At 37.5% G+C, this 72,089-nt stretch overlaps 4 protein-coding genes and 1 pseudogene across 4 annotated transcripts in view; 4 read left to right on the top strand and 1 right to left on the bottom strand.

Annotated features, from left to right (window-relative positions):
• Positions 1-5,177: 5,177 nt before the first annotated feature.
• On the top strand, positions 5,178-12,512 carry LOC131770347 (uncharacterized). The gene is made up of 14 exons (XM_059086060.2): positions 5,178-5,389; positions 5,561-5,755; positions 6,666-6,955; positions 7,342-7,438; positions 7,790-8,080; positions 8,575-8,648; positions 9,113-9,295; positions 9,873-10,046; positions 10,231-10,377; positions 10,670-10,750; positions 10,929-11,103; positions 11,487-11,547; positions 11,779-11,845; positions 11,968-12,512. The coding sequence occupies exons 1-14, from the start codon at positions 5,276-5,278 to the stop codon at positions 12,014-12,016; spliced, it is 1,998 nt and encodes a 665-aa protein (XP_058942043.2). The 5' UTR covers positions 5,178-5,275; the 3' UTR covers positions 12,017-12,512.
• A 1,388-nt stretch (positions 12,513-13,900) lies between these two features.
• On the top strand, positions 13,901-15,751 carry LOC136277198 (uncharacterized; annotated as a pseudogene).
• A 1,460-nt stretch (positions 15,752-17,211) lies between these two features.
• On the bottom strand, positions 17,212-18,144 carry LOC131775517 (adenosine receptor A2a-like). The gene has a single exon (XM_059091631.2). The coding sequence runs from the start codon at positions 18,142-18,144 to the stop codon at positions 17,212-17,214; it is 933 nt and encodes a 310-aa protein (XP_058947614.2).
• Positions 18,145-34,256: 16,112 nt separating this feature from the next.
• Positions 34,257-48,515, top strand: LOC136277471 (transient receptor potential cation channel subfamily V member 6-like). The gene is made up of 14 exons (XM_066159644.1): positions 34,257-34,394; positions 34,823-35,017; positions 35,222-35,508; positions 36,037-36,133; positions 42,648-42,938; positions 43,374-43,447; positions 43,797-43,979; positions 45,536-45,709; positions 46,335-46,484; positions 46,850-46,930; positions 47,114-47,288; positions 47,687-47,747; positions 47,989-48,055; positions 48,178-48,515. The coding sequence occupies exons 1-14, from the start codon at positions 34,257-34,259 to the stop codon at positions 48,224-48,226; spliced, it is 2,022 nt and encodes a 673-aa protein (XP_066015741.1). The 3' UTR covers positions 48,227-48,515.
• A 21,427-nt stretch (positions 48,516-69,942) lies between these two features.
• LOC131770339 (uncharacterized) overlaps positions 69,943-72,089 on the top strand; it is a 7,792-nt gene continuing 5,645 nt past the window's right edge. Inside the window, exons 1-4 of the mRNA XM_059086070.2 lie at positions 69,943-70,065; positions 70,329-70,523; positions 71,141-71,436; positions 71,743-71,839. Of these exons, the coding sequence (XP_058942053.2) occupies positions 69,943-70,065; positions 70,329-70,523; positions 71,141-71,436; positions 71,743-71,839 (711 nt within the window). The remainder of the gene's footprint in view (positions 70,066-70,328; positions 70,524-71,140; positions 71,437-71,742; positions 71,840-72,089) is intronic.

The following is a 72,089-nucleotide window of genomic DNA, read 5'->3' as shown; positions in this document are numbered from 1 at the left end:
TTAAATTTGCCAAAGCTTAAATTGTGGTCGATAATGGAAGCTATTCATGTTGTAATCTACATTTTCATTTGAAAATAAGATCATCAATACACAAAAGATCGAGGAAATAAATAAAAGTATGAAATATAAAATGATTGTAGACAATTTCAATGATCGCAAATTTTAAGTGAATTTGGTGATTAGCATGCATGCACGCGGGACGCGCTAAGCACGTAAGGAATAAATTAGCCAAGTTATTTGAGTCTTAGCCATTTTTAGACGATAGTAATTATTTGGTAAGTTTGAAATAAAGGGGTCATGGTATCTTAGCTTCGCCTTCGCATCTTATATTCTTGTGTAGGTTTATAAAATGTCTCTAAAATTAATTCAACAACTAACGTATGACCGGTGTTTATATACTGTAATCTAAACACACCCGCGGCTATAGACTGATGAGAGAGCATATACTATCTTAAATATCTTATTATACAAAATGAGAGTCTTCGCGGTGGAAAAAAAAAAGGCGAGCGAAAAAAAAGTAAATGAATAAAAAAAAATTTGAAAATGATTTTCAATGCTTTTGTTTAAAATTAATTCAGATCACGTCAAAGGCAGCGGCTGTCTAGACATACACAAAAGTTATTTTATGTCGTGAAACACATGGCCGCCTTCATTTTAAATGGAAGTTCATGTCGGAGGGTAATGATCTGTTATAATTTTGCTCTAACATCTGTTGAAATTCTCAATTTATTACCCTTTACAGAGGAAGCCTGTTTGACTCATGCAGAGAACTTGCAAAGATGTCATACACTAAGAGAAAGACCGGAGCGCCCTTAAATGAGTAGCAGCTTCGTCAAGCTGTGGCCAATTCAACTGCATATGGTTCAACTTTGACGATTGCTGATTTCAATTCACTGTTTCATTTCATTAGTTTGGCTAACATGGTAGACGATTTCTCTAACACTCGGTTGAATTCTTTTATTTTCTGGCTTGAACTCCTGGTACAATTTTCTTCTTTCGGGGACTAGCCCAGTCTTGACCTTACTCAATACAGTTCACCTTATTCCTTTCAACACAACTCAACTCTGCTGTATTCTGCTCTATCCGATTGAAAAATGCTATGCAATAGCTTATAAAGGTGGCACTAAAGGTGACAATACTAAGCTGTCAATCTTCTTCTAACGTCATCATTCTATCTCAACCAGCGAATCACGCTAAGTTACGTAAGACAGACCCTGCATACTAAGTATGCGTCTTCGAGTTATTTACGCAGTTGCAAAATCATTTTCTACCTTAAATTTCCTACATTTACGATTGAGATCGGCCAGAACAGCAAGATTGATAATATGAAAATTACTATTAACCTATTGGCAGAATTAGAATTACACTGGAAAAGGTATAAAAAGAGAAAATAGCCTTGGAAGATTGTTACATAACAACAAAATAAACAGAAAATCTGGAGTAGAAGGGGCGTTCACGAATACCGCCTCCGAAAATACTACGTGGTATTATTTAATTTAGAATTCAGGGCCCAGTTGTTCAAAGGCCGATTAGTGCTAGCCCAGGGTTAAATTTTAATGCAGGTTTCGATATTTCTTTTTTCCAAAGCCTTTTAGAGAAAACTTTCCCTATTCTTTTTAGAACATCCAATGATCAAATTGCAAGTAAAAAGATTTGAACTGAATTTTCTTTTAAAGCTTTCAGACCTGAAATCAAATTCTATGCTAACCCTGGGTTATCTTAATCCAGATTTGAACAACCCATGTCAGAGCGAAAGATAGAAAGGCACAAGCTGTTTACACTCACAATCACCCTAAAGATGAGAATGACAAAACAAGGTAGACTTTGCTTCACTATTTTACAGAACCAGGATTTTTGCAAGTCGCCAAAACACTTGTGAAGAGATATCCTGGGCAGCTAACAGTGAAGACAATAGCACCGAGGAAAAAACGAGGGCTTTTACCGGTTGAAGTGGCACTTATAAATGAGAATAATAAGACACCAGCATATTTGACTAGAATGATAATAAGACATGAAAGGTATGAGTTATTAATAGAATTTGAGAGGAAATAAGATTCTAAAATCTGGGTGAAATTGCAGTAGCCATTCTATGTACAGGGGCAGTGCTCCAACTTTTGTCGATTCGCCACACTAGCTTCATCTGTAGTTAACTATTTGTTGTGCTCCGCATCTTTGTCGACGATGACGGCTGTAGTATCTGTCCCTTCGCACGCGGTACGAACTTACACGGTATCACGTGATATTTCATTTAACTAGTTCTATCTATGAGGGAGAAAAATCAGGATTCTATGAAAACTGTAGGATTCGGCATTTCTGAGTCCTTAGCAATAAAACCCGCGTGGGGTCAGTTTGCACCATCGACGCTCGATTCTCTCTCTCTTCAGTGCCCTCACCGCCCAAAATGTATTTTTCGCCTCTAAAATTATCGTTAAACAATCATTTTTGCTTTAATTCTTTATTCAAGTATCTCACTCTACGCAATACACTGCGTTTGAATAGCAAAAATTATCGATCTTTCCAACCATACATAATATATTTTTTAGAGATAATTTCGATTAATTATTTCCTCAATTGTATATTCATTGAATTAAAGACATCAATAACTCAAGTTTTTCCAAAAATGAAACATTACATCTTAAATTATTGATTCTATATGACACCCTTATTGCATTATCAAGAATTATTTCATTTGATGGTTGTTCTCACTGTAGTTCATTTCTGATTACACACTATTATAATAAGATATTTCGTTGATCTCTTGTAATCATTCTGTCTAATCAATTTTTCATCATAAACATCATCTGTATCCTTAATTCTTGGCTCATCCATAAAGTATTTCTGTCAGTAATATTTTTGAGTAAACAAATTTTTGGTACACAAAATCATTTTCAAGCAAACATAATGGCTGTCACGGCCCTTTTTATCAACAGCTGAAATTGTTCACTTCTACCAATCCATTGCCGTCTGCCCCAACACTCTTCTTATGGTGTACTCAAGATGGGTTACAGAGGGATTTCCTCTGAAAATTTTTCCGCCTTTAAGATTGAAGATCATTTTCTCGTCCAAACCAATTGGAATCCAATCACTCTTGGTTTTTTCCTCCAGGAAAACAATAATGAGTCTGTCCACGAGTTCTTTACTTTGTGCAAACTCATCGTAAATAACTTTTCCGTCAAAAGTGATGTAATCCTCTTCAATTTCTTGCTGTTTGTTTTGGATAAGGAAAGAAGCTTGGCGTGATCCGATCAGCACAACGCATTCGCTACGGCGAAGCATCTTTCCGAAATCTTGTCTGTTCGCTATAACGTCTGCAATAGTTCTTAGTTCAGCAAAGTTTCTTAGCTTACCTCGTAAAAGATCTTGCAGTTCTTGAGCTTCGTCGCTGTCGCTTTCAGTGCACAGAAAAAAAAACTTTTTCATTTTGGACTGCTGCGGTGTGACACTTCTTGGTATAGGTAAGAACAACTAATAGTGACTAAAACTGTAAAGGAGTTCGACGAAAAGCTACAATATACATACCACAGGTAAATATGAAAGTGCATGGATGTGAAAATACGCACTGGAAAATGTATTTTGTGAACTCATGGTTTGCCACATATCAACGAGATTCATTATCATATCAAAAGGATTGACGCTTGGAGAAACTGATAAAGGCACAAATTGGGCTTATCTCGAGGAATATGCACAACTTTTATAGCATGTGACTTCTAAAACCCGCAAAAAAATATATTATTGCGCAGTAATCAAAAGTTCTCTGTGGAATTAGTATCACTTTCTTTGATGAAAAATTAGGCCGCATGGGAGAGTTAATCATGGCGTCGTTTTGGTCGCATTCGCATGTTTGTGTCGTTCCATTCATTATTTTAACAACCGAAAAATTTACGAGCGAGTCTTTCTGAACATCCTTAAAACCTGTCACAGCCTCAGTTAAAAAGAAAATTGTGAGAAAACGGGTTTCGATATTTCTTTTTTCGATGTCTGTTTCTCTCCTTTATTTGATGAATCAGTGGTCGTTTTGGATTTCTCGGACTTAATTTTCACACCTTTTCTCGTGATATGTATGACTTCACGATCTTCTTTCTACCAAAATTGTAAGTTCTACTTTGTTGATATATTTTAATCAGTGATGAGTTGTTTTTCAAGCTAGAAGGGCCAAACAATTTTAAGATGCTGGTCGACATTTTTAAAGAGAAATTGTACTCAAGTTTATTTATTCTGATTAAGGAAAAGTAGGACTTGTTGAAATCTGAACACTTATAATAGTTCTATATTAATTTTACTTTGAGTTTTAGGTCCCATAGCGTCTTCCTATAGTGATGAAAGGGCATAGAAACTCCTGTCGTTCTCTGAATAGTTGACGATAAGTCCATGAGAGCGCGTTAATTGGATATGAGACGATAAATCCGCAACGAGGCGCGTAACGCCGAGCTGGCTCGAACTAATAGTCATTACTTTGATTGGTTCTCATTGAATCCTGCACGTTTGAACATTTGGAGCCTTTTTTTCAGCCCCCTTACCGTTGGTGCAATGCATTGCCACATGATTTGACTCAGAATATGAGCTGATAACTGGAGTTGAGTGACCCAATCAAAACACTAAAAATGCAATATTTGGAGTTGAAAATCTAATAATGATTACTATCATTATTTTTACTGTATCGTAACTATTATCAATACCATTATCTTTATTAGTCTCAATATTTTTATTCTCATCATTTTACCAATCACTAAAAATTGTTTGGTGCATGATTTAAAAATTTGAACCGTCTGATGGAAGGATATCAGTGTTGCCGAAACTGAAAAGAAACACAATGAAGATGTTTGTCCTCAAACTTTTTCATGCAGGCCCCTTTCTTTCTTTTTTCTTCGACCGAAATGCTCAGAGGCGAGGTCTTAAACCGATACGTATGTCACATTTATTTCAAAATTAACTCGCTGAATTACTAAATACGCTAACGAAGGCCGTAAACCTTTGGAATCTCTTCTATGATCGAGCCGGTGGGAATAACATATCCCCACACCGTGCGCCCGCAAATTAACCCGCTGGCCGAGGAAGAGGCATTGGAAACGATTGCGAACTAACAAGATGAATGTAGCGTCACCGACTGAGCGTATTTACCCATAATACGAGGTGTCTTGAACAAATTGTGTCATATCAGTGGAGAAACACGAAAAACCTTGCGTTTAAGCTTCGTCTTGAAAGGAGCTGGGTGTTCTGGGAAACAAAAGTCTGGTTTAGAGCTCATACATACCTACAACCTAGAGCTGGATGAAAAATGGCTTTAATTATGAAAAGAGTAGAACAAGAGCGTAATGGTGAACCTCAAATTGAAGTTTATCCGAGGAAAGATTCGTTTTCAGTCGAGTATGACAGAAATTTCTGGAAAAAGGTAATAAAGTTGAATTGTACGGTGATATTTTCCAGTGAAAAGCAAGTATGTAACACCGGTCCAAATTTGTCATGATGAATATGTTTTCCGCTAATCTGTCTTATCTCAGTGCCCTGGGTCTTTGTTAAATTAAAAAAAATGTAGATATTGAGTGCGACTGTTTCGTTATAGGTTCATCAAAAGCAGAATGAAGGTTTTTCATGGACAAGAGCAATGGATGATGTTTGTGTCGAATGTATGATCCAGAAATACAAGGAGAGCGGACAAGTGGTTAATGAAGATCCAGCACTGCTGATGTTAAAACAATGGCCGGCTTCTAGACAGTACAGAGATAATCCTGAAGATCTCCCAGGCCTTGAACAGATGGTATGTGTAGTGTAAATATTCAGAAAAATTGCTGATGGAAAGTAAAAATCAAATCATAAATTGATGAAAAATACGTGGAAATTACGACGCCACTGGGTGCACGTGAATAGGTTTGCTAGCTGTGAAAATCCATCGTAAAGTGCTCTTAATGTGACATAATACAGGTTTTTACGTTAAAAAAATGTAATATATTACAGGTTTTTAGGTTAGAAAAGTAACATACTATGTACTTATTGGAGTTGCTTCCACGTAAAAAACATGGACTTCAAGTTGTGATCAATCTTAGAAAGCAGTAAGGTTCACTTTGTTCATTTCTTATCGAACATGAAGTGAAGGTTCCTGCTTTTCCTTTTCAAACATAAATGAATAGCAGGTTGAATTTCAGCAGCTATACTGAGAAAGGTTAAAATCCTGCTCTGAAAACCAGAAGTGCATTTACATTGAACTAATTTAAGATAATTGTGCTGGCTGTTGCTATTATGCATTTAGAGTCAGGTACACTGTTATTATTACCCAGTAAGATTGAGTGTGGGGTCCTGTCATGGACACTGTTAGAGTCCCACCCATGATTGACAAAATCAATCTCTTGATTGTATTCATTTCATTTTGTTAATTATTCATATGACACAGACTGAAATTGATGACATGAAGTTCAATTAATAAAAAATATGACAAAATTTGAGAAACAAACTTTTTAAGCCATAGGCTATAGTTTTTCTGAAAAAAAAAATCAGTCGTTACTTCAGTGAAATTAACAACAACAGAGCACACAGGATATGTAGTGTTCAATCACACAGGAATAATGCATAGACTGTCTAAGCATGATGCTTACACTGTCCTATAAGTGCTCAAATTGGGTTGGTGATAATTAATCATGTTTGAGAATATTGGACATTGTATTCTCTTCCAGGTGAATCGTTATTTGGAGGTTCTTTTAGACAGTGAAGTGAATTCAGATAACAGATATGAGACTTTCAGAGATAAAACAGACAGGAGAAAGAAGACATTGCTGCACTATGCTGCAGAACTTGGATTTTTACATGTCACAAAAACACTTGTAAAAAGATATCCTTTGCTGCTAAGTATGAAGACAGTGGAACCTGTTAAGACAAAGAGGGGCCTGTTACCACTTGATTTGGCATTAGTGGCAGAGAATGACAATGTGGCAGCATATTTGGTTCAAATGATGCACCTTGAAAGGTACAAAGACTGCTAGGACCTGTTGCTTTGAGGGTTACACTAATGATTTAATAAAAGCAAGAAATGTACAGCCAAAGGCTGTTTTCCTCCAGTAGGTTAGAAAGTGACTTAACAGTTTGATTTAGTTTTGAACCTTGTGTGAACATGTATTTGTGTCATTTTTGTATGCTTGTTTTACTGATTATACCTGGGCGTAGATTAGACAGTGGATGTGTATGAAGTTCTAACTTAATTTAGATGTATATCTTTGTCATAAACTTAAAGCTAGGCAAAATACATAATGCTAGAATGAGGAGAGAATTAAAATGCATGCATATTTTTTTAAGGGTGGTGATCAGTTGACAAACATTTTGGACATTATTTTATTTCTTAATTCTGTTATTTAGTGTTCAAAGTTTATTTTCTTGGATACCAGAAGATGAAGCCAATCCTCAGCCATCTTTCTTTAGTTTCAAGTCCATAGTTGAGAACCCAAATATGAAGGTCAGAGTTTTGTATCTATCTTGGATTGTAATACTACAATATGTTGCAGCTCTTAATGAGTTGTTTGTGGTGTGAGAGTCCAGAAAACCTACTGCATGTGTTACATTTTTGTGTTACATGGGTACTCCTTTGCAGTTTAGCTCTAGTATCCTTCAGAAATGTAAAGTTGCCACACACTTCTAGACATTGATTTTATTCCCTTGAATTAACTGAGAGCCCCCAGTTGTCACTGCAGTGATAGATACAGCTTTGGTGAATCTTATGAATGAACATAGCTCACATCTGGAATGGCTTGTTACCTCCCATTTTACAAAATATATTATCTCATCATAGTTTTCACGGTATTCATAGAAAACAGTAGTGGCTGTGCTTGACCAGATGGTGAATCCTCACTGGCCTTACCTTCCTAAACTTAAAGAAACCTATCAAACTGATGAAGAGAGGGAAGGAATTGAAGGGGCTTGGCGTACAATTACAGATGATCCTCTAGAGTATCATTTTTGTTATCATATTTTGGATGGAGATGAAGGAGGACGACCCCCATTGCTTTTGCAGTCAAATGGAGAAGTCCAGACCATTAATGAACATTTTAACCCAAGAGACAAGTCTTGTCTACATGTTATTGCAAAGAGCAAAAATATGGTAATGATTCTAGATTGAAAACAAACTATTGTCATCTTTTCTAGTGCATGAATAAGGGTCTATTTTCATTTTGCTTAACTTGATTGTACTGATTGTTACTTACAGAATAAAGAGGGAAAATTACCCCATACTTGCTTGTTTACATGAATATTTTAAGCAATGCAGAATCATTCTATGAACTTAAATGAAAGGGGACTACAATTATCAAGGGGAATGCATGCTAGACAAATTTTGTGTGTTTCCAGCTTTTAATTGTTTTGAAAACAGATGAACAGAATATGTTATCCACTGCCTGATAGGAGAAGCACACATGTGCTTTAGCTGTATTGCACCCTTGTACATGGTAAACCAACTAGTCATTACAAATAAAAATGTTCTCCTTGCAAAGAAAATTTAGAAATAAACTGGGCTTGTTTTGTTTTGTTTGTTTTTGTTTTGTTTTGTTTTGTTTTTTTTATTAAACGGGACTGATAACAGATTACTTTCATTTTCAGGAGGCATTACAACATCCTGTGGTCAGAATGCTGGTTAAGACCAAATGGAAAAGCTATGGACGCTTTTTTCTGAGGTGATCTTGTTTTTGTTATTTTGGTAGGTAATGAGAAGCTAATCAACACTGAAGCACACCCAATGTGCCATTCATCGCAACAAGTATTGGCAAGAAGATTTCATGGATGATTTAAATGAATAATTTCACATAGTTTTATCTCATCAAAATGCCTGATCTAAACCTGTAATTATTTCCTGTGAAATCTGTTAGATTTGCATTAATTTTTTGTGGTTCAATCAACTGTACAGATTGGATTATTTTTGACATGTGTTCATGATCAGTTGGAGCTTTGGTGCTGTGTACATAGTAGCTTACAGGGTTGAGTTTTGTTGGATATTCAGTTCTGAAAAGCTGCAACTAGAACAAAAACCTGTAAACAAATCTAGCTTGTTAACTTCTTTGATTGTATATTCTGTAACTTACTTTACTGCAAAGTGTGGCATAATTATGTATTTTAATATTTTTCTCACATATACACACAGCCTTCAAGCAGCTTTGTATGTCATCTTCTTGCTGTTCCTGTCATATTCTTTGCTTCATGCCTCTACAAAACTGGACCCTACCCAGTACAGGGATGTAGGAGACTCATTCCGTGGATTTTGTGAGATCGTCTCCCTTGTTGTGGTTACCTTTTACTTCGGTGAAGAAATCAATCAAATGTGTATGTAAGTAATTGATGGTTAATTAACCCTTTAACTCCCAAGATCTCATTTCTGATTCTCCCTACTGTTTGCCATAAAATACTTATGATTTCAAATTGGGGAATTTGTTAGTGGATCAAAATTTGTATTCCCCTTATTGAGTTTTGTTCTTTATTCTCCTCACTTGTCTGCTTGATTCTGTGTTGATATTGTAAGGAGAAATTCTGTCTTGGTCACTCATGAGAGTTAAAGGGTTAAGGCAAGGATGAAATGATCACTGTTACACTGTGAACAGGAATATTGAAAATGGTCATTATTTTTTCCAATTATTGCATGCGACGTATGAGAACATATAATGTTATTTATGAATGTTTAATCATTTTCATGGAATTTTTGTTATTTTCTGTGCTACCTCCTTTCCGAGATAACCTGTTACAGGGAGGGGGGATGGGGGGTAGCACATGACAAGTGAACGTAATTGAGTGCTATGGATAAGTCTCAGTCTCAATATTTTTTGTTTAACTCTAAAAATAAAGTTATTTCAGACCTTAACTATGTTTTTGCTCATGATCAAAACTTGATTTTGCCTCTTATTCTCCAGAGAGAGGCAGTCATACTTCATGGAGTGGATGACCCTGTTTGATTGGTTAGGCCTATTGCTGGTCCTTTGTATCATACCCCTGCGGTACGCTGGTAGCAAAGCTCAGTGGACGATAGCATCTCTAGCTATATTGTTCAATTTCCTAAGGATATTTAAGTTTTCGTCAGTGACAAGGTAAACCACAACTGGCAAGCTACAATTTTAGTAATGTTAATGACTTAAATTGTAGGATGCGTTATTTCTTATGCGTTATTTACAGGATACGTTATTTGTGTTTGAGATAGACACAGTTTTGTGATTTTTGATTTGTGATCTGTGTAACCTAGCTCCCATATCTAACATATCTCATCCTATCCAGGACCACAGGCTTGTATACGAAAACTTTGGCTAAGATCATCCAGCAAGATCTGACACGATTTATGGCAGTTTTCGCCGTGGTCTTCCTTCCTTTCTGTGGAGCTTTGTTTTTATCTCTCCGTTGCTCTGGAAAAAATCATCAATTTAGGTACGCCTTGATTCTTTGGTTTGCTTCACAGTTTCATCAATAAAATCCCTGCCATTTTAAAATTCCTCAGTTCATGCCTGTCATCACTCTTTTTCGAGTAATTCTGTATATATTAATAGGTTTATTATATTATATATATTATTATATATTATTATATAGTAATATAATAATAATTAATTCTAAGGCAACCTATACTTGAAAGGTCACGATGACACAAATCGTTTCTTTTCTTGTTGCGTGAGCGTCCAAATCATTTAAATTCATTCTTTTGTTTACTTTTGCTTTAACTTAGTGGCATAGGAGACGTGTTCCTCAGCGGTCTTCGAGCGTTGTCTGATCAACGACCCATTGCGGAAGATTATTCAAACTTCAAGTAAGTTTATGATTACTATTTCTCCATTGTGATTATCACAACTTTAAATTATCAGCTCAGGAAAACAGCTAAGCGCCCACACTCGTTGTGGGTGTTGTCTCCTTTGTAGGAAATGCCTGTCGGCTTTTGTCAATATGCCCCGACTTTCACAAAGTTTGGTGTATATTTTGTGTTACAGCTGGCTCTCCATTCTGTTAATGCTGGCGTACATGGGAACTGTACTTGTGATTTTACTCAACATACTCATAGCGCAGATGAGCACGACCTACATTCAGGCCAAGAAAGTCGCCCGTGTGGAGTATGATGTGGATCGTATTTTACAGCTCACTCGCATGGAGAGATTTCCTTTTCTGGTATGTTTCTGTAAAGTTTGAAGATCAAGCGTTGACTAAATTACAAATAAATGGGCGTTATCAAGGGTTTGAGGTCATGTCAGCACGGTGTGTACGAACCTATGATATGTGTGATTAAGGCGGGCAGCATGTGGAGGGAAAGCACTTTAAGAGGATTAATGAAAAGATGCCTTACTTTTGAGAGTGACATTGTGTACAACTAGCATTGCCAATATAATTTGAATTAAATCTTACCCGATAAGTGCCTCACATTTTACTTCTGGCTTCGAAAAGTCATGGCATCTCAGTATAGTGGTAGGTCGTGGCTAGGTTCTTAATGTGTTTACTTCTATAGAGGTAAATTGTTTAATGACTTCAGTCGTGAATTTGATTGCATTTTATAGAATTTGCGCGTAAAGTACTACAAGGAAGGAGAATGGATCAGTGAAAAGAAACTTGCGGAAGGTTTGTTGTTAATCAAGATAGTCCAAAGTCTTTTTATTTCGATGTTGCCAGTGATTGACCCGGAGCCCTGAAAATTGGAAAAAATTGGCAAAAGGGAAGGTGAAGGAGAGGTTGGTCTTTTCCACTCAACTGTTTCCAAATAACATTCAATGATAAAAGAAAAAAGTTTTTAAATGGTTGCATCTTACAGTTTTCCGATGGATGCAATCTAAATGCTTTACTTTTTCCTAGAGCTTCTAGAATTTAGTGAAGATCGGAATCCTTGGGAATCAGTGGAAGAAAAGCTTAATGCGATAAGGTGAGAATCATTCGTTCATCACGTTTCACTCAGCCGCCCTCCGAGTATCAGTGCATCCAATCGACCCCCATTTTGCTGCCCATAACGTTCTGTTAAATATATGAATCAATTTATTTCCGTAGAGATATGATGCGAACGATGGTAAAACAGATGAGGCCTGGAAGAAAATGAACAGCTTCTTGTTACAGTGGTAACAATGAGACTCTGTCTGTTTTATTTCAACCTGTTTTTCCTTTGAACTTGCAAAAATCTCGAGCATTTTCTTCCCAATGGCTTGGATATGAGATTAAATGGTGCGTTAACAAGAGCAATCACAACAGTAGTAACGAAAACAACAGAGGAAACACCAAACAAACAGTGAGCAGTGGAGTGACGCAAACTAGAACTAATCGGAATTACTCCACAATCAAGTACAGAGCCTTTCTTTAGACACTGAACCAGTTCATCAACATTGGCTTATAAACTCATTTCTTTTCTCATTGATCTATTCTGTACTCAGTGTTTACAAAGTTGTAAAGAGAAATATTTAGTATAGCTCGATACATAAACAGACATGTCAGCTTTTCAAATTCATTTATTGGCCTGAGTTATGTGGCTGCTCCAGCCTCATGGAGCCAACGTAAAAAACGGGAAACACATTAGTTGTAGAAATATGTTTGTGTGTATTGCACCTCCTATTAAATGCTATATCGTGATTATTCTGCCTGTAATAAGCCCCGTTTTCATTCTTCTGCGGGTTTTCCGTGTTTGAATTGAGAAATAATTTGTCTCAACAACACCTGCCTAGTAAAGATTAGTTAAAATGTAAGAATTGATTTCTCTAACACTCGTTTGTGGTCTGGTTGATCCTTCTTTATTTGCTTCTCTTCTCAAGTTATTACAATGGGGACTAGCTTCAATATATCAGGCAAAACTAGAGCTTGTAAAGGTGTCACTGCGGATGACATTTCTAAGCCGTCAATCTTCTTGTGTCGTCATCGTACCATCTCAACTAGCGAATCACGCTTGACTACGTATTATAGTTCCCACATACTGAGTAAGCACCTTAGGGTTGTCTACGCAGTTACAAAATCAATTTCTTCCCTAATTTTCATATGTTTACGGTTGATCGACAATATAAAAATTACAAATAACCTTGGTGTAGAGTGTTATTTATACCTAAAAGTGTATCTTAAGAGAAAATCACCTTTAAAGATTGTTACATAGCAACATCTTGGTCACAAGAGTTAAAGAAGAAGGGCGCTCACAAGTACCGCCCCCAAATTGCTTCTTGTTGCGAAAACATGAGGGACATCACCTGTTTACCCTTAAATTACCTCTTGGAACACGAAGGTGTCGAACGCGACCTATTACCAGGGAGATTTACTCTTCCTGGACTAACAAATTAACTTATTTAAGAACACGGCCTATCACGAGTTCCATGTCAACTTCACGATCACAACGAAGAAAACGTGATTAAACTCACTAGGTGAACGTGGCCAAACTCACAAGAAGAACGTGATTAAACTCAACCTTTAAGATAAGACCACCAAGAAGGCGTACGAAGTAATCAACCTGCCCTTTTTATAATTTACATTAAATGACTTAGAATAATATAATATTTCCATTCCTTTTCTTTCTAACACCAATGCAGAAAACCCTTACGATATTGTAGATTAACTATAATTGTAATTTTATCATTTAACAAAAACTTTCTTAATCAAAATTGTTAGAATGAAGTTGACATTTTCAATAGCGCTTAATCTTTTGTGCGTGAATGTACTATCAGTTGAGTTAAAAAAGGTGTCAATGTTTCCCTTTTGTATACCTGAATTGAAATACTGGTTCACTCTCTACTAACAGTAATTTCAGTTCCTAGCTTCATATGGATCAAGTCTAACCGGAACAGTCTCATTGTCTGCTTTACTGCTTGTCTTACTTCGCTTATCTTCCAGCAGTAAAGGAACGGGTTCAAAGTTGAGTTAAAGGAGACTAAAATCAGCGTTAGTGTCCCACTGACGGCTAAATGTGTTTGAGATATTTTACTGAAAGCGGTAAAAATTACCACAATGCAATATGGTAGATAACAGACCAATAAAGCTAACTGCACCCACAGCGCACTGTGCACTGCCTTTCTGTATCGTGCGATGTTCAATGCATTTGGTTGGCTCGGACTTTGCTGAGCATGATCTTGTATTTGAGTTTGATGACGACTAAGAGCTCTAAAAATCTTTGTGTAAGATGCGGATGATATCATCAAGCAAAACGCTGTAACTACAAAGCCGTACCAACATGTAATGTGGTAAATTAAGCTTTGGCATAAAGCAAAGACGCCAGATGCAATCAAAAAGAAAAATGGTAAAACACTGCACCGGTATAACAGAGGTCATGAGTTCAAATCCTGTGCGGGCCTGAATTTTTTTTTTCAGGTCCTATTTTTAACTACTAGTTCAGTCGTGTTCTTAGCTGCGAGGATCTCTTAAACTCGTTTCTTCACCGCAGTGCAAATATATGAATTTCATTTATCTAAAATCATTAAAAATCCAAATGTAATTTAAGTAACATAAATGCAGGGGACCTCACTATTTATTATGTAACATTGTTTCTTATCTGACAAAGCCTTTCATGTTTTCTAGGACTACAGGATTATACATAAAAACCTTGGCTAAGATCATTCAGGAGAACTTGACTCGGTTCATCGCAGTTTTTACTGAGATCTTTCTTCCCTCTTTTTGTGCCTTGTTTTTATCATTACGTCAAAGTTCTAATCAATGCCATGAATTTAGGTACGTCTGAATTTCTCAGATCGTTCCACACTTTCCCACTGATTCTCTTAAGAATTATTATGTAACTAACTGATGCTTAGGAGGCTCAAAACAAGTACCTTATTTTTCATTATCATTCGTATGACGGACAGATTCAACCCATTATTATTAAAAATATCATAATGAAATGATTACATGTACAACTTGTTCAGCGATGATTTGGTTTGGATTTTTCCATCAACTGAGCTGAATAGGATTTGTGGTTAGTACGGGTTATTTAGGTGCTTAAACGCTTATGGTGATTTTTACCGACTTATTTTTACAAACTTTTTACCTATATTAACTTGCTAAAAGCAGTTACTTTTGCTTCCTTTTACATTTAGTGGCGTAGGAGATGTTTTGTTGAGCGGATTTCGAACGTTGTACGAACAAAGACCAATTGCAGAAGACTACTCAAGCCTCAAGTAAGGTTATGATGGGTACCTCTCTACAGAAGCTATAACAGAATTAAATTCTGCGAAATAGTCGAGCGCCTATTTACGTCATGTTGCGTTGCTGTACGTTGCGCTGCGCAGTGGTTACTGTTTGGCTTTGAATGCAAGGAACTTTTCCAAGTTTCGTTTATTTGTATTTTGTTGAAACTGGCTCTCAATACTGTTAATGCTGGTGTACATGGGGACCGTGATTGTGATTCTCCTCAACATACTCAAAGCAAGACCTACATTCAGGCAAATAAAGTTGCCCGTGTGGAGTATGATGTGGATGGTATTTCACAGCTCACTCGACATTGCTAATGATTGACCCGAAGCCCAGAAAAAAGGGGAAAAATTGGCAGAGTGAAGGTGAAGGAGAGGTTGGTCTTTTCCATTCAACAGTTTCCAAATAACATTCACTGATAAAAGAAAAAAAGTTTTTAAATGGTTACATCCTACAGTTCTCCGATGGATGCAATCTAAATGCTCTACTTTTTCCCAGAGCTTCTAGAATTTAGCGAAGATCGGAATCCTTCCGGGAATCAGTGGAAGAAAACCTTAATGCAATAAGGTGATAATCGACCCGCATTTTGGCGCCCATAACGTTCTGTTAAATATATGAATCAATTTATTTCCGTAGGGATATGATGCGAACGATGGTAAAACAGATGAAGCCTGAAAGAAAATGAACAGCTGCTTGTTCCAGTGACAACAAGGAGACTCTGTCTGTTTTATTTCAACTTATTTCCTCTGTGAACTTGCAAAAATCTCGAGCATTTTCTTCCCAATAGCTTGGATATGAAAGTAAATGGTGCGTTAACAAGATCAATTACAGTAGCAGTAACGAAAACAACAGAGGAAACACCAGACAAACAGTGAGCAGTGGAGTGACGCAAACTCGAACAAATCGGAATTACTCCACAATAAGGTGTAGAGCGTTTCTTATTTTGGCAACCAGTTCGCTAACATTGGCTTCTAAATTCACTCATTTTTCTCGTTGATCTACTCATAGAGAAATATTAAGCATAGCTTGATACATTAATAGAAATGTCAGCTTTTAAAATTAATTTATTCGCCTGGGTTATGAGGCTTCTTTAGCCTCATTCAACGAAAAAAACGGGAAACACATTAGTAGTAGAATATGTTTGTGTGTATTACACCTATTAAATTTTTATCGCGATTATTCTGCCTGCAATAAGCCCCTTTTTCATTCATCTGCAGGTTTTCCGTATTTGAATTAAGAAATAATTTGTCCTAACAACACCTGCCTAGTGAAGATTAGTGAAAACTTTCTTAATCAAAATTATTTGAATGAACTTGACATTCTCAATAGCGCTTAATCTCACGGCTTTTAACATGCGTGCACGTACTATCAGTTGAGTCAAAAAAGGAGTCAATTTTTTCCCCTAAGTATACCTTGAATTTTTCATCACTTAGGAAAAGGAAACACTTCTTCAATAGAAAGCAATTTTACCGACATCTATTCTGACTCAATACGCTGAAAGGTGCAAAGTAGTTCCAAAGCTCGGAAACGCTTTTAGTCAGAACGAGAGCATTTTAGGATCAAGGTCATAGGCTTCTGGTCAGAAAACTTAAGCAACTTTTATTCCTTTCAAGTTGTTTAATTAACCATAGAGTGCAATGTAGTAAAATAATTTTCTTCGGCGGGCAACTTAGCAGGCACTGAGTGTTTGTGGAGAGCAACCAGCAATTTACTTTTAAGTAAAGCAATAATCCGCGCGGGTGATCTGCATTTTTAGCAATTGTAGAAAAACGACCTATTTCATTAAAAGTTATGAGTTTATTTTCACTTTGTAGAAATTAATTTAGGTGCGAATTAGTTTAAAAAGCCGGTTGATTCACATGTAGGACATTCAAATATGGGACATTGATGATTTCATATTTTGAACTCATGATAAGGAAAACTCCAATTGTTACGATTCCAATGATATGGTTCTATCTATCGAGTTTTCACCACTTGTGAGGAAATCAGCAATGTTGTTTTCACTCACCATACAGTGATACCAGTGCAAAAGCGTTTGAAGTCTTTATTCTCCTTATCCGATGATATACTGGTTCACTCTCTACTTATATTAAATTCAGTTCCTAGCTCTATAAGGATCAAGTCTGACCGGAACAGGAACTCGCCTTAGAAACAATATAGTGCTTGTCTCAGTGTCTGCTTTACTGCTTGTCTTACCTCGCTAATCTTCCAGCAGTAAAGGAACGGGTTCAAAGTTGAGTTAAAGGGGACTAAAACAGTCGTTAGTGTCCCGATGACGTCTAAATGTGTTGCAGATATTTTACCAAAAGTGTACAAACCTACCATAATGCAAGAAGGTAGATAACAGACGAATAAAGCTAACTGCACCCACAGTGTACTGTACACTGCTTTTCTGTAAAGTGCAATGTTCAGTGCGTTTGGTTGGCTCGGATTTTGCTGAGCATGATCTTGTATTTGAGTGCGATGATGACTAAGAGCTCTAAAAATCTTTGTGTAGGATGCGAATGAGATCATCAAGCAAGACACTGTCACTAAAAAGCCGTACCAAAATATTATGTGGTAATTTAAGTTTTGGCATAAAGCAACGACACCGGTTGCAATCCAAAAGGTAGTTGAAATGACATGGATGCGCTTTACAGTTACAATTTGTCTGTATCTCAACCCCAACAACAGAGCGAGAAGTCTGTCCACGCTTATGGCCGTCATCGTCAACAAAGATACTAAACATAACGCATAGCCTGATATGAAAGCTGCGTGGTACGTCCATCGACAACGGCCCCAGTCTTCGTGGATATAGGACATAAAATGGATGACAGCCAAAGGATGAACGACGAGGCCGACTAACAGATCTGTTGTTGCAAGGCAACTATAAAGGACTTTGGACGGCGGATGAAGGGAGGATTCCTTGTGAAGGGCAACAAGGATAAGAGAATTGCCAAGAAATGCTGTTAGGGAAAGCAGAATGTGGATTGACGAGAAATAATACGCATACGGTTGTATTGCACTCGCCACAGACCGGGAACATTCCATGGTTTTGGTTTGTGTTCCGTCTTCTGTAAAAATCTGAGTTGTTACCATCTTCTCGCCGCTAATCCGAAGCAGTCCTATCCTTTTCCCAACAGATCATCTGCTATAGCAACGAGAAATATCTTAACTTAACAGCACTCGCCCGGCCGTTAATAATTAAAACTTACTTCCCCTGTGTGTGTCAGCATAACCATCTTTCCGATGGCCGTTTGCAAAAATTTTTTTTGGGATCACTTTTTGAAGGAGCTTAGACACCAGGCTCAATCAGGTAACCAAGCCTTCTGATGATTTGTTAACAATTCTATACTCACCTCCCCCGACTGGTTGAAGTGCGATTGGATGGGGACAGGGAAGGGAACATTTTTGTTACTTGCGCGAGCAAAAACCCATTGAGAAGTTATCTATTAACCCTATTTTTTTTTTAATTTTCGCGTGAAAGAATATTACCTTATCTCGCTGCGCTCCGTTCGAATACGAATCTTCTGCCTTTGGCTAAAATACGCTTTCTTCGTGAATTCTAAACTCTACTCACGGTCAAATGGAACCGAAGGGAATTTCAAACCTAGAAAATACTTGCTTCTGAATAGTGTCTTAGCTCTGCTCTCGGTGACGTTTTTCCGAAGGACTCGCTAGATTGCAGAACAATCGCAAGAAGTGCACCTCGTCGAGTACAGGTCTTGAAAATGTATTCAATGTTAAAAGAAATCCTAGCAGGCAAACAAAATTAACCTTTCGGTGAACTACGTAATTGAACCAAGTACTTTTTTAACGGACCACAAAATTCGTCGTAAGTGTAGTAATCCGCTTATTTATTCTTGACATTAAGCTTATTTCGACTTAATAAAGCAATTGGTATTAATCATATGAAAATACGTATTTGACAACTTGATAATCTTGTTAGAACGTCATAGGAAGTTGTACCTTCAAAGAAGCTACGTGTAAAATCTGTAAGGCCTTTTCACTGTTTATGGCGGTAAATTTATATTCACCGTGGAAGCTTTGCACGTCTTAGTTATTTGCTTGATTATTTTTTGACGCTGTTGTGTTGAGCATCCATCTGAAGTGTGCATGACTGAGTGTTCAGGGTGCAAAGAGTGAAAACGGTACGCAAACCTAATAATTTCGACCCCTCCACCCCTCCCTGCTCCACCCTCTACAAAAATGAGTAGTTTCTGGACCATATTGACTTGAAATTTTACACTTGATAATTCCTAAATTGACTGATGCCTCACACAAGAGAAAATTATTTTCATATCATATCTGTGCACCACTGAGGCCTTTCATTAACAAAAAGGCTATTATGGTATGTTCCAATAATGGCTCTGGGTCAGATGCGTTTGCAACAAAGGATGGAAAAAATGAATTATTATTATTATTATTAACATTATTATCATTATTATTATTGTGTTACATACTCTTAACCAAATTTGAAACTTTACCACTCCCCTCCCCCAAAGCAGCTACATGTAAACAATATAGGGCCTTTTTTAAAGTCCTCACAGTTTAATGCCTCAAGGCTTGCTGGTTTGACAGTCAGTGGAAAAGTAATGAAAGAAATACATTCAGTTGGATTTAAATGATTATAATTAAGATTTAAATATCAATTCCAACTGAGCAATGACTCACGATACAGAAAACAAGACATTGATTGCATTATATTAGGTGGCTTGATCCAAATGAGCCAAAAAAGCTTTTTTTTTTGTTTTGTTTTGTACCTAATCATAAAAAAACCCCATATTCTGTAATTATAAGTCATAAAGTGAAATTCAGTACTCTAACTATATTCAATAGACCTTACTGCAGTTTTCAACACCACCTTAATGGGTTGGTGGGTAGGCATGACCTTGCAGTATTTGTACGAGAATCCAATGTCAAATAATCTTTGTGAATTATATTAGGTGGCTTGATGCAAATAAGCCAAGAAAGCATTTTTTTTTGTTTGGTACCTAGTCATAAAAAGCCCCATATTCTGTAGTAGTAAGTCATGGAGTGAAATTCAGTACTTTAACTATATTCAATAGACCTTACTGCAGTTTTCAACACCACCTTGATGGGTTGGTGGGTAGGCTTGACCTTGCAGTATTTGTATAAGAATTCAATGTCAAATAATTTTTGTGAAAAATTCTGTTATGATAAAAATATCAGAAATATGGCAAACGTAAGCAACAGTTGTAAACGTTACAGGAAAAGGATTCTTCTGTAAAAGAATTTTCTTCTTGCAGACTAAAATTTCCTGAAAAAAAATAACAGACAATGCAAGGAAAATCTATTACAAACAACAAGGCAAATTAAAGGACAGGTACAGCCATAGCCACTATGAAGTAAGCATCCCTACCACTCCCAAAATGCATTATCAGTTGCCTCAGATGTCCAGGCAGTCCAGGCAGTCTAGGCAGTCCAGGGAACAATTTAAACATTGACTCAGTTTTGTGTAATAAGATTAATTGTTGCTAAGTGCATTATTTCATGACAACGTACTTCAACAAGTTAGGTAAACATATAGTATATACCACAAAAGCAAATTATTTCTGGTGTTATCGCTAATTGAGATATCAGATCAAGAAAGTATAAGGTTATTAATAAAGTGTTAAATTTTAGCTGTAAGCTTTTCGAGTTATTGATTTGACAATTTACTGTACGTTGTAAAATTACAGATAACACTAAATTTAGGTTGTAAAACACTAAAAAACTTCCTTACTTACCTTTCAGTCTCAAAAAGTTTTCCTCTTTACTGCTTTAAAAATTTGAGCTTGTGTTTACTACTCGCCGAAGTTCCTTGTATTCTCTAGTGTGACAAAAAAGGTCACGCAAGCAAGAAAAGGCTTGGGCACAAATTCAGTAGGCTTGGCTACTGAGTTAGGCCTGGTTTCTAAGCTCCTTCAGAAAGTGATCCCAAAAAAAATTTCTGCTGGCCGTTTAAGAACTAACAATGAACAAAAGAACCGCCTGTTGTGTCACGATCAATTTTGTTTTCTTGGGCCTCCGTTGCATTTATTATCACAAAAGGGAAGAAACATCTGTCCAACAGTAAGAAATTTTTACAATATTTGTTCTTAATTTTCTGCCTTAAAAAGTTGCAGAATAGTTCCAATACATTTTATTGAAACCCACCCAAAGCCATTAAGACTGACAAGTAATTTAAATGGTAAAGGGTGCGTTACTGAACACTGTATAAATTAAACCTCCAGACTCACGGCCGGAACATTTTCCCCGCAGATCATCTACTTTTGCAACGAGAAATGTCTTAACTTAACAGCGCTCGCCCGGCCGTTAATGCGTAAAACTTACTTCCCCTGTGTGTGTTAGCATAACCATCTTTTCGACAGCGTTCACGAACTAAAAGCGAGCTAAAGAATCGCCTGTTGTGTCACAATCGATTTTGTTTTCGTGGGCTTCCGTTGCATTTATTATCACCCAAGAGATAAAACACCTGTTCAACAGTAAGCAATTTTTACGACATTTGCTCTAAAATTATGACTTAAAAGGTTGTAGAATAGTTTCAAGACATTTTATTGAAACCCACCCAAAGCTGAACACCAAATTATTAAATCTTTAGACTCTCTGCCGGAGCATTTTCTTTCCAATTTTTTGTGGAAATGATTTATGCTAATGACGGCCTACTTACCTGAGAATAACAACGTAGACCACGGCCAGCTGTTAATCCTGGTCGGTGTAAATTGACTTACGTGCGAGTTAGGGTTAGGAGTCAATTTACAACTCAAACATAAAGACATCAGTGGCTTTACTCTTTGACAAAAGGATGCGAAACTCTGTTTACTCTAATTTTGAGTAATGAAAAGGTTATTTTGTTTTTAATGCCCTTTCATCTTATGTCAGGTGATTCGCTGTAAACAGTTTTCTCACAAGTTAGGAATTTTGAATTTTACAATATGTTCCTCTTTGTAAAGTTGTTGGAGAAGACTAATGAAAAAAAAAATGAACTCTGTATTTTAGATGATACATAGATAACGTTTTTTATTTTTTTTTTACGAGGGCACGGTAGCGAATCCTGCAATGTAATTGGTTCTTTACCCAGTCAGTATTTTCCCATCTCTGCCCACGAGCCACGGTAACGCTTTCGAGTACATCCCGAATTTCGTTGCCATTTTTCATAAATATATCTCGTTTTCCCGGCTGGGCAGTATTTTAAGCAAACAAGTCGGTTACTACCTCAAGCCAATAAATAACTTATGAATCCTCTCTTTACTCCCTTTCAAACCACTTTGGTTGACAGAAAAATATTGGTTTCTGAATTAATTTGTATAAACAATAGTGTCATTACTTTGGTTGACAAGCGGCCTAAAAACCGTCTGCAGTTTCTTTTAATCGTCCACAAAAAGTAGCTAGAAAGTTAAAACGTGAGGTAGTTCGTTACAGTTAAACTGAACGATGGAACTTTCATTCATTTAATACCTGAATTTTCTCAAGCAATTTGTTCGTAGTGAAAGAGCGAGCGAAGTTTTAATTTAAGTTCTACAACAAATATACGCTATCTCGCTCCCGTAAATTGCACAAAGAAACTGAAGGAAATTTTTGATAAAAGGCCGCATTAAATCCCCTTGTGTCTTGTTGGAGTGTGCCATTCGAATTTAGTTTTTGTGAAGGAAAGACCAGATTTACACACGCCATTGCAGCAAACAAACAAGCAAACTCTCACAACTTCAAAATAAAAAATTTGAATTTACTCACAATTACTTTCTTCGCCGTTTACTTAATGAAAAGAGGTAAATTTTCGTACATGAATGAATCGTCGATGAGAGTGAATAATACTTTCCATTAGATCATTGACTGTTTTTGAAGAAAACATTGTCGAGACAGTCCTTGCCAAACTATTTCCGTTGTTTTTCAAATGTTCTTACACATTTTTTGTTATGCGCTCTCCAATTGACAGGTGTCAGATTGTGACAGATACTTGCAAAAATACTTCAAAGTTTGTTTGGAAGCCTTTTAAATGACCTGTGTCGTTACGGAAATGAAAATGTTTCGCTAAGGCATCTCTCTTGAATTTGCATCACCTCTATTTTAACCACCATTTACTCGCTCAAAAATTGTTCAGTTCATGGAAGATCTTGCCGTATTTACAGCCCTAAATCATTCGGGTTCTTTCGGAAAGAATTTCGCCGAGTTTAAAAAAAATAAATATGTTATTTACCGGCTAAGGGTCGTCCCTCCCAGCCGGCAAATAACATATATTTATTTCACTGACAAGAAGAGGTCGAGCTTGCTAATGCACTTCGCGAGCTCCAAATTCAAATTGATCAGAAGAGCCAATCAGAGGAAAGGAAAATATCACAAGGAGCCAATGAGAAGCCATAGAAAAAACTAGCAAACTGCGTAAGGCGCAGGAAACTACAATGGACCAAATCGCGATTTGTTTCAATTTTGATTTTGACTGGTTGAGAGATCGGCGAAGGTTTTACTGAAAAAGAAGTAAAGCAAAAGAAAAGCATTCCTTGATCTTTTTTTGAGCCTCAATTATTTTGATCTTTACTCTGAAAAAGGGACTGGGGATTTGCGTCTCATCTTGATTTCTAGCTTGTATGAAATCATTTCTTGGCCGCATAAGTCCAGAGAGATGCTGTATTCAAAGCACGAATTAGTCAAATTGTGTACCTTAGTTAAGATCCAAGATTCCGAGAGCCATACCCTGGTTGACGGTACATATATGTTGAGGTCACCTGAGAGTGTGCATTTGTACCCCCTCCCCTTCCCAACCCCCTTCCCCTCCCCCGTGCATGAGCAAACTTTGAAACTCAGGATGGTCAAAACAAAATGCATTTGACCCCATACACTTATCACCACCAAAGCCTACTTGCATAGGCATACCTTGAATATTTAAACTGCTTACATTGCGAATAAGAATATGCTAACATCCGCATTACAAATTTACGGTAAAAAGTACAAATCTTACAATGTACACTAGATACAATCAAGGTTATTAAGATAAAAGCGATAAAATGACTAACACAAATAGCTATAGGTAATAAAATGATTTCGAGTGCAGTTTGGTGTAAATAAGCACCAGTGTCTCAACTTTGCACTCGTGTTACGTGAAAAATGTAACTGCGGTAGATGCGTTGCGTGCCGCAGCTTCTTTAAATTTACAGACCTACATCTTGTTAATGTTTTGCAGCTGGCTGTCAATTCTGCTGATGATGGCGTAAATGGGAACTGTGATTGTGATTCTTCTGAACATACTCATTGCACAGTTGAGCACGGCCTACGTGCAGGACAAGAAAATCGCCCGTCTGGAGTACAGCTTACTCGCATGGAAAGATTTCCTTTTCTGGTATGCTACAAAGTGGACCTGTTAACTAGGATTGGCCGTTGGAATTTCTTTTCAGTGGTTTCTGTATCTCTTCATGCAAGTTTAGAAAGACGTTTATTGTAGTGAGGTTTTTTCTCCAAAACTCTCTTTGCTTTAATCGCTCTAACACTTGATCTTTCAGCGAAAAAAAGTAATGCGTTAGAATTAGTTAGACGATTATTAATTTTTTTTTCATAAGTAGACATATTTCATTGTTCCGTAGAAGATCACAGAATTTGTGAAGGATTCACAAATATTTTTAAGCGAGATGTTATAATTATAAGGCCATACCATGCACAAGAGTGAAAGGTAATCTAAACTACAGCACAGCCGGGCGATACGCGATACGATACAAATAGTGGCCTTGATAGTATGTATGCTCTTTATTAAAGTTGCAATTTGTCTGTATCTCAGCCCTGCAAAAAAAGCGAGACTACTGTCTACGCTTATGGTACTCAACGTCAACAAATTCAAGACACTGAGCATAATTCATAGCTTGTTATAAAGCTCGCAACGTACGTGTACCGATAAAGGCTCCAGTCTTCTTAAAGAGTACCCTGAGTACAGAAGTATGCGTGTCTTTGCACTCCACTTGCGAAAAAAGGGTAACATTGGTTGAAGTGATAATTTTGTATGTATTCTACCTCCTGTCAGTTAAATTTGTTGTCTCCATTATTCTGCCTGTAATAAGCCCTTATTTCCTTTTTCTGCAGGTTGTCAATGATTGCCTCAAGAAATATTTCGTCCCAACAGTACCTGCCTAGTAAAGGTTACTTAAACACCTAATCAATGATTCCCCGCACGTCTCAAGGGCACAACGCCTTGCCCCGGTTAGGACTAGAACCCGGGTCGTCCGACTCGGAGCCTAGTGCACTGACCACTGGACTACTGGACAAAGCCGTGCCCGCGATAAAGTTCACCACGCATGTTAAAAGTAGCACCTTGTGCGGTCGGTCGTACGGTCGTAAGTCCAAATTTTTTCGGGTTGATGGGTCACTACTACCATTTTGTATAATTATGGGGCTACGCTCTGCGAGCTCCGCCATTATTTAAATAAAATCGATATTCTCAGTAGCACTTAATGTTTTAAAATGCGCGAACTTGTATCAGTTACGTCAAAGAAGGTGTCAATTTTTCCTTTAAGTATACCTTGAATTTTTAATCACTTGGGAAGAAACACATCTTCCACAGAAAGCAATTTCACCAACATTTATTCTGACTCGATGTGCTGAAAGGTGCAAAATAGTTCCAAAGCTGTGAAAAGCCATTAGTCAGAACGGAAATATTTCATGTTCAAGGTTATAGGCTTCTGGTCAGAAAACTTAATTAAGCGATTTTTAATCCTTTCGAGATGCTTAACGAACCTCATAGTGTAATGTAGAAGAGGCATTTTCTTCGGCGGCCAACTTAAATGTAGGCACTGAGTGGTGTCGACAGCAACCAGCAGTTTACCTTTAAGTAAAGTAATAATCCGCGCGGGTGATCAGCATTTGAAGTCTTTATTCTCCCTAAGCGATTATATACTGGTTCATTCTCTATTTACACTTATTTCACTAAATAGCTTTATATGCATCAATACAGTCTAACCCGAACAGAAATTCACTTTAAGAACAACATAGCGTTTGTCTCAGTGTCTGCTTTACTGCTTGTCTTACTTCGCTAATCTTCCAGCAGTAGATGAACGGGTTCAGATTTGAGTTAAAGGATATAAAAACCTCCGTTAGTGCCACACTGAAGGCTAAATGTGTTGGAGATATTTTATTAAAAGTGATCAAAATTACCAGTATGCAATAAGGTAGATAACAGACGAATAAAGCTAACTGCACCCACAGTGTATTGTACACTGCCTTTCTGTATCGTGCGATGTTCAGTGCATTTGGTTGGCTCGGGTGTTGTTGAGCATGATCTTGTATTTGAGTGTAATGAAGACGAAGAGCTCTAAAAATCTTTGAGTAAGATGCGAATGTGATCATCAAGCAAGACACTATGAATATAAAGCTGTACCAAAATGATATGCGGTAATTTAAGCTTTCGCATAAGGCATTTACACCAGATGCAATCCAAAAGGTAATTAAAATAACATGGATGCGCTTTACAGTTACAATTTGTCTGTATCTCAACCTCAATAACATGGCGAGAAGTCTGTCCACGCTTATGGCCGTCATTGTAAACAGAGATACTGAACATAACACATAGCATGATATGGAAGTTGCGCGGTATGTCCATCGACAACGAGCCCAGTCTTCGTGGATAAAAGACATCAAATGGATGACAGCCAAAGGATGAACGACGAAGCCAACTAACAGATCTGTTGTTGCGAGGCAACGATAAAATACTTTAGACGGCGGATAAAGGGAGGATTCCCTGTAAAGAGCAACAAGGATGAGAGAATTGCCATGCAAGAATTGCTGTTAGGGAAAGTAGAATGTGGATTGTCGAGAAATAATATGCATACGGTTGTATTGCACTTGCGATAGACCGGGAACAGGCTAGTTCTTGAATGGTTTTGGTTTGTGTTCCACCCTCTGTTAATTGAGTTGTGGTCATCTTCTGGCCGCTAATCTGAAGCAGTCATTTCCTTTTCCCAACAGATCATCTACCACAGCAACGAAAAAATCTTATCTTAACAGCACTCGCCAGGCTGTTAATACGCAAAACATAGTTCCCTGTGTATGTCAGCATAACCACCTTTTCGATAGTGTTTACGAACTAAAACGGCAAAAGAACCGGCTGTTGTGTCACAGTCAATTTTGTTTTCGTGAGCATCCGTTGCATGTATTATCACCTAAGAGAGGAAACACCTGATCAACAACAAGTAGTTTCTACGATATTTTTCTCTATGATTATGACTTAAAAGGTTGTAGAATAGTTCCAATACTACGTGGTATTATCTAATTTAGAATTCAGGGCCCAGTTGTTCAAAGGCCGATTAGTGCTAGCCCAGGGTTAAATTTTAATGCAGTTTTCTATATTTCTTTTTTCCAAAGCCTTTAAGAGAAAATTTTCCCTATTCCTTTTTCCCATAACCAATATAAGGAAACCCTTACAATATTTCGGATTAAACATAGTTCTATTTTTATTGTTTAACAAACAGCGCTATGATCTTCAAGTTGTTGATTTCCATACGGTTTTTGAAATTATTTAGAAATTGTATTGATCATTTAATTATGCAACTTAGCAATCATTTGATATTTGACGACCTCCTCAAACTTGCTGTCTGCGTTTTACATCCAAAAAAAATTCTTTAAAAGGTACCACGACGGGTTCAAATATCACGCTACCCAACCCTCTCTCTCTGTCTCAGTTAATCATTACTTTCATACTGTTCATCCTTATTGTTTTGCAGATAAATAGACTCGTGCAAATTTTGTTAGAAAGCGAGCTGAACTTAGACAAAAGGTATCAGATGTTTAGAGATGAGAATGACAAAACAAGGTAGACTGTTTGCTTCACTATTCTGCAGAACTAGGATTCCTGCAAGTCGCCAAAACATTTGTGAAGAAATATCCTGGGCTGCTAACTGTTAAGACAATAGCACCAAAGAAAAAAACCAGGGATTTTATCGGTTTAAGTGGCGCTAATAAATGAGAATGATGAAGCACTAGCATATTTGATTAGAATGATAATGAGACATGAAAGGTATAATGAGTTATTAATAGAATTTGAAAGGAAATAAGATTCTGAAATCTGGGTGAAATTGCAGTAGCCATTCTGTGTATAGGGGCAGTGTTTATAGACATTCTCTTTAATTCATAAAGAGGAGTTTGAAACTCCTCTCTTTCATGTGAAATTATTTCAAGTGCAAAATTATCAAATTATTTCAAGTGCATTGCCTGGTGTACAATTGTAGCAAGCCTTAATATGCTCCCATTCCCTTTCTAGTTTTGTGTTTTTCAATGGATATCTTCTGTTGAAAGCTGCTTGATGGTGGTTAAGGATTTCAGGGATGTTGTTAGTTACCTTCGTTGTGGGCTAATGCTTTTCGCGCCCAAAAGCTTCTTAAAACACCAATTCCCAACAGTCTCCTGGCTTACTGATAAGTACATGTTAAACTAAATTAGAAATGTTAATGTTGAACTTCTACATGGGTTTGAGCCAACGGGTAAAAAATTGATAGAGCACCATGTAGAGATTTGTACAGTCAAGGTAAGGTTTTAAGTTTCTGAGGTAAAGTGACCCATGACTGCTGGAGCCTCTTTAAGGTTGTGTAGCTGAGGGTGACTAGGGTTTTATTTCCACCTCGTGGATGTAGTGCGTTGTCAGTACTCCATTGCTGGTTACCCCTTAGCACTTTGTTGGGGTTCCCCAACAATTTATTCAGGTACCCAGTTATTCAACTGGGTGGAAAGAGGCGTTAATGTGAGAGTCACAGTGTATTTACCCAGCTTACAAAGTCTTTCTTTTCGAAAGCTGTAACGTCAAAGGATACCTGTTAACACCAGCTGGCTTTGCATATTGGAAATATCGATGTTACGAAAATTGCTTGAGGATAATGAAGCCCAAAAACTGTACTGGTTTAGAAAAGTGGACTGAAATGGAAGACTTGTCATGTTTGACGCCAAGTTTTGGAGATGGAACAGTCGAATATTTAAAAGGTTTCTCAGTCTTGAATATCCTTCTATCTATTACTGCATTTCTTGGGAACACTCTGATTTTAGTTGCCATGCGTAGGATGTTTTTGTTCTTCTATCCTTGGTATTCAGACGCTTCAATCTTTGTCGACTCGCCATACTGGCTTCATCTGTAGTTAACTATTTTTTGTGCTCAGCATCTTTGTCGAAGATGACGGCTGTAGTATCCGTCCCTCCGCACACGGTGCGAGCCTACACTGTATCAGGTGATATTTCATTAAACTAGTTCCATCTATTATGGCGGGTGTTCATTGATGGTCTTACAACGGTCATAAGCCTGGACAGACTTCTTGCACTGATTTTAGGGATGAGATACAGACAGATTGTAACTTTCAAACGCACATCTTTCGTTGTAGTCACCATTTGGGTCACAGCTACAGCTGCAGCATTACTGTATTTTCTAAACCCCTGTATAACAGTCTGGCATGGCCGAATAGGTATACCCATGTGCTTAACTCTTTCATTTGCATCTTATACAAAGATTTCCCACACACTTCGTCGTCGGGTCCAAGTACAAGATCATGTTCAACAAGAACAACAGGTGCAGGTGGTATTAATTGTGTGTTATCTTCCACGTCACATAGTAATAACTTTCTCAACTGAGAGTGGATCATCATCGTCACAGTTGCTTGCATGGAGTATAACTGGTCTTTTAGCCTACTTAAATTCGTCGTTAAGTTCTGGAAATCAATGCTACAAATGACGTACGAACAATGTTCACAAACTGTCATTTTAGCACATGTATTGACTGATGTGAGAGCGTATGCTATCTTTTAGAGACGTACATAAGTAACTTTCTGTCATAAAAACGCACAGCCGCCTCCGTTCGCTGTTGTCTTAAACCTCTTAAACCTCTTAAACCTCTTAAACCTTAAGAGGAACTTTACGTTGGCATTGATCTATTGTAATTAAGCTGTTACATCTGTTGGGAATTTCAAGTTAATACTCTTTGCAACGGACAGCTTTTTTACTCTCACAGGGACATTTCAAAGATGTCATGGTGTAAGAGAAAGATAGCGACCTCTTTACTTTGGATGCATGTGTGTTTAACTATTTTCAGGCCATGTGATAATGATAACAAGAGAACTGTTTCTTTCAAGTTTCCTTTTATTCAAGTACATATATACGCACAATTTGCAAACGACAAAGGTGGAAATTCTCTTGAGACCTAAGCATAACATACAAGCTAAAGAGGTCTATTGCATACGGTTCAACTTTGATGAAAGCGTATATGTATAGGAAATCGTATGAACGCGAGTGCATTTCGTGATTTATGGGCACGAGTGATGTTTTGAAAGTTCTCAAAATTGCACGAGCCGTAGGCGAGTGCAATTTGAGAACTTTCAAAACATCACGAGTGACCATAAATCACGAAATGCACGAGCAGGTTCATACGATTTCTTATTTATTAAATTCTCGATAAAATTACTCCAACATTTTATCGAGTTGTTCGTGCTCGTATTCTTCCATTTTTGGGTTTACTTTTCGTTGAGTCGCCCATGTTTGCCAGACATTTAACCAGGTCTGTGTAGCTTTCAACGTGTTTTTGTTTTTCGCATTTTCTTTAAGTTGCTCAACGATGTTTTGGTTTGACAAAGCAAACCGGCTGTCAGCCATTTTTTTATAATTTGGTGTTCAAATTTGGCGCTTCCCCGGTGTTTCCATGGCAACTTCTCCGTATTGCACTCTATAACCTCTATTGCACTCTATAACCTATTTATGCATTCATCATTGACCAATCAGAAACGCAATATTTTGTTGAGTATATAATAAATAGAGGATATTACATGGCCGCGCGGGGATACGAGTTTTATATTTGAGTGCTGAAAGTATCTCTCACGAGTGAGCGAAGCTTCATCAGTATTTATAGCTACTGATGAAATTCCTACATAATTTCAAAATAACCGGCCGCGCGCCTGAGCGGGAAGCTCTCTCGTTATTGGCTAATCATGTTAGTAACCATGGTGACACCAATATCCTCACACGTGAAAGATAAAGATAGTATCTTCACTGCGCGCGATGACGATATGATTTTTTAGTAAAAGGAAAAATCCTGGTATTTCATCAGATCTATATAATAAACATACATACATACATTGTTTACATACATACATGCACAAGTTTACATACATACATACACACATACATAGTTTACATACATACCTGCACAAGTTTACATACATACATCATGACAAGTTTTTATTCGCTGTTGCGCGGAGGAAATCGTGTGCAATAACTTTTTAATTCGTCTACCAGCTTTTTTCCTCAATTTTACATCCGCCGAGAATTATAAAAGAAACAGTGACAGCTACGAGATGTTTCCGTTCCCTCTATCTTTTTTTTATAATCGATAATTTCCTCTTTATAAGTCCATTTACCGCGCTTTCCTTAAACAATTCATTGTGCTCCCCTCTTTTAAGACTGAGGAATTTGATTACAGTTGTCGTTTCAAAACTTTTTACCGCGAGCATGAGTAGCTCCATAGGAATGTGTGGCATAATGGTAGTTTGGTTTTCAAATGTTAATTTGACAACACTAAAAAACCTTGAACTATTGTTCCCTTTTGTTCCCAAGGAACAATAGGGAGTTTTATAAAAGGACATTACTGCGTTAAAAAAGGACCTCTTTATTGAAACAAAGGCAGGAGCTGTTTGTGAGCCATGTGTGCGGCCAAGTTACCGAACATTTTTCAAAATGAAGGCGCCCACTGTCAAATTTATGATATCACACAACCACTAGCAACTCTTGTTGTTACAGTTCTGTAATTTATTTCTTGTCCAATGATCACTTAGAAAATTACGTTTTATGTTGAATCAAATTGCTTCTTCATCTTGTAAATAATTTTAATAAGAAATATTCTGACCACACACTACCTCAACTGATCCAGTTAAATCTGGTACTTTCTTAATTAACTATCAAAACAATAGTAGGCTCTTAGCACTGATTAATCGTCCGAGTGAAGACAATTTTGAATGCACACAAGAATAATAAGTTATTTGCCGATTAAGCATTAGTTGAAACATTGAGCGTTAGTTGAGTTGCCTCAAGTTTATTCCATACTCACGGTGTAAAGACAAGCTCAGTTTTAACAGGCGGAACAAATCAGGTTAAACAGCTCTTGCTCTTGCTTTCGGTTCCTGCTCTCAGAGGGTGAACCTGTGTCTCTTCACCAGTCCACCATTGTCTCTCCCAGTACTCGTCTTATGGTGTATTCAAGGTGGGTTACGACAGGATTACCTTTGTAAATCTTTTCGTTGTCTAGATCAAATATTCTTTTTTGATCCAAGCCATCTGGGACCCAATCATTCTTGCTTCTTTCCGTGAAGAAAACCATAATCAGTTTTTTCACCAGTTCTTTGTTTCTTACGAACTCGTCATGTAGCACCTTTCCGTCGAAGGTGATCCAATCTTCTTCGATTTCTTGTTCCTTGTTTTGAATGAGGGATGAAGCAAGGCGTGACCCGACCAACACAAGACAGTCACTATTGCGAATTGCCCATGTAAAATCTTGTTTCTCTGCTAAAATACTGAGGATATTTTTCACTTCTGCAGTGTTTCGTAGTTTACCTGCCAAATAATCCAATAGTTTCTGGGCTTTGTTGCTTTCCAAGGCGCTGTTAGTGCACAAGTACAGAACGAATTTCATTTTTGACTCAAGCTATCGCGAGTTGTTAACAAAAGGGTTGAATTCACGACTTTCTTAAATGTCTTCGGTGAACTGAAATATATGACCTTAGTGATCGACTACGAGACAGCTCGTTTACGCACAGAAACAAATCAGAGAGAAGTAGCGAGGAAAAAAATTACAAAATCTTAGGGCAACAACGTTTGTAGCTTTGATTTATAGAAATGGCAAATGTGTGAAATGCATGCGGAATTCATGACAAAAAAAAATTCTCAACCATATCGAAGAGAATTTTTTCCCGAAATGCTATTCATTGCAAGAGCGAGCGCTTCATTAGAGCTCTCAAATTTCGAAGGCAAAATTGCTAAATACTCTTATCATTTTTAGGTGCTTGAATGTATTGTTGAAAGAAACACAATGTACAATCAGACGGGAATGACAATATGTGATATTAAAATATGTGATATGAAACTAACTTTTATTCATAATTAACATCGTTTGTTGAAAAGATAAGCTCAACAGAAAAACATTTTTTAACAACTGCACGTGTGCCCGCCGTTTCCTTTTGACCTGATAGCTATGTTTGCCTTCACTTCTTAAAAATCAGTATTTAGAAGCAAAACTAAATGCTGTTCCTTAGATGAATTTTGAAGCAGGCGAAAGCTCACGTCTCTTTACTTTCTACCGAAAGGACGTCAATTGGCTTTGGGAATAATACCTTTGAAATCAGGACGGTTAAAGTTACTAATCTAGATCCAATAACTGACATCGTCAACGTTTCGCGCACTAGTAACGAAAAGCGGCTCTCAGATTTCCTAAATCCATTTTGATAAGGTCTTTCTTTCCGATGGAACTCAGACTATTCCGAGACATAGAATAGTTTTACTGTATTAAATACATGTACTGACCGGTGCTTGACCTACTTTTATATAATTTTCCACTTGAATTATAATAATCGTTTTTAAAAATTTTCTGCGGTTTATCAGTGAAGAAATGTAAAATGGTTTCCGTGTTTACATAGCCTGATGTAAACACGCGGGAGGTTGGGAGAACACGAGATAAGCGCAGGAAGCCACGACGCGAAGCGGAGTGGTTTCCAGCCTATCGAGTTTTATAAAATAACTAATGAAAGAGGAACGAAAACCATGTTTACATACGCTCATGTAAAATGGTTTTATGGTCAATCAGAGCGCGCGTACTATTTGAATTATTTTATAATAATATATTAAACATTTGTGGCTAATGGACGATTAGAGTTCTGATGCAGTCTGTTGCTACCGGAGAAGAACCATTCTTGGACAAGAGGAGCGAAGACAGTAGAGGGGGGTCAATATATATCTACCAACTCAAGGAAACATTTTGAGTAAAAATTTTAGTCATCAGGACGACTTCGGAATATATTCGTTAAGTATTCGGAACTATTTCGGTTTTCTTCGCAAATGATCGATGTTTACGGGCTCACAACACTTGCGCCATGGTAGTAAACACGTCCCTGAAGCTCGCTTTCAGGTTTTCAAACTTTCTTGCGATTTGTGAGACAATCTGACCTCGAAATTTTGGTGCATTTATCCAACCGAAGTAGCCGATAGATGATCAAGAAATGCCAAGGAAAAAAGAAGAGTTATTAAAGCCTACTGAAAATGATAAGCTAAGCGGAGGAAATAAAATTCAAACTAGAGTTGATCGTCATCAGAAAGAGTTCGTGGAAGAGGAATTTGACGGGGAGTTCTGGTCCAAGGTAATGACAGATTGTTCCGTTTCCGAAAAAACTGTCCTTTTTAAACAATGCTGGAGTATGAATTCTTCTGCATAGATTTAATTGGATAGCTTGAATTTAGGCTTTGTTGACCATACGCTTAATTTAATAGCCACAATAGCAAATTATCGAGCATATATAATTTGCAAACATAGAAAAAATACTTAAAATTCGTTCAGTTGGATTGAATTTGGAATAGATAACTAGAACCCAATATGCGAACTGAGGAAAGGAAATATTTCAACGTCAATGCACCTTTGTCATGTTCAGGTAACTGTGGTATCCTGAGTGATGCATGGTCAACACATAACACGAAGAGTTCAGCTAGTCTCATGAGAACCTCAGGATAACTACATTTACGCTTAACGTCAGTATAGTTCAAACCCTAACCTTACAACCTTGGTTAACAGGTACATCAAAAGCAGAGACAAGGACTGTCCTGGAACATAGCCATGGATGAAGTTACCGTTGAAAAACTGATTCAGGAGTTTAAAAATAATGGGGAACTGGACTGTGAAGATCCAGCACTTTTTATGTTAAAAAAGTGGCCAGCATCAGAGCAATATCTAGAGAACCCTGACAAACTTACAGGTCTTGAAAAGCTGGTATGTGATTTACAAATGACATAACTCAAGTGCCTTGTGCAAAAAAAAAAAAAAAAAAAGTAAACGAATTGCATGGTAATTAGCCAGGAAATATTCATTGCTAGATATCTTATTTTCTATCCAGTAACATTCTGGAATATATATTTGGCAATGTTTTGGCATAATGCAGAGAACACACTGATCAAGGTTTATATCTTTTTGTAGATTAATCGACTATTAGGAATTCTGTTAGAAAGTGAACTGAACTCAGATGACAGATATGAGATGTTTAGAGATGAAGATGACAAAACAGGGAAGACATTGCTGCATTATGCAGCAGAACTGGGATTTTTGCATGTCACAAAAACACTTGTGAAGAAATGTCCTGGGCTGCTAGGTGTGGAGACAAAAGTGCATAAGAAAAGGCGAGCTCTGTTACCAGTAGAGGTGGCATTAGTAACAGAGAATGATGAAGTGGCAGCATATCTGATACGAGCAATGTGGAATGACAAGTAAAGTGTGCTAATTATTCATATCAACAGTTGCAGTGATCAACAGTTCCCTCACATTTGCCAGATACCTTTCCCACAGTTATCCATTGGTGACAAGTTTAAGTGATGAGAAAACAAACTGAACACACTGATTCCTCAGTATCCCTTTACACTTCTTGAATTGGATATAAAATTAATACAGGTAGAGATGGGGCAAGATTGATTAGCCCATCACATCTTCACATCTCTTTTCCACTGTTTATTTTGAAACAGCATTTGATAGGGAAAACTCAAGGAAATTTCAATAAAATTGGTTGCACAACTTTTTTTTTGAGGAATCACCCTTAACCCTATTAGTGCTGGAATTTTCTTCATCAGTTTGGGGCACCTTAACAATTAGTAACAAACACAGCTTGTAGAGATAGGCACATGTGTCCACTTTTGAAATGGTTATAAGGTGTAAGACATGACCCTTCCTAGTTTTAGGAAGAGTGAATTTTTTTTAATTGCAATTGATTGTCAGTCTTAATTTCCTCCTTAATTATTAAGGGCCCAGGGACTATTTTCATGGAAGCCAGGAAATATGTTAGAGCCTCAGCCATCTTTGTTCAGTTTCAAATCCATTATTGAGAACCCTAAAATGAAGGTGAGTATTTGTATTTACCAAATTGAGGCAAGGATGCTCTTTCAGTATCTTCAATAAATAAGGATATAGGTCTTTTTTACTCTAATCACATGCAAGGTATTGTGAAAGATGTAGTATGTTATTTACTAGTTATGACTGCACCAAATGATGTCACATTAAAAGGTCTGTGTTTACTAGCCCTGGTTGGGTCATTTAGTCAGGTTTAGGTAAGATTCTTTATTCTGACTGTACCTCTTTCCACCCAGGAGTACAAAATTAATTGTTGCCAGAAATCATAAAGGAAAATTGATGATATGTTGGGGTAACTTGTTAGTATAGACTACTATTTCATTCTAATAAGCGTTCATTAATAAAGGAAAGGACATCTCGATTAATTTTTATTAAATCATTGTTATTATTAATTAACATCCCTTACCAAAATTAAGTACACTTTTAGTATACTATTTCTGTAATCAAAGTGTACTGCAAATAAGTTACACAAAGTATACTTTCAGTAGACTTGAAGTATAGTTTACAGAGCTACTAAAAGTATACTTGTAGTATACTTGTTCCCACCTGAAATTGGAACACCCAAAAGTATACTTGAAGTATACTTGAAAGGTACTGAAAATTTTGCAGTGCACTTCAAGTATACTTCCTGAGTAAAACCACTAGTGGCAAACTGACAAGTACAGTATACTTAAAGTATACTTAGAGTGTATTCAAGATATTATAAATGAATGGCATACATACCTGCAGCCAGGTAAATTAATATGCACGAACAGGCATGCAACCACTAGTTCATACGGCATATGTTCAGCTGTATTATATACTTGGCCAAGTCAGATAAGCATTCAAGCAAAAGTATGAAATTCATGTCTTTAATTTATTTGGTACAACTGACCATGACAAATAACCTAAAATTTGTACAATAAAAGACTGCTTCTAAATTGTCTTTTGATGCAAAAATATATATTTTACAATGAAATCCATCATTGGATTATTTCATAAATTTTAACAATAAATTCCATGCAAATTAGAAATGACTCTCACAATGTTGGGATACTTAACAAAAACTATTCATTGTTTTAAAACGAAGAATATCTATAAAATGGACTTCATCATTCAATCATGTAAAACAGAAACAAATTTCATGAAAATCAGCAATGTCACTTACAATGTCTCTTGTTGGGATTAAAGCCAATAAAAAATGGTTGTTGTAAAATGTAATAATCAAAAAATTGACTTTGTTATTTAATAATTAGAGAAGCAAGCAAGCCTTGTGCAAATCATAATAGAAAATACCACAAAATCTGCAAAGAAAAAGAAACACAGGAGCTTAACTTTTTAGACTTATGCATGACAACAAGGTTGTGTTACTTTGGAAAGACTCATACCACAATCAATAATCCGAGATCACTTAGATCAAAGGAACTTCTGAATACTTGCTTGGAGTTGTTTTCCTCACTTTTTTTATATGGATGGTCCCAAAGTTTTTTTACAAGGCTGATCCCTGAGAAAGTCATGTTGATCAACATGTACAAGTGTACAAATTCCCAATAGTAATAAAATGACAAAAACACCAAATGCAATGTACTTACCCAAAATTGAGGAAACAATGTCAGCATTTAAGCCCTCTCTGGCATTTGCTCCGGTCAGATTCTTTCCCACTAGCCAGTGTCTAGTGGAAAATAATTGAAAACCACTAGCCAAAACTGAATTTTTACTAGTCTGTGGCTTGTTGGCTTCTGTTAGTGTCAAGCTTTGCAGTTACAATGACTTCAAAGAATATGTATGTTAATGCGCCATGCAAACCTGTGTGTGTGGATTGTATTTTCAAAGTTGAAAGCTAATATACAGTGTAATATAATTCTTCTGAGAAGATAACTTTGCTGTGCAGGCTTTTTCTAGTTTGTAGTACATGAAACTGCAATAAACCTGCAAGACTCCTGGCCTTGAATAATAACACCACAAACCAAATGAAAAGAAAAAGATTTATTGGAGCCGACGTGCTTGGTACTAAGAGTGTGGATTGAAAATTGTTTTGGCCAGAGAAAACTTCTGTAAAGAGGACTGCGAATAACGCGAAGAGGCTAGAAACAAACTAAACAGAACTGCGCTAAGCGCGGACCAAACCCTTGCGAAATGGCTTTTGGAATTCCTAGGAATTCCTAGGAATTCCAACTCAGAGAACCAATGACTTTCCCTGAAAAGCTGTAAATCTAAAAAATTCCTAGGAATTTCTGGGAATTTCTGGGAATTTCTGGGAATTTTTAGGAATGTTTAAGAATTACTGGGAATTTTAAGCAAAAATGTGAGGCTAATGATATAAAATAAATACTTTAAATTAAAAAAAACCCAGCTAAAATTCAAGTATTCAATGAAATTTATTTAGAAGCTTAATTAAGGCTTACATGTAAAATATTTTTGATTAATTATTAACATCAATGTGTGGTAATATAAGGATGGAATTTGATCTATTTTTCTTTTCTTGAAAACTTCATACGGATTAATCCTCAATTACAGCTACTCATATAAAATAGTTCTAATCAATCATTAAATTTGGTTTGACACAAATTGTGAATAAAATCTGTTGATTCTTTTCCATAAAATACAATATCTTAAGTTATATTTATATAGTTATATTCTTGGGAGTGAAGGGGCTAATTACAGACAAATAAAATTGATTTTTTGATTAAAATCTTGTTGTAACTGTAACAATAAATTAGAATGAAGTTATCCTAAACTGCAAACTTAGCTGCTGTTTGTACTGTTTGTATTTTTTCCTGGACTCACAATGAGTTGGCCTTGAATGAGGTTGTCAACAAGAACCTTGACCATTTTGTATCTGGATTCCTTGACATCTGAATTTGAAAAAAAATAATATATTAAAATATATATGTTTAAAGCTCAGACCAGGCTTTTAAGATGGCTATGAGGAAAAGGGCATTCATTGGATTCTCAAATTGAGAAATCTCTGTTATATTGAGTGACTTTTATATTGGAGTTAGTACATCTCTCTCATGGATTTTACTAAAAAAGGGCTGAATACATTATTTTGTTTTTACCAAGGAGGGCTTCTTTATGTACTAAGGTTTGTTATGAATCTTGAATGTTCCCAAACGTGACTGGAGAAATCTTGAAACCTTACTGATAGGTTTATTTCATTGTAAAGCATAAGCTTAAGAAACTGCGGCATGCAAGTGACCGATTCGATTCTCAGAATTATTCTAGTTTCAGTTGCGCCGAGCGTTATGTAAGCTTAATTCAACCCGCTACATCTGTTCTTTTATAAGATTTTGATCACAACGAATATCGCAATTTTTACTCACCACAAACTTTCAAAATCGTAGCTTTACAGATGGCCACTCGACCCTTGTTTGTACCGGTCCATATGTCAACTGTTGTCCCTTCTTTTAACTCCACGGCGCCAACGACTTTCTTCTCTTTTACAACACTCACGCTATTCTCGTTTTCCCATTGAACCACAATAAAAGCTATCTTTAGAAATGTTATATTAAGCAAAACAGTTGAGAAAAGCGATCAACCGATGAAAAGTACATTCAAAGATGAGCGCCAAATGGAGTCTTCTTTGTTTCCGATCACGGGCATGATCACGTGGATCTTTTAGGACTTGTCATTGGCTAGCAAAGTGAATCCGCTGGCTTGCCGATTGCAGTGTTAAGAGAAGCGCCTAACTTTATTCTGACTTCTCCGACTGGTTCTCTGCTTCTAGAAGATGGACAGCTTGGTGATATAAATAAAGATGTGAGCTCACTCTATGTAGAAATAATCGAAAAGAATCGATCGTATTACAAATGCACGATTTGTGGCCGAAAGTTGTCGAGGAAAAAAAGACTCGAAACTCACTTGAGTTGTATTCATGGCAAAGGTGAGAAATAACACAAGCCAATCACAGTTTTGAATGCGACTACAAATCGTCTTTTACCCTCATATTTATAAAAGAAGGATACCACATTCGGAAGTGTAAGAGATACATAGATGATCCCAGTGTACCAGTACCTAAATCTACAAAGCTTGACCGTAGCAAGCGTTCAGCAACACGTTCCAACACCGCCATCTCGATTCCTCAGTCAGTCGTTTCCACTGAACTTAAAGCAGTATTGACAACAGAGTAGAGTGCGTCTTACAAAGGAAAAACATTTGTGCAAGAGACAGGAGTAGCTATATGCGATTACCGAGGTGCGTTGGAACTCTGGTCCACAAATAGTTATGCGCTGCCCGAAGTATAAAACAATTTTGTTGATAGCTGACAGACAGAAGAACAACAAGTAAACTTAAGAGCTGTTATTATTGAAGTGTGACTAGCACTTTTCATTTTTATATAAAGAAGGACTTGTAATTTGCACCAAAAATAAAAAGATGTAATATTTTTTTGGGAGATCCAGTGATTGGGACATTTAAGAAATTAAGTTATGAAAGGAAACTTGGTTGGTACTTCTCACTACTAACAAGTCTTGTTGACAAATATTTTCAGATAAGAGTTTCAAATAAAGTAAATTGAAGACGTCATATAAAAGGTGTTTTTCCTCAAAGGGTACATTGACTACCTCTGTCTTGTCTGCATGCCAAATGTTTGCAAAGTGTGTGGATGATCCACAAGTATTGGAACTCTTACAAAAATGTTTTGTAAGAATAAAAACAGCAAAACAAATTACAGCAATTAGTCATGAAAATAGAGCATAAAACTGAAAAAAAGCAGGAACAACAATCATGAAAAAAGAAAGATTAATTAGGTGTTGAATTTGTTTGTCTAAGGCATGAAATTTCTACTAAAAGTATTGTCAACAAAAGGTCTCTGACAGTGTTTGAGGCAACTGAGCTTGACTGTTCCAAGGTTTTCTAACAAAGACAACCAGTAATGTACGTTAGGGAAGTAAGATAACAATGTAATTATTGTTAATTATTGTAAAAATTGGCAATTTCCATTTAACATAACTGACAGCTGGTTCATGAGAAAATCCATATTAATGTAAAGATTTACTAAAACTTAGTTTGAGTAATAAATTTCATGATCTTTAAGTTATAAACATGTACATGTATGTATATCTCTTGGTAAGTTTTGTATAGCATACCTTTTATTGAGCCAAAGTTTTAAGCCTCTGAAATTACTCTTTTTCTTAAAACCTTCACATTCAAGGTATTGAGAATTTCTTAGAATTTATGTGGACCTCAGGGTATTAAAATTGCCTCAAATTCAATTCCCAGGAATTCCCAAGAGTTCCACACTTCTTAAATTATAGGTAGTTTGTAAAGCTGAGAATTGCAAACCGAATTCCCAGTTTTCTGGGAATTTCTGGGAATTCCTAGGAATTCTCAAAAATTCCCAACTATGCAAATTAACTCTGATTTAAAAAGCTTGGAATTACTGGGAATTAGGCAAGAACGAATAATCAAAAAAAATGTTACATTTGGATCTAACAGTACAGTATACCTGTAAACCAGCCAATCTGATTGTGTAAATGTATATGATCTTATCGACTGAAGCCTAATTAGTACCTTTTTAGTATAGTTATTTCCTACTACTCTCATTTGTGTGAGACATTAAAGTAATTATGATCTTTATCAACTGAAGCATCAGTACTTTTTCAGTAGAGTTATTTCCCACTTAATCAGACCTGAACTTGATTTACATTTGTGTCAAACATTTAAAGTATACTTGTACCCTACATCAACAACAAAGAAAATGATTTTCATTTGAGCAGTATACTTAAAGTGTACTTGTACCCTACATCAACAACAAAGAAAATGATTTTCACTCGAGCAGTATACATAAAGTATACTTGTACCCTACATCAACAACAAAGAAAACGATTTTCCCTTGAGCAGTATACTTAAAGTGTACTTCAAAAATGGTACTGCAGATGTACTTAAGTAAGTGCAGTACTATTGAAGTATTATTGAAGTATGATTGCAGTATAACCACTATTGACGCAGTATACTTGTAGTATACTTAAAGTATACTTCAAGGCTATCTTTTTTGGTAAGGGATCTTTTCAATTATCAGCCCCTTGAGTGAGGCTTATAACCTAGAACACCTAGAAGAGATAACAAAAAACAATAATACAATTGTACAACCTCATCAGCTTAAAGCTTGCAAAAGGCAAGATAGGAAGTGAAATAGACTAGAGAGTGCTTAAAGCACATCACCTGAAAAGGTTAAAATGTCAGGAATTAGACTGCCTGTTGAAAAAACTTTTTCAACCATTGTCCATGTATGTTTATGTGCTTAGTATTCAAGCCTTTGAATATGAGGTTTGACCTAAGTAATAACCTTGTTACATATGACAAAACTTGCTACCTTTTGTACGTAAATCACAGTGATGTCATATACTTATGAGTTTCCTGCCTCTATCATAACCAGATTAACCTTAGTGTCACTCATTGATAAAAAAGGGTTTGGTAACTATAATATGCAATTGTGAAGATGCAATGTATCAATGTTTTGATTGCTACATGCTTACATTAAATTTTTTTGTGGAACTTGCTCTTAATTTTTGTGGCATATTTTCAGAAAACAGTTGTGGCTGTGTTAGACCAGATGGTGAAACCACACTGGCCCTACCTTCCAAAACGCAAGGAAAGTTATGAAAGTGAAGAAGAGAAAAAGGCAATTGAAGGGGCCTGGAGTACAATCACTGACATTCCTTTGAATTACCACTTCCTTTATCATATTTTGGATGGTGATGAAGGAGGAAGACCTCCAAAGATTATAACCTCAGTAGGGGGAAAGGAGACAGATAATGAATATTTCAATCAGAGAGACAAGTCATGCTTACACATGATTGCTAAGACCTACAAAAAGGTAACTTTTAAATGAGGGTATTAAGAAAAAATCAAAGTAGAATGCTAGTTGGCTTATTACCCTAATCTGTGTCTCTCCAGCTGTGGAACATCATAACAAGGGTGACTTACAGCACTTGTAGTGTAAATAGAGATGACATTAAATAATGTACACTTTACCAGATAAAACATTTCATTACTTAAATGATTATGGAAGGTTATGAGGTGGACTTACAATTAAGGAAGAGAAAATAACTAGGAAAACTATAGTGTCCTTCCAGACACACTTTGTGGGATCCTAATGATCATACTCTAACCTTTATTAACTTTCCTCTCCCTCTCCTAAAGCATTTTTGCTGGCTACAAAATATTGACCTGAATCAAAAAGCATTTAATCACTTCACTCTTTGGTCATCCACACTCATTTCACAGATTCTTGCTTCATTTTCGTTTTCAGGAGGCTTTGCAACATCCTGTGGTGAGAATGTTGATAAAAAGAAAATGGGACAGTTATGGCCAATGGTTTCTTTGGTAAACTTGTTTTATTGTTACCTGTGTAGGGTTTTTTTAATGAATCACATGACATTTTTTTTCAAATAGACAAGTGTAAGATCCCTTAGCTCAGACCCCTTCCCATAGAAATAAGGGATTCATGTCAAAACTCATGATCTTGAAGAGCAAAAAAGTGAATTAATACGTTACTTTAGATTGACAAATTTTATTTGTATTTTTTAACCAAATATATATGGTTAAGGAACTAGAGCGAATGTTTTATTGACTTTCTTGAATTTCTTAAATTTGTGAATCTAAAATTCAAGGTATGAGTCATAAACCTTAAGATAAAATCATGTATTCATAAAATGCACTTTTCCGTCAACAGCTTTCAAGCTGCATTTTACGTCATCTTTGTGCTATTACTGTCATATTCGTTGCTGTATGGTTCTACCAAAGTGGATCCTATTCAGTACAGAGGTGTGGCAGATTTACTTCGTGGGCTTTGTGAGGTTGTCACTCTCCTCGCGGTTTTGTTTTACATCTGCGAAGAAATCAGTCAAATGAGAATGTAAGTAAAACTACTTCCAAACAGTGGCAAAATATAATTATTGATCTTTGAAAAGCACCAGAACACCCATCAGCTTTAGCAACATTTGTCACCATACTGGACTATTATGGTTGTAGTGCGTGAACCATTTACTTGATTAACGCGTCATCCGTCCCTTTTTTGTAGGTTTTCTCCGTGTTAAAAAAAAATTGGTTTGATTAACAGATTCTGTAAATCAATGCCTTTTATATATGTCAATTATTATTGCTGCCTTTAATGCTGTTGCTCTTGAAATCACGTCTCTAAGCTACAGTCGAAACTCCTTTATCGGCAACTTCTCTACAACAGTCGCCTCAATCCCTGCAATGGCTACCAAGGGCGTTCCAGGTGCTAAAATGATCGACGATGGCCTTTTAATAATTAACGACTGTAACTGTCGCCAAATGCATAACAACTCGTCCAAGCAGACAATTCTTGACAGTTTCATTTCACTAAAGATGAATTATGATGATTGCGATACTAAGAACGAGAGTTCTACTCAACAATTAGATTATGGCCTCGAGATTCTTATTGCATGAGAGTCGGTGACTGCGAAGCCCGAAATCAACTATAACGCATAAAGGTCGGCAGCGAATGATTTAATTACTTCAGTATAACTCCACTTGTCGTTCAAAACTAAGCAAAAGACACGCTCAAGTATTTACCGAGATATTATTTTGTTTAAAACCGCACATCGTTAAGCTACTCACTTGTCGAGGCATATATCGCGTATTATGATCCATCAAATATTTTTGCTTGCTCACCATTGATGTAAACGCGTCACGCGACCGAATATTCCCCAGCGAAAACTGGGGGTTATCCGAGAATATCATCCAAGTGATATTCCACAATTTTCGAACCTTACGTCCACTACGGTAGGTCTTAGTTCAAAATTTAATTCAAGATGAGAGAGCGTTTTGTGGTTGTTACAGAAGAAGGGAAATATTTTTTTGTTCATAAAGTCGAACTAGAGAACACTCATAAGGAAATTTCCCTCGCAGCGAACAGTGAGCTCAGTCGTAGAAATTTTTTCACGCGCGTTGAAAAATATTTGAAGGATGATAAACACCATAGTCTATATTTTTTCGCGAAAATATGCTCGAAAACCTTTCGCATCTTGGAACAGACATTGTCCGCAGACAAATATCCGTGCATATTTTCGCGCCAATTTGAGGATATTGTTTATATAAAAGTGGGTAGTGCAGCCAATCATTTCTCTGCATTTGGGATAGAACGCTTAGAGAATTGTTCGGGAGTTTTTTTAAGGTTTCCGTTTTGATTTCTTTGTCGTTGATACATCTACTGTGTTATTTTACTTATTTATGTGCTACATTTTGTTTTCTTTTAATGAATGAAAATGTCCTGCTATTCGAAAGAAATAGGTGTCACTTTACGCCCCTACCTCTTTACAGAGACTGCTTTCCACCGCCCGACTGTTTCTGAATTTCTTTTTAGTAGAAATACTATGAAAGGGAAGGGTGGAATACAGCGAGCCAGCGAGTGCTCAAGGCAAGACTTACAAAACCTTTATCTTGCAGTGAAAGGCAATCATATTTCACCCAGTGGATGACCTTGTTTGACTGGTTAGGTCTGTTGTTGATCCTGTGTATAATACCCTTGCGGTTCACTGGTAGCAAAGCACAATGGTTGGTAGGATCATTAGCCGTCTTGTTCAACTTCCTCAGGATATTTAAGTTTGCTTGCGTGACAAGGTAAATATCTTACAATGCAAGCTCAAATTTTCTACCCTTAAAGGACATTCTTTAGATTGAGAAACTAGCGTATAATATTTTCATCTGCATGAGTCAAATGCACCATGAACGCAAACGCACCACTCAAGTGGGACGAGAGTTATTCTTGTTGGGGAACGCACCCCTAACCCTAAAGTGGGACGAAAGTTATTCTTGTTGGGGAGCTTTCGGTACTAGAAATGTAAAGGGCTCACTCGATATTTTTGATGCAATATCAGATTTTTTTTACCTTGAAGCGCAATTTGCTTTCTCGGGTGCTGGTTGCATTTAGTCATTTCACAATAATCCGTTTGTTGCAAAATTTGAACTGATGGAACTAAGATTTGACTGCCAGTCGTAAAAACTCAAATTTTTATGTTCCTCCGATAAAATAGCTTGCTTGAAAATATGAAAAAGGTGCCATTCTAAGCAGGGCATTTCATGTGCCAAATGTGGATTTTGAGTTAAACTTTTATTTGTATGCAATTTGCACACCTTGGTTTAAAAAAATAGTTAAGATTGTATTTTAAGTAAAATGGGTGTATGGAACCTCACTATTTATTATGTAACATAGTTCTTATCCAACAAAGCCTTTCATCTTTTCCAGGACTACAGGATTATACACAAAAACCCTGGCTAAGATTATTCAGGAGGACTTGACGCGGTTTATGGCAGTTTTTATTGTGATGTTTCTTCCCTTTTGTTTTGCCTTGTTTTTATCGCTACGTCAAGGTTCTAATCAGCACCATCAATTCAGGTACGTCTGAATTTCTCAGATCGTTGCACACCTCCTTCCCGCTGATTCTCTTTGGAATTATTATATAACTTACTGGTGCTTAGGGGGCTAAAAACGATTACCTTATTTTTCATTATCATTCGTATGACGGACAGTTCCAACATATTATTATTAAAAAAATAATAATGACATGATTACATTTACAACTTGTTCAGCGATGATTTGGTTTGGATTTTGCCACCAACTGAGCTGAATAGAATTTGTGGTTGGTACGGGTTACTTAGGTGCTTATACGCTTATGGTGATTTTTACTGACTTATTTTTACCAACTTTTTACCCATTTTAAATTGCTGAGAGCAGTTACTTTTGCTTCCTTTTACATTTAGTGACTTAGGAGATGTTTTGTTGAGAGGATTTCGAGCGTTGTTCGAACAAAGACCAATTGCGGAAGACTACTCAAGCTTCAAGTAAGGTTATGATTGGTACCTCTCGACAGAAGTTGTGACAGAGTTAACTGATTCTGCGTTCAGCGAAATAGCCGAGCGCCTATTTACGTCATATTACGTTGCTGTTGCGCTGCGCAGTGGTAAATGTTTGGATTTGAATGCAATGAACTTCTCCAAGTTTTTCTTATTTGTATTTTGTTGCAGCTGGCTCTCAATATTGTTAATGCTGGCGTACATGGGGACCGTAATTGTGATTCTCCTCAACATACTCATAGCACAGATGAGCACTACCTACATTCAGGCCAAGAAAATCGCTCGTGTGGAGTATGATGTGGATCGTATTTTACAGCTCACTCGCATGGAAAGATTTCCTTTTCTGGTATGTTTCTTTAAAGTTTGAAGACTAAGTGTGGACTAAATTATAAATAGGTGGGCGTTATTAAGGGTTTGAGGTCATGTCAGCACGGTGTGCATGCACTTATGATATGTGTGATTTAGGTGGGAAGAATGCGGAGGGAAAGCACTTTAAGAGGATTAATGAAAAGATGCCTCACTTTTGAGAGTGTCATTGTGTACAACTAGCATTGCCAATATAATTTGAATGAAATCTTACCCGATAAGTGCCTCACATTTTACTTCTGGCTTCGAAAAGTCATGACATTTCAGTATAGCCCAAACTTTTGTCTTGGTAGGTCGTGGCTAGGTTGTTAATGTGTTTACTTCCACAGAGATGAATTTTTTAATGAAATCAGTCGTGAATTTGATTGCATTTTATAGAATTTGCGCGTAAAGTACTACAAGGAAGGAGAATGGATCAGTGAAAAGAAACTTGCGGAAGGTTTGTTGTTAATCAAGATAGTCCAAAGTCTTTTTGTTTCGATGTTGCCAGTGATTGACCCGGAGCCCTGAAAAATGGAAAAAATTGGAAAAAATTGGCAAAAGGGAAGGTGAAGGAGAGGTTGGTCTTTTCCACTCAACTGTTTCCAAATAACATTTAATGATAAAAGAAAAAAGTTTTTAAATGGTTGCATCTTACAGTTTTCCGATGGATGCAATCTAAATGCTTTACTTTTTCCTAGAGCTTCTAGAATTTAGTGAAGATCGGAATCCTTGGGAATCAGTGGAAGAAAAACTTAGTGCGATAAGGTGAGAATCATTCGTTCATCACGTTTCACCCAGGCGCCCTCCGCGTATCTTTGCAGCCAATCGACCCGCATTTTGGCGCCCATAACGTTTTGTTAAATATATCAATCAATTTATTTCCGTAGGGATACGATGCGAATGATGGTGAAACAGATGAGGCCTGGAAGAAAATGAACAGCTGCTTGTTACAGTGGCCACAATAAGACTCTGTTTTATTTCAACTTGTTTTTCCTTTGAGCTTTTTTTTTACTCCTTAAATGCGAAAATCTCGAGCAATTTCTTCCTAATAGTTTGGATATGAAAGTGAATGGTGCGTTAACAAGAACAATCACAGCAGCAGTAACGTAAACAAAATATAAAACACCAAACAAACAGTGAGCAGTGGAGTGACGCAAACTCGAACTAATCGGAATTACTCCACAATCAGGTGTAGAGCGTTTTAGGCAACCAGTCGCTAACATTAGCTTATAAATTCACTGATTTTCTCGTTGATGTATTCTTAGAGAAATATTAAGCATAGCTCGATACATAAACAGAAATGTCAGCTTTTTAAATTCATTTATTCGCCTGGATTATGTGGCTGCTTCAGCCTCATTCGACGAAAAAAACGGGAAACACATTAGTAGAAGAAATATGTTTGTGTGTATTGCACCTCCTATTAAATTTTTATCGCGATTATTCTGCCTGCAATAAGCCCCTTTTTCATTCATCTGCAGGTTTTCCGTATTTGAATTAAGAAATAATTTGTCCTAACAACACCTGCCTAGTGAAGATTAGTGAAAACTTTCTTAATCAAAATTATTTGAATGAACTTGACATTCTCAATAGCGCTTAATCTCACGGCTTTTAACATGCGTGCACGTACTATCAGTTTGGTCAAAAAAGGAGTCAATTTTTTCCCCTTGGGAAAAGGAAACACTTCTTCAATAGAAAGCAATTTTACCGACATCTATTCTGACTCAATACGCTGAAAGGTGCAAAGTAGTTCCAAAGCTCGGAAACGCTTCTGGTCAGAAAACTTAAGCGACTTTTATTCCTTTCAAGTTGTTTAATTAACCATAGAGTGCAATGTAGTAGAATAATTTTCTTCGGCGGGCAACTTAGCTGGCACTGAGTGTTTGTGGAGAGCAACCAGCAATTTACTTTTAAGTAAAGCAATAATCCGCGCGGGTGATCTGCATTTTTAGCAATTGTAGAAAAACGACCTATTTCATTAAAAGTTATGAGTTTATTTTCACTTTGTAGAAATTAATTTAGGTGCGAATTAGTTTAAAAAGCCGGTTGATTCACATATAGGACATTCAAATATGGCACATTGGTGATTTCATATTTTGAACTCATGATAAGGAAAACTCCAATTGTTACGATTCCAATGATATGGTTCTATCTATCGAGTTTTCATCACTTGTGAGGAAATCAGCAATGTTGTCTTCACTCACCATACAGTGATACCAGTGCAAAAGCGTTTGAAGTCTTTATTCTCCTTATCCAATGATATACTGGTTCACTCTCTACTTATACTAAATTCAGTTCCTAGCTTTATAAGGATCAAGTCTGACCGGAACAGAAACTCGCCTTACAAACAACATAGCGCTTGTCTCAGTGTCTGCTTTACTGCTTGTCTTACTTCGCTAATCTTCCAGCAGTAAAGGAACGGGTTCAAAGTTGAATTAAAGGAGACTAAAACAGTCGTTAGTGTCCCGATGACGTTTAAATGTGTTGCAGATATTTTACCAAAAGTGTACAAAACTATCACAATGCAAGAAGGTAGATAACAGACGAATAAAGCTAACTGCACCCACATTGTACTGTACATTGCTTTTCTGTTAAGTGCGATGTTCAGTGCATTTGGTTGGCTCGGACTTTGCTGAGCATGATCTTGTATTTGAGTGCGATGATGACTAAGAGCTCTAAAAATCTTTGTGTAAGATGCGAATGAGATCATCAAGCAAGACACTGTCAATAAAAAGCCGTACCAAAATATTATGTGGTAATTTAAGCTTTGGCATAAAGCAACGACACCGTTTGCAATCCAAAAGGTAGTTAAAATGACATGGATGCGCTTTACAGTTACAATTTGTCTGTATCTCAACCCCAACAACAGAGCGAGAAGTCTGTCCACGCTTATGGCCGTCATCGTCAACAAAGATACTGAACATAACGCATAGCCTGATATGAGAGCTGCGTGATACGTCCATCGACAACGGCCCCAGTCTTCGTGGATATAGGACATAAAATGGATGACAGCCAAAGGATGAACAACGAGGCCGACTAACAGATCTGTTGTTGCAAGGCAACTATAAAGGACTTTGGACGGCGGATGAAGGGAGGATTCCTTGTGAAGGGCAACAAGGATAAGAGAATTGCCAAGAAATGCTGTTAGGGAAAGCAGAATGTGGATTGACGAGAAATAATACGCATACGGTTGTATTGCACTCGCCACAGACCGGGAACATTCCATGGTTTTGGTTTGTGTTCCGTCTTCTGTAAAAATCTGAGTTGTTACCATATTCTCGCCGCTAATCCGAAGCTGTCCTATCCTTTTCCCAACAGATCATCTGCTATAACAACGAGAAATATCTTAACTTAACAGCACTCGCCCGGCCGTTAATACTTAAAACTTCTTCTGTGTGTGTCAGCATAACCATCTTTTCGATGGCGTTTACGAACTAATAATGAACAAAAGAACCGCCTGTTGTGTCACAATCAATTTTGTTTTCTTGGGCCTCCTTTGCATTTATTATCACAAAAGGGAAGAAACATCTGTCCAACAGTAAGAAATTTTTACAATATTTGTTCTTAATTTTCTGCCTTAAAAAGTTGCAGAATAGTTCCAATACATTTTATTGAAACCCACCCAAAGCCATTAAGACAGACACGTAATTAAAATGGCTAAAGGGTGCGTTACTGAACACTGTATGAATTAAATCTCTAGACTCACGGCCGGAGCATTTTCCCCGCAGATCATCTACTTTTGCATCGAGAAATATCTTAACTTAACAACACTCGCCCGGCCGTTAACACGTAAAACTCACTTCCCCTGTGTAAGTCAGTAAAAACCACCTTTTCGACAGCGTTCATGAACAAAAAACGAGCTAAAGGACCGCCTGTTGTGTCAGAATCAATTTTGTTTTTTTGGGCTTCCGTTGCATTTATTATCACCCAAGAGATAAAACACCTGTTCAACAGGAAGCAATTTTTACGACATTTGCTCTAAAATTATGACTTAAAAAGTTGTAGAATAGTTTCAATACATTTTATTGAAACCCACCCAAAGCTGAACACCAAATTATTAAATCTTTAGACTCTCTTCCGGAGCATTTTCTTTCCAATTTTTTGTGGAAATGATTTATGCTAATGACGGCCTACTTACCTGAGAATAACAACGTGGACCACGGCCAGCTGTTAAGAGAGTGTCTCTGTAAGAGCGGTCCGGTCGATTTTCCTTGAGACACGGATTTCGCTCGTTTCTTGTGTGTTGTAAGACATTCATGTACCTATACTAAAACAACAATCAGTTTGATCGGATCTCTTTACTTTTCGGAGTTTTACGGAAATTAAATTTCACTCGAGCGAAGGTTTGTCGTGACACTTTTCAACACTTTAATTTCATACAACTTTGAAGGACAATTTACAAAAAACTACGGAACTCAGCAAAAAACAAATACCACAGCCATGTATATTAACTCTATCTTATCTATCGAGGCGACTTTCGCAAACATCACGTTTCAATCAAGGAAACAGGAAGATTTGAATGACACCTTATCGGTTCGCCTAAATCACACACGCCAAAACCGATCAAATTCAAGGTAAATTTTTGAAAAAGTGAGGCGTTCTTAACTGATCCAACTATTATAGCTAAGAAGTAGTTGTCATAGAAAAGGTAACTATAGAAAAAAACTTTGCGGCCCGACCTTTGCGAGAACTTTATAACTCCGTGAACTTACCTAATTTTCGGTAATCTACAAGTTTGGCTGCCATTTTGAGGGAATTGAACAATTCAAACACTACAACTAGTGTTCGAATTCCCCTCGTCGATTCCACCGTAAGAAATAACCTGTGCCACCCAAGCTTCGACTCGAATGTGAAGTACAAATCAAATAACATAACTGCTTCATCTTCGCAGCAATATCACGCTGGTATTTTGACATTCTGATCGACAAGAACGGTGATCAGGTAGCGATCGCTATGTCTACCTCATAAGCGTGATCGCTGACCAGAGTGAAAACAGTACGGTTCAGTGGCGACGGGCGGGGTGAGGGGTGGGTGCGGGCAGATTATCAGAAGATTTTTGGGAACATTCGAACATATGCATTTAAGTATCATGATAAACATTTGGACTCTCAGTCTTAATGCGAAGGCATGCTTCGTGTTGCAGACAACTTTTGTTTTACTTAGAATTCTTTTTTTTCTTTCAAATACATTTCGTTCCAAATAGGACTAGCATCAATTCATAGATTTACAAACAAATCCTTACCACGTAAATAAATGTGTTAAGATAATCGAGATAACCATTGAACCTCTTGTATCGCACCAGAAATACCGTGTCTTGTCTTCGCCCAACTCTGAGAGCGTGGAGCGGCAAAGACACGAGACACGAGTCTCTCGTCTCGCGGCTTCTCCATGCTCACAAGATACGCGTGACCTCACTATCTTTTAGAAAAATAGGAGACTGCTCGAAGTCTGTATTCCGTTCAACCATTTCATAAGTGTGACGCGAGTCTTTCAATTGAGTGAGAAAGTCACAAACCCATTCTTTACCTCACGAGCGTAACCACTGACCACAGTAGGCTTCTCCTTTGACGCGGAAATTGAAATCGTATCGGGTATACAAAGTTATAGTGAGTTCCTTTAGATCTCCCGAACTTGTATCGCGTTGGAAACAATTACAAGTACGGGAAGAAGTCGTTTGTTAGCAAGACGTTCATTATGTCTCAGGACTGCTTTTTGAATAGCAAAGATGGAAAAAATTTTGTTTGATCGCGTGGCTTAAGTGGTTTGGTACGAATGTCTGAATGCAATGACTGAGTCGGTAAAACATCATTTGATAAGCTGCCACCTGTCTAAAGAGGTCTTAAGTGAAAATGAGCTAATCTTGGCAAGGATTGGCCTATTTCACCTCGCTCAGGAGGATAAACAAAAAAATATGGATTTGCCATAGGTATCGCACCACTTTGGGGAAGTTTTGGAGAAGTGCAAAGGTAACATGTCAGTATCCTGATCATGATGGTGTCAGGAAGCGTATCCAAGGCAGAGATGTAATTACCTTGCACATGTCAAAAGCTGTTTGGAGTTATTATTCTAGTTAAATCAGGTAGTCTTCAGTAACATTCTCTGTTATATATTTTTGTCACGTGACATATATGCTCGAAAAGAGAAGAAATTCTTTATTAGATGAAGGGTACTTAAGTACACATCACGTTGAAAAAACATAGATCTATGTGTAAGTGCTTTTAATTGCAGATGGAAATATGTACAATGTTGCTTACGTGATAATCAATAATGTTTTTGTAGAAGGTCAAATCACCTGACAACACAATACACTTATTCATGCGTACGGTTCACAATTATTTGCGGTCAGTTTTCCTCAGTTTGTATGATTCTCATTAACCAGTATGATTAAATTTGCAGACTAAAACGCCCCTTATTTGATTAAGAATAATAAAAGTAAACAGTGCATCAAGGTTTTCAATTCCTGATGGATGCTACTGGGCTTTACTTTAACTGAGAAATTTGCAATCGCTTACCTCAGCTCTCTGTGTTCCATGCCGTAGCAAGCACGAGAAAAAAGTTGATGATAGTGAGTCTTGGCTGAGACAAGAAGAATCAGAGGAGAATCTACGGTCCCCAGAAACGCCACTTTTAAACACGAGACAACTAAGGTAAGTTGAATTAAGTGGTATTTGTTTTATTGAAAACTATCGTTCAGGTTATAAGATACGCGAATAACTCTCCCCACCGATTTTTCTTACACTCTGTTAATCAAAAGTTTCAATAATTATAAAGACTTTCTTGTTGATCGTCTTCATAGTAACAGTTTCCAAGATCCAAGGGGAGCAAAAGAGAGAACAATTTTCTGTGTAGTTAGGTGAGGTGACGTGCCGGCTTTATACTTCTTCCGGCGTGATAACGATAATGATGACAACAATCGGTAAAAAGCACCGTTCGCTAACGATGACGATTATCGTAGTTATAAACAAATCTCAGTTATAGGACCCCCTGAAAAAAATCTCAGGGGGTCCTTTGAACCATCCACTTCATCTCACCAGAAGTCAAAGTTGCCTATGCTCATTCTAAGGTTCTTGCGATTTTATGACGAATTTTCAATTCCGGTGTGTTGCACACGCGAATTTTGATAGGAAAAACCTGCACGCGCCATAACTTAAAAGAACGTGTCAGCGGAATGAATCTCCATCGGAATGAATCTCTATCATTTTGCATACATTCTTGGGAACAGCAAAAATTACTTAGTACAAACATTCTAAATATAGTGTTCATTCTGTGCAATGGGGCATAAACATAAGGTTCTGGTGGAAAAGACATCTTATTTTATACCACTGATGACAGGCAAAAAGGTTATATGGGTACCCCGGTTAAAAATATATTGATAACTCTATTAAGAGGCGATCTCTGTAAGAGCGGTCCAGGGCATTTCGCATCGAAAAAAAGTTTTCCCTCAAACTTTGCCCAATAAAATATCTTTAGTAACAAGTAAATAATACCACATTAGTTTTTGGAAATACCTCAAAATAAAATTTTTAGAGCTCTCAAAAGTCAAAGCTGCAAAAGGCCCTTTTTTGACCTCTTGCGACATCGAAAATTTCAAAAGTTGAATAGCCCGGTCCTCATATCACACCGCATACAACAAAAATATTTTGTATTCTTAAAGTGTGTGATATATAAGGTGTATAAAATGCATTTCAATTTTGATATTCGTTTATTCAGAGGCTCGTCATAATTTATTTAAAAACACTCGTTGGACAGCTTTCTGAAATTGGTTAACCAGACCATTAAAAACTCCGCTTGATTTCTGCTAATAAGATGTTTGGCTGCAGAAAAATATAAAAACATCTTGCACTTATTGATTTTCTTCGCCGAGGTGACTTCGAACTTTTAGCGATATTGCAAGCGTGACAGCCGATTATGCAAATTAGTTCATTGAGCAAACTCCGGCCGTTTTACGCGAGTAGCTCAATAAATCTTAGATTTTAACCATTTTAAGTAGAAAATATAGTAGGACAGAGCTTTAAAACCACACCGATTAATACTTTAAGCATTTTAAAAGGCCAAAATTTGACAAATTTTATTATCTCGTGACGAAAGACGTCAACAACAACGTATCGAATATCATAATTTCATTAGCGCTCGCAAACTCTTTTTTAAAAATTTGGCTTCTGTTATTTCATATTTGAGTTCTGATGGCTTACGCTATTCAAACCTGTATGAACATTTCAAAATTAAACTACAGGATTCTATTTAGTGTAACCGGCGATAACAGCACACACTAAATTCACCGTGACCAGTGACTCTGTCACGTAATTCCATCGTGTGATTGTCCTGAATACTTAACGCGTCTAAATAAAGCAGCGATTTCTCGGATTTCTAGCTGAAAGGGAAAAATTATATTTGGTCGTCACATCTGTCTGCATAACAGTCTCTGTTCATAAGTTTGAAGAGTTCTTGTAAAAAAGATATCCCATTCGCATAACGGGTGGACGTCATAACTAGATTGCATAACAACTGCACTCCGAAATCATTTCCTCCATTTTTGCAAGAGGTGCTGCATTTGTATCTTGCATTTTGAATGCGAGCTCAAAATGTTCGCATATGTCTCTTAGCATCTTGACTTTGAGACTAGACAACCTTGCTTCTCTTGCCAACGAGCACAAATCATAGATATCAAACATGAGTGGATGTTTCAATCTTTCTCATCCATTACTGTACGTGTTCCTTGCCTCTCTCAAACACCCTTCGTCTACATCAGACGCGGATGCTTCTATCAAGTGGTCGTCTGCGTCGGTGGCATCATCCGATTCTTGTTGTATTTTAGATCGCTGTTTAAGGCACAATCTCCAGAAGAAACCCTGAATCTGTATGTTGGATAACCACTCTGTTCTATCGAACATTCTCTCTCCATCTATTGTGCAAGCATTTCGCATATCCTTTGCTACTTTCTCTGGGTTTAGTTTCTGACAGTGTCTCATCCCATATTAAATTTCTGTTTCAAGTACTGCCTGACGTTTTGCGAAAGCCGTTCACTTGCACCTCTCTTATGAAGAGCCCTTCCCATGGGAAGCTTTGATGTACTTGTCAAGGGTTCTGTGGCCACTGCAACCAGTTCAGTCGAACTCTCACCCTCTAATGACAATAACTGAAAGTAATGAACCCACTACCTCTTTACTTTGTCATAAAGACTTTAAGTCATGCTCGCAGGCACAGGACTTACATGATGAACTAGCTAGTTCATATGAAAGTCAAGGTCAGCCTGCGTCTTAAAATCTTCATCGCAACCAGGTTCAGGGCATTGATAGGAACTACCGTCGTTGCCATCATTACTTTCTCCTGCTGATGCAGTTCGTCGAGCAGTAGTGGGGAAAAATGGAATCTCCTTCACCAGATCCGTCATTTTTTCTGTGGAAAAATTGTAATTTTAATTTTTCTCCAAATGCGCAGGCCCTCTTGTGTAAGTTGCTGAAAGTGGCAATCTTGATGTCCCAGCCCTCGTAGAGATGATACTAGCTTACTGTTGCGATAGCAACCTGCTTCATCCGATCTTATTCCTGAATTTCGTAACTTTATGGTGGCAAAGAGATTTTCTAGGACTGACAGCACTGAAAACCGGTCTTTTTTACAGCTGTTAAGAAGGTTTACGTATCAGGTTACTTCCAGGCTTTCCTCCTATCTTACAACAACGCTACTCACATGCCAATTGATTTCCCTCTTGGGAAACCATTCTGCTTGCTTTTCCCGGAACTTCATCGTCCAGTTAACTATTATAAATGCTTCATCTCCCTCCAAAGTATCGACAATTTGCCGCTCGTACTGATCCTGGTTTCTGCTCTCAGGATATACCCTCTCCATTCAAAGATCTTAGCGGCAGCATTTTTTGCTTCATACAGATAGTCTTCCGCTTGAAACCTACCCAATTGCATTGTGTACTCAGAAATAGCGCCTTTTACTTCTTCAAGAACACTCTTCAGCATCTCACAATCCTCACACTTCACGTTGTGACTGTGACTGCATACTTTCTGAACGTTAACTTCAGTGTCACCAGCATGGCTCAGTGCAAAGACCCTACAGTGATCGGCACATTTGCTATCGTCCTCTTCGCAGTGATTACGGTATGTAGTCTTCAAATACAACTTGCTCTCCTGAAGCCTCTTCCGAACTTCTTTAAACTGGTCCTTTTCTGCTCCCACGCTTTCCAACTCGTCTATAATTTGGAGAAAATCCTTGAAACCATCCGTTCCCTCAGCTGCAGTATCGTGTAAACCTCTATAGAACGCCATACATCTTAGAAATGGCCTTTGAAATTTGTAAATTGACAGAATACCGGCTCTTTAGCCCTTTGGAATCGCTACCAGGGTGTGTCGGATACTAACACGCTGAACTTTGGCTCAAGAACTTCCCATAAGTATGCCTATGCTTCGCGCAGACCCACATTTTGCCATAACTGAGTCTTCTGACGGTTTTAGATCTACCTACTTGATTTATATCTGTTACGCCTCATGTTGACAAGTCCCTCAAAATGGCAGCCAAACTTGTAGATTACCGAAAATTAGGTAAGTTCACGGAGTTATAGAGTTCTCGCAAAGGTCGGGCCGCAAAGTTTTTTTCTATAGTTACCTTTTCTATGACAACTACTTCTTAGCTATAATAGTTGGATCAGTTAAGAACGCCTCACTTTTTCAAAAATTTACCTTGAATTTGATCGGTTTTGGCGTGTGTGATTTAGGCGAACCGATAAGGTGTCATTCAAATCTTCCTGTTTCCTTGATTGAAACGTGATGTTTGCGAAAGTCGCCTCGATAGATAAGATAGAGTTAATATACATGGCTGTGGTATTTGTTTTTTGCTGAGTTTCGTAGTTTTTTGTAAATTGTCCTTCAAAGTTGTATGAAATTAAAGTGTTGAAAAGTGTCACGACAAACCTTCGCTCGAGTGAAATTTAATTTCCGTAAAACTCCGAAAAGTAAAGAGATCCGATCAAACTGATTGTTGTTTTAGTATAGGAACATGAATGTCTTACAACACAAACGAGCGAAATCCGTGTCTCAAGGAAAATCGACCGGACCGCTCTTACAGAGACACTCTCTTAACCTGGTCGGTGTAAATTGACTTACGTGCGAGTTAGGGTTAGGAGTCAATTTACAACTCAAACATAAAGACATCAGTGGCTTTACTCTTTGACAAAAGGATGCGAAACTCTGTTTACTCTAATTTTGACTAATGAAAAGGTTCTTTTGTTTTTAATGCCCTTTCATCTTATGTCAAGTGATTCGCTGTAAACAGTTTTCTCACAAGTTAGGAATTTTGAATTTTAAAATATGTTCCTCTTTGTAAAGTTGTTGGAGAAGACTAATGAAAAAAAAAGTGAACTCTGTATTTTAGATGATACATGGATAACGTTTTTTATTTTTTTTTACGAGGGCACGGTAACGAATCCTGCAATGTGATTGGTTCTTTACCCAGTCAGTATTTTCCTATCTCTGCCCACGAGCCACGGTAACGCTTTCGTGAATCACCTAGTACATCCCAAATTTCGTTGCCATTTTTCATAAATATATCTCGTTTTCCCGGCTGGGCAGTATTTTGAGCAAACAAGTCGGTCACTACCTCAAGCCAATAAATAACTTATGAATCCTCTCTTTACTCCCTCTCAAACCACTTTGGTTGACAGAAAAATATTGGTTTCTGAATTAATTTGTACAAACAATAGTGTCATTACTTTGGTTGACAAGCGGCCTAAAAACCGTCTGCAGTTAATTTTAATCGTCCACAAAAAGTATCTAGAAAGTTAAAACGTGAGGTATTTCGTTACAGTGAAACTGAACGATGGAACTTTCATTCATTTAATACCTGAATTTTCTCAAGCAATTTGTTCGTAGTGAAAGAGCGAGCGAAGTTTTAATTTAAGTTCTACAACAAATATACGCTCTCGGTGAGTCTTTCCAAGTCCGTTCAATTTGGACATTTGTACCGTAAATTGCACAAAGAAACTGAAGGAAATTTTTGATAAAAGGCCGCATTAAATCCCCTTGTGTCTTGTTGGAGTGTGCCATTCGAATTTAGTTTTTGTGAAGGAAAGACCAGATTTACACACACCATTGCAGCAAACAAACGAGCAAACTCTCACAACTTCAAAATAAAAAATTTGAATTTACTCACAATTACTTCCTTCGCCGTTTACTAAATGAAAAGAGGTAAATTTTCGTACATGAATGAATCGTCGATGAGAGTGAATAATACTTTCCATTAGATCATTGACTGTTTTTGAAGAAAACATTGTCGAGACAGTCCTTGCCAAACTATTTCCGTTGTTTTTCAAATGTTCTTACAGATTTTTTTGTTACGCGCTCTCTAATTGACAGGTGTCAGATTGTGACAGATACTTGCAAAAATAATGTTTCAAAGTTTGTTTGGAAGCCTTTTAAATCACCTTTGTCGTTACGGAAATGAAAATGTTTCGCTAAGGCATCTCTCTTGAATTTGCATCACCTCTATTTTAACCACCATTTACTCGCCCAAAAATTGTTCAGTTCATGGAAGATCTTGCCGTATTTACAGCCCTAAATCATTTGGGTTCTTTCGGAAAGAATTTCGCCGAGTTAAAAGAAAATAAATATGTTATTTACCGGCTAAGGGTCGTCCCTCCCAGCCGGCAAATAACATATATTTATTTCACTGACAAGAAGAGGTCAAGCTTGCTAATGCACTTCGCGAGCTCCAAATTCAAATTGATCAGAAGAGCCAATCAGAGGAAAGGAAAATATCACAAGGAGCCAATGAGAAGCCATATAAAAAACTAGCAAACTGCATAAGGCGCAGGAAACTACAATGGACCAAATCGCGATTTGTTTCAATTTTGATTTGATTGGTTGAGAGATCGGCGAAGGTTTTACAGAGAAAGAAGTAAAGCAAAAGAAAAGCATTCCTTGATCTTTTTTTGAGCCTCAATTATTTTGATCTTTACTCTGAAAAAGGGACTGGGGATTTGCGTCTCATCTTGATTTCTAGCTTGTATGAAGTCTATTTTTGGCCGCATAAGTCCAGAGAGATGCTGTATTCAAAGCACGAATTAGTCAAATTGTGTACCTTAGTTAAGATCCAAGATTCCGAGAGCCATACCCTGGTTGACGGTACATATATGTTGAGGTCACCTGAGAGTGTGCATTTGAACCCCCTCCCCTTCCCAACCCCCCCCTCCCCCGTGCATGAGAAAACTTTGAAACTCAGGATGGTCAAAACAAAATGCATTTGACCCCACTTATCACCACCAAAGCCTACTTGCATAGGCATACCTTGGGTATTTTATCAGCTTACATTGCGAAAATTTATATGAATATGCTAACATGCGCATTACAAATTTACGGTAAAAAGTACAAATTTTACAATGTACACTAGATACAACCAAGGTTCGCTATGTAAGATAAAAGCAATGAAATGACGAACACAAATAGATATAGGTAATAAAATGATTTCGAGTGCAGTTTGGTGTAAATAAGCACCAGTGTCTCAACTTTGCACTCGTGTTACGTGAAAAAATGTAACAGCGGTATATGCGTTGCGTGCCGCAGCTTCTTTAAATGTACAGACCTACATCGTGTTAATGTTTTGCAGCTGGCTGTCGATTCTGCTGATGATGACGTAAATGGGAACTGTGATTGTGATTCTTCTCATCGCACAGTTGAGCACGACCTACATGCAGGACAAGAAAATCGCCCGTCTGGAGTACAGCTTACTCGCATGGAAAGATTTCCTTTTCTGGTATGCTACAAAGTGGACCTGTTAACTAGGATTGGCCGTTGGAATTTCTTTTCAGTGGTTTCTGTATCTCTTCATGCAAGTTTAGGAAGACGTTTAATGCAGTGAGGTTTTTTCTCCAAAACTCTCTTTGCTTTAATCGTTCTAACACTTGATCTTTCAGCGAAAAAAAGTAACGCGTTAGAATTAGTTAGACGATTATTAATTTTTTTTTCATAAGTAGACATACTTCATTGTTCCGTAGAAGAACACAGAATTTGTGAAGGATTCACAAATATTTTTAAGCGAGATGTTATAATTATAAGGCCATACCAGAAGAGTGAAAGGTAATCTAAACTACAGCACAGCCGGGCGATACGCGATACGATACAAATAGTGGCCTTGATAGTATGTATGCTCTTTATTAAAGTTGCAATTTGTCTGTATCTCAGCCTTGCAAAAAAAGCGAGACAACTGTCTACGCTTATGGTACTCAACGTCAACAAATTCAAGACACTGAGCATAATTCATAGCTTGTTATAAAGCTCGCAACGTACGTGTATCGATAAAGGCTCCAGTCTTCTTAAAGAGTACCCTGAGTACAGAAGGGTAACGCAGTATGCGTGTCTTTGCACTCCACTTGCGAAAATAGGGGAAACATTGGTTGAAGTGACAATTTTGTATGTATTCTACCTCCTGTCAGTTAAATTTGTTGTCTCCATTTTTCTGCCTGTAATAAGCCCTTATTTCCTTTTTCTGCAGGTTGTCAATGATTGACTCAAGAAATATTTCGTCCCAACAGTACCTGCCTAGTAAAGGTTACTTAAACACCTAATCAATAATTCCCGCACGTCTCAAGGGCACAACGCCTTTCCCCGGTTAGGACTAGAACCCGGGTCGTCCGACGTTGGCGTGCCCGTGATAAAGTTCACCACGCATGTTAAAAGTAGCACCTTGTGCGGTCGGTCGTACGGTCGTAAGTCCAAATTTTTTCGGGTTGATGGGTCACTACTACCATTTTGTATAATTATGGGGCTACGCTCTGCGAGCTCCGTCATTATTTAAATAAAATCGATATTCTCAGTAGCACTTAATGTTTTAAAATGCACGAACTTGTATCAGTTACGTCAAAGAAGGTGTCAATTTTTCCTTTAAGTATACCTTGAATTTTTAATCACTTGGGAAGAAACACATCTTCCACAGAAAGCAATTTCACCAACATTTATTCTGACTCGTTATGCTGAAAGGTGCAAAATAGTTCCAAAGCTCTAAAACGCCATTAGTCAGAACGGAAATATTTCATGTTCAAGGTTATAGGCTTCTGGTCAGAAAATTTAAGCGATTTTTAATCCTTTCAAGATGCTTAACGAACCTCATAGTGTAATGTAGAAGAGGCATTTTCTTCGGCGGCCAACTTAAATGTAGGCACTGAGTGGTGTCGACTACAACCAGCAGTTTACCTTTAAGTAAAGTAATAATCCGCGCTGGTGATCAGCATTTGAAGTCTTTATTCTCCCTAAGCGATTATATACTGGTTCATTCTCTATTTACACTTATTTCACTAATTAGCTTTATATGCATCAATACAGTCTAACCCGAACAGAAATTCACTTTAAGAACAACATAGTGCTTGTCTCAGTGTCTGCTTTAATGCTTGTCTTACTTCGCTAATCTTCCAGCAGTAGATGAACCGGTTCAGATTTGAGTTAAAGGATATAAAAACCTCCGTTAGTGCCACACTGAAGGCTAAATGTGTTGGAGATATTTTACTAAAAGTGATCAAAATTATCAGTATGCAATAAGGTAGATAACAGACGAATAAAGCTAACTGCACCCACAGTGTATTGTACACTGCCTTTCTGTATCGTGCGATGTTCAGTGCATTTGGTTGGCTTGGGTGTTGTTGAGCATGATCTTGTATTTGAGTGTAATGAAGACGAAGAGCTCTAAAAATCTTTGAGTAAGATGCGAATGTGATCATCATGCAAGACACTAGAATATAAAGCTGTATCAAAATGATATGCGGTAATTTAAGCTTTCACATAAGGCATTGACACCAGATGCAATCCAAAATGTAATTAAAATAACATGGATGCGCTTTACAGTTACAATTTGTCTGTATCTCAACCTCAATAACATGGCGAGAAGTCTGTCTACGCTTATGGCCGTCATTGTAAACAGAGATACTGAACATAACACATAGCATGATATGGAAGTTGCGCGGTATGTCCATCAACAACGACCCCAGTCTTCGTGGATAAAAGACATCAAATGGATGACAGCCAAAGGATGAACGACGAAGCCAACTAACAGATCTGTTGTTGCGAGGGAACGATAAAATACTTTAGACGGCGGATAAAGGGAGGATTCCTTGTAAAGAGCAACAAGGATGCGAGAATTGCCATGCAAGAATTGCTGTTAGGGAAAGTAGAATGTGGATTGTCGAGAAATAATATGCATACGGCTGTATTGCACTTGCGATAGACCGGGAACAGGCTAGTTCTTGAATGGTTTTGGTTTGTGTTCCACCCTCTGTTAATTGAGTTGTGGTCATCTTCTGGCCGCTAATCTGAAGCAGTCATTTTCTTTTCCCAACAGATCATCTACCACAGTAACGAAAAAAATCTTATCTTAACAGCACTCGCCAGGCTGTTAATACGCAAAACATAGTTCCCTGTGTATGTCAGCATAACCACCTTTTCGATAGCGTGTACGAACTAAAACGGCAAAAGAACCGGCTGTTGTGTCACAGTCAATTTTGTTTTCGTGAGCATCCGTTGCATGTATTATCACCTAAGAGAGGAAACACCTGATCAACAACAAGTAGTTTCTACGATATTTTCTCTATAATTATGACTTAAAAGGTTGTAGAATAGTTCCAATACTACGTGGTATTATCTAATTTAGAATTCAGGGCCTAGTTGTTCATAGGCCGATTAGTGCTAGCCCAGGGTTAAATTTTAATGCAGTTTTCTATATTTCTTTTTTCCAAAGCCTTTTAGAGAAAATTTTCCCTATTCTTTTTAGAACATCCAATGATCAAATTGCAAGTAAAAAGATTTGAACTGAATTTTCTTTTAAAGCTTTCAGACCTGAAATCAAATTCTATGATAACCCTGGGTTATCTTAATCCAGATTTGAACAACCCATGTCAGAGCGAAAGATAGAAAGGCACAGGCTCTCTACACTCTGCTTACAAAGTCTTTCTTTTGCAAAGAAACTTGCTAATACCAGCTGGCTTTGCATGTTAGAAACATCGGTGTTACGAAAATTGCTAGAGGATAATGAAGCCCAAAAACTTCACTGGTTCAGAAAAATGAACTGAAACAGAAAACTTATTATGTTGGACGCCAAGTTTTGCAGATGGAACAGTCGAATATTTAAAAGGTTTCTCAGTCTCGAATATCCTTCTATCCATTACTGCATTTCTCGAGAACACTCTGATTTCTCTTCATCAACCGTCCAAGCTCTTATTCTGTTGTCTGGCTATGACGGATCTGTGTTGGACTGATCGCACAACCTGTCGCTGCCATTTTTCTTCTATCCTTGGTATTCAAACACTCCAATCTTTGTCGATTCGCCATACTGGCTTCATCTGTAATTAAATGTTTGTTGTGCTTAGCATCTTTGTCGACGATGACGGATGTGGTATCCGTCCCTTCGCACACGGTGCGAGCCTACACTGTATCACGTGATATTTTATGAAACTAGTTCTATCCATCATGGCGGGTGTTCATTGATGATCTTACAATGGCCATAAGCCTTGACAGACTTCTCACCCTGACTTTGGGGATGAGATACAGGCAGATTGTAACGTAAAAACGTACATCTTTCGTTGTAGTCACCATCTGGGTCACAGCTACAGCTTCAGCATTACTGTATTTTGTAAACCCTCGTATAACAGTCTGGTATGGCGGAATGGGTATACCCATGTGCTTAACGCTTTCATTGGCATCGTATACAAAGATTTTCCACACACTTCGTCGTCGGGTCCAAGTACAAGATCGTGTACAACAAAGACAACTTAACAATGTATCCGCACACAACACAGCCCGATACAGAATAGCAGTGTATAGTTCGCTTTGGGAATAATTTATGTAAAGTATTATCGGCCATAGAAATCCTGAGATATAGGTGGTGAATATTTAGGTCCCAGGTAGGACCAAAACGGAATTTCTCTTAAACAAGTTAATATGTTTTAGAGCAGAAGGTAGCAGAGGAAATGAAAATATATTTTAAGGAATATAGCTTGATTTGTCACAAATTCTCAAAGCTTAATATAAATCACGAGGGACGTATGACAAACAGTATTAAGAAAAGAGGACCGGCACACTTATCAGGAAGTGTATTTGCAATATATCGCCGGGATCGAAAGGGATAGTTTCCGCTCCAGTCTCTGTTGACGAGAAAACATGTCCCTCGAACTAAAACTGATCTGAATTTTTGCAGCGAAAAACAGTTTGCCTTTGTTAGTTCTGTATTATATCAAACTGAGAAATTCATGGGGGAGGTTTGGATTATTGAAAAGGCTGGGCTAACCTCTCCAGAAAGTCCTTTAGAACTAAAATAATAATAAAAAATGAATCAATGTGGCTGGTGAAGTTACGAGTTTACATGTATCTTTCAGTTTATGGTTTTGTTTTTCAGAACTGTTCCGGTCGTTTTTTAAACAAGTGATTTTAGGCGAACGCCCTCCCATCCAGATGACAAGATAAAATTTGGTGTGAGCCGCTTTCGGGATGCGAGTCGGGTTTTATTTCACTCATGATCAGTTACAAAATTTACACAAATTGCTTTGCGAAACTGCCTTAAGGATTGAAGTTTAAACATACATTGTTCAAATAATATAAATGATTATCAAGAAGCACATTATCTTCGCAATTTAGTTATATATAGTTTCAACTCATTTCATTCACAAGGTCCTGGAGAGGTTACCAGAATATCTTGCAAATATACATTTAAATACTACGCTGAATTTCATTAAATAAACACTTCATTCATACATCAAATTGTAAATATCTATTCCAACTGGAGAAAGCGTAGCCATAGTGATTATTTAATCATTTTTGGCTACTTGCATAATTGAAGATCAGAAAGTAAATGTATTCTCTGAATTTAATATGAATTTTTCCTCATTGAGTGGTTTGACTTTAGAACAAATTTCTTCATTCACACATTTACAATAAATTCCATTTACTATATAGTTTATTACTACGAGATATTAATTCAACGAGACTTAAAGGCTAACTCCGGTGTTCTTTTAGTTTACCTCTTTAGTACCCGCGAGTGTTTCGTATGCAGAAACATCACTGTCTACAACAACAATTTGTGAAGCAAAAATTACCGATGAATCATGACATCAAGTTGTATTCAAATGCTATCCGCCCTTTGGTATCAAGAGACGAATTGTCTTCCTGTACATCTACCAGTCCAATATAGTCTCACCGAGTACTCGTCTTATGGTATATTCCAGGTGGTCTAGGGCGGGATTACCTCTTCGAATCTTTTGGCCTTTTAGATCAAAGATTCTTTTCTCATTGAGACCAGTTGGGATCCAATCATTCTCGGCTCTCTCCATGAAGTAAACAGTGACCAGTTTGTCCACAAGTTCCTTGTTTCGTGAGAACTCATCGTAGATTATTTTCCCGTCAAATGTAATGAAACCACCTTCGGTTTCTTGCTCTTTGTTTCGAACGAGGGACGAAGCTCGGCAGGATCCGATAAAGACGAAACAGTCACTTCGGTAGAGCTCCTTTTTAAAATCTAGATCTTCTGCCAAGATACTGGTGATGCTTTTCACGACTACTGATGTTCCTAGCTTACCTTGTATATAATCGCTTAAGTTTTCGGCTTTGGTGCTGTCGCTTCCAGTATACAGAAACAAAATTGATTTCATTTTCGACTTCTCATAAGCTGTATCAACGAATGACGAATGTTAGTCGGAGAACAAAACTAGCTCTTGAGGAGCAACTAATTCTCACTGATTTACCAATGGTTTCAAGTATGAGAAAAAAAAAGAAACAGACTAAAGCTGCTTCGCTTTAAGAACGACAGTCTACAAACTGAAGGTAAAGGGAACGCTTTCATATAATATTCTACAAGCCAATGTACGAAAAAGCGTGGAATGTAAATAAAAGAACGTCACAAAAGTTGGCAGTGCGATATTCTGAATAGAGGGGGTAAGTTTCTAAAGAAACTGTGGTGCTGCGTCGGTGGGAGAGTATAGCAGGGTAATTTAGTTTTCAACTCAGTTGAGTGCGACATTCTGATCTGCAAGTGAGCCACTCGATGGAGAAACACAAAGGAACGTTAAAAATTTCTTCGTGCTCTTTAGAGAGGAACACATCCGTTAGTAAAAGCACGCACTACGTCGCATCACATAAAAGTAAAAACTTTCTCTCTTCATATTTCAAGTTTGCCGGGCTATCTGAACTTTTTCTCATGAGACCGGTCAATTAGACCGACGAGGTTTTCGACATCTCGCACCGCCATGAATATACTTAGGCCTCCTTATCAGTGTGCCTCGCGCTTAAAATCGTAAGTTTCGGTCGCGCAACTCGGTGCGATTTTTTTTCGCTCGAGGTTGCAACTTCGAAATAGCACGACGATCCCGTACTACAAAGCTGATATGATGTGAGACCGCGCAAGTAAGATGCGCGCGTGAGAGCAAACTCAAGCACATAATTTCTCGCACGCGCGTACGACCCTAATAGGAAACCGGCAACGAACGTGAATAAAGAGGTCCTCATTTTAGATTATTTCACTCGCAGTCAGTATAGGTAATAACATGATTTCGAGTGCAATTTGATGTTAGTAAGCTTGAGTATATTTTTCAAATAGAACAAAATTGCACGGCCGGCAATTTGTAGTTTTCGAAAAATTTGCGAGTGCTTATTTTTCCAAACTGCCCGAAGAAATCATTTTAAGGAATGGACAATGTACGCGGATAGTTGGGAGAACAAGAAGGTAGCTTAAGAGATACTCGAGGTGCAGCCGAGAGCATCTCTAGCTACTTAGGAAACTATCAGAGCGCGCGTTAGAATGAAGCTATGTCAGTGTTACATTACAAATGCACTCGTTCTCAGCCAATCAGGAGCACGTAATTTTTTCACGTACGTTACTACATTTCGTATTTACTCGACGTAGAAAGGGGGAAGTACCAACCTCCCAAGAAGAGCCCTCATTGCGATCATGCAGTGTGACGATCTCTATATCCAGAGTTCGCATTTTTAAGTAGGTTCAGTGTGTATTACAAAAGGTGTAAACGTCCGGCATATACAACTACGGGTATCATGTTGATGTTGACTTACCAAAAAGGTTATATGTCTTTGGGACACTGTGACTTACTGGTCTCTGTGACTGTTTAGAGCTCCTTTGAGATATCTTGGCTCTGGCAGGCTGAAAGGTTTTGTTGTCTTTGTGACCGAAAGAGATGAGGACTCTGAGTGAGAGTTCTCAATGGAGTGATGGCTTTTACTGCTAACGGTTAAAACTTCAAGGCCAATTTATGGCTTAAGGCTAATAGTTTTCCATTGTAGTCACCAGAGAAGTATTCTAAGACGGGAGCCCATTACTGTCTAAGCGGATTAATTTTTTTTTTCACGAATGACGTTAAAATTTGTCGTTTTTTTGCGTAACGGCTAAACTTTTTAACCCTTTTGCGGCTAATGGTTAACCCTATTGAGACCCTAGAGAAAGGGAGATCGTAGAAAGCTCAGTGGTCAACCGTTTGCATATGTGTGCACGTTGAAATAATCTCAGGAACACAGCCGTCGGATACAGAAATGAGTGCGCATGCTTGTAACTTGTGAGAAATTTACGCAAGAAACGAACGGGAACGACAATATTTCCATAGTAACAGTATCGAGGCAAAATGGCGGCATTTTTAAAATTCCTATTGCTTTCTTTCATTACGTGGGTTTAGGCCCAAATCAAAACAGATAAGTTGCCGTTTTCAGGAAAGTTTCTGTCGAACCTTTTTCGTCGCATATCTCACGTAACAAAAAAATGTTGTGGTAATTAACAGGGGTGAATTAAGTGACTGAATTTGAGTAGCAATAACATGGTTATGAGGTTCGTAGCACCTGTTATAAGGTTAGCGCTAGCTACTTGTTATCGCCTCCTCAGTAAGCAAACCCCCTGAAGAAGAATCGTGGCTCTGAACGTTCAAATGACTCGAATAGCTATGGCGGAGCATGCTCACCTATTTTGCGGCTGTATCGCTTTCAGCTTTCTTGCATAAATCGAACAGTTCTTTTTTCTTTGCCACCATCACTTCACTGAATGCCTCTCTCTCTCACAACTAGTTTTTCAGTCTCCCACACTGAAATTTCGAGAAATTTTCGCTCATTTTATTCTTTGTGCGGATGAGAGTGACTTCACACTTAGCCTCGTTCTCGCGCGATAATTATTTCGGCATCGGATCACTGAACCGCGAGAACTCAGAAGTGGCCTGTTCCCTCTCGTTCCTCTCGCTTATTTTTAGGGAAGGGCAATAATGACCTGAACCAGGTTGAGCCCGCAGTTCTCGTAGTGTCACGCGGTATTTCCAAGAAAACGCCCCTATGGCACATCAAAGTGGCGGTAGATGTGTTGCGTGCTTCGATTTGTCTCTATCTGCCATAACTCTTCTCGAAAATGTTCAGAAGAACCTTTCAATAAGTTGTATTGGGTTAGTCAGTGGGAGGAATGTTTCTTTTTTAAGTATTCAGCTTAATTTTCCTTTGGCGGGAAATTGACGCGCGGATGGTCAAAACTGATCTTGCGCGCATGCCCAAGTTTGACCGCTGTATAGCGTTTGTGTTTAGACTATATCGGCGATCGGCGATCGGCGAGAATTATTTAATTTTTTTTTGTGATCGTAAGGTCATGTTTATTTATGGGAACTACAGACAAAATAGATGTGGCTAGCGATAACAAATTCAGAGATGCAGAAAAAAAAGCAAGAGTTTGTTCAGTGCGGCAATAGCGAACAAGGCACTCCGCAACCTAACGATGATCTAAGTGTACATTTCTTGGAGGACGAATTGGACACGGAGTTCTGGCATAAGGTAATAATATTGATGGTGGACAGAATAACGAGAGTCTTCGATGAAAATTTGCGTTTAACAGTTAAACCTTTCCTTCAGATGAGGCCGCGCTTGACCAATGTACTTGTTGAAAGCAACAACAACATCAACAACAAAACAACTTGGATGGAGAAGAAGGCTAGCCCAGATGGTCTTTGGTTACGAGAATGCCAGCATCATGGATGTTGTGATAACCCAAGTTTAAAAGCTGAAAACGTTACATTTATCGTTATTTATACATTTAGGTACGTCAAAAGCGGAGTGGAGGTCTTTCGTGGAATAGCGCTCTTAGTGAAGTGCATGTCGAAAGACTGATCCAAAAGCACATAGACGGCGGAGAACTGGACAGTGAGGACCCGGCACTTATGATGTTGAAAAAGTGGCCAGCTCTGAAAAATTGCAAAGGTGATATACATTATCTTGCAAGCCTTGAACAGCAGGTAAGTAAAACGGTCTTGAAGCATTAACTACTGGTTTGGTCCAAAACAGCTACATGTAAATTGTTTGCTCTGCAGGTAGCCTTAGTCAACTATTTTTTTGCCCAGGCTCGGGTATTTCAAGTAAAAGTAATATTTTGGACTCAGCTCATTACGGTTTGACGAATTATTTGGGGATCTGGGCAAAATTTCCGCACAGCCCCATACATCATTATACATCCATATATGGGGCTTTATTATTCAGTGTATCACCAGTAAGATGTGCATGCATAATTAAGTATGGGGCTGTGCGGAAATTTTTCCGGGATCTGTTTTAATTTAACTGTTAAGGGTGAACAATGTTTTGGATTGAAAAATGTTCAAAATACATGGTTACCATTTTCGATAAAATTTATAAGCCCTTTGGTGTCACATGAAATTTATATAAATAAGACTTTTTTTCTTGGTTTGTTTTTCGATTTTTGAAAGGAGGACAATGAAAGCTGTTGAATTTGAAAAAATTTGCAATTCAATCTGTATGTTGACTTTTTGTACCTCCCCAAAAATCTTATCCAGTCCAGGATTTTAAAAGGGCATTATTATCAGCTGTCATTTGACTCACCGGTAATTGTGCTTTGCAGATAAATCGATTTTTGGAGATTCTGTTAGAAAGTGAACTTAACTTAGGAAACAGATACGAAACATTCAGAGATGAGGATGACAAAACAAAGAAGACATTGCTACACTATGCTGCAGAACTTGGCTTTTTACATGTCACTAAAACACTCGTGAGGAAATGTCCAGGACTACTACCAGCGATGACAAGAGAACAACTACAACCTGAGAAAAAACGATGCCTTTTACCAGTGGAGCTGGCATTACTTGCTGAGAATGATGATGTGGCAGCCTATTTAATCAGAGTGACTAGTCATGACAGGTACATTATAATTTGGATAATTGCAAATGTAACATGATTAATCAGTTCTTACAGCAATTAATTTCTCAACTTAGAAAAATGAATTGAAATTACATTAAATTATGCAGTCCATTAATTTTATTTTTCAATAAAATTACATTAAAAGGGATCAAAAAATTTTTTATGATATTTCTGCTTTCTGAAAATATATAATAAAATGTAGCTAAAATGAGTGTATCCTTATTCTCTTTTTACCTAAATGGTGGAACAGGTGAATTGCATGAAGTTTTTAAAATATTTTATTATTGATTACTGTAATGTCCTCAGAGTACAGAGTTTATTTTGTTGGAGACGAGATGATTTGAAAGGAATCCAGCCATGTTTCTTCAGTTTCAAGTCTATTATTGAGAATCCTAAGATGAAGGTGAGAATTTTTTGCATCAAAATCTCAACTTCTGGAGTCTCATTATTCATACATCAAAGCCTTTTTTTATTGCAGAGTTGTATACAATATTCTTGGGTGTTGATAAGTATAACAAAGTTATTTTACATCCAATATATAAAACCTGCAGCTAATTAACACTTATTGATACTGTTATTACAGGAATTTCAAGTTGTGTTTATAATATAATGATAAGTGTTATTGTTAACCTTTAACTCCCATGAATGACCAA

This window comes from Pocillopora verrucosa, chromosome 12, assembly GCF_036669915.1.
Source record: "Pocillopora verrucosa isolate sample1 chromosome 12, ASM3666991v2, whole genome shotgun sequence".
Lineage (NCBI taxonomy): Eukaryota > Metazoa > Cnidaria > Anthozoa > Scleractinia > Pocilloporidae > Pocillopora > Pocillopora verrucosa.
This window is presented reverse-complemented; position numbering and strand designations above follow the sequence as displayed.

Bases quoted from the DNA above. Each gene is read 5' to 3' on its own strand.
- LOC131770347 (XM_059086060.2), top strand. From the start codon at position 5,276: ATGGCTTTAATTATGAAAAGAGTAGAACAAGAGCGTAATGGTGAACCT. The intron at 9,296-9,872 runs GTAAGTAATTGA...CTTATTCTCCAG, and splicing joins GAAATCAATCAAATGTGTAT to AGAGAGGCAGTCATACTTCA. The intron at 11,846-11,967 runs GTGAGAATCATT...TTATTTCCGTAG, and splicing joins GAAAAGCTTAATGCGATAAG to AGATATGATGCGAACGATGG.
- LOC131775517 (XM_059091631.2), bottom strand. From the start codon at position 18,144: ATGGTAACAACTCAGATTTTTACAGAAGACGGAACACAAACCAAAACC.
- LOC136277471 (XM_066159644.1), top strand. From the start codon at position 34,257: ATGCCAAGGAAAAAAGAAGAGTTATTAAAGCCTACTGAAAATGATAAG. The intron at 42,939-43,373 runs GTAACTTTTAAA...TTTCGTTTTCAG, and splicing joins TTGCTAAGACCTACAAAAAG to GAGGCTTTGCAACATCCTGT. The intron at 47,748-47,988 runs GTTTGTTGTTAA...ACTTTTTCCTAG, and splicing joins TGAAAAGAAACTTGCGGAAG to AGCTTCTAGAATTTAGTGAA.